This window comes from Bos taurus, chromosome 18, assembly GCF_002263795.3.
Source record: "Bos taurus isolate L1 Dominette 01449 registration number 42190680 breed Hereford chromosome 18, ARS-UCD2.0, whole genome shotgun sequence".
NCBI classification, from domain to species: Eukaryota; Metazoa; Chordata; class Mammalia; order Artiodactyla; family Bovidae; genus Bos; species Bos taurus.
In genome coordinates this window covers 50136016-50207034 of record NC_037345.1, presented here as the reverse complement: position 1 = coordinate 50207034, position 71019 = coordinate 50136016, and the positions used below count along the sequence as shown (strand labels likewise).

The 71019-nt window shown below is 45.6% G+C and overlaps 2 protein-coding genes and 3 long non-coding RNA genes across 9 annotated transcripts in view; 4 read left to right on the top strand and 1 right to left on the bottom strand.

Moving 5' to 3' along the window:
- Nucleotides 1-8359, top strand: part of LOC132342851 (uncharacterized) — a 9351-nt gene extending 992 nt beyond the window's left edge. Inside the window, exons 1-3 of the long non-coding RNA XR_009491398.1 lie at nt 1-2686; nt 3840-4164; nt 4854-8359. The exon at nt 1-2686 is cut by the window's left edge and continues 992 nt beyond it. This is a non-coding gene — a long non-coding RNA (uncharacterized lncRNA). The remainder of the gene's footprint in view (nt 2687-3839; nt 4165-4853) is intronic.
- Nucleotides 1-13059, top strand: part of LOC112442318 (uncharacterized) — a 15437-nt gene extending 2378 nt beyond the window's left edge. Inside the window, exon 2 of the long non-coding RNA XR_003030398.2 lies at nt 8371-13059. This is a non-coding gene — a long non-coding RNA (uncharacterized lncRNA). The remainder of the gene's footprint in view (nt 1-8370) is intronic.
- A 19395-nt stretch (nt 13060-32454) lies between these two features.
- Nucleotides 32455-60579, bottom strand: LOC104974870 (uncharacterized). Of its 5 annotated transcripts, none has more exons than XR_003030397.2 (8): nt 58282-60579; nt 55395-55477; nt 54508-54592; nt 44640-47228; nt 43417-43518; nt 40461-40665; nt 36156-37036; nt 32455-33190 (listed from the first exon to the last, which is right to left on the bottom strand). It is a non-coding gene; the product is annotated as an uncharacterized lncRNA (long non-coding RNA). The 5 variants fall into 5 exon arrangements; XR_009491396.1 differs by lacking the exon at nt 58282-60579 and having other exon boundaries at nt 44640-44766; nt 45741-47228; nt 55395-56278; XR_009491394.1 differs by lacking the exon at nt 58282-60579 and having other exon boundaries at nt 55395-56278.
- On the top strand, nt 40660-43187 carry LOC527083 (putative inactive cytochrome P450 2G1). Its single transcript, XM_024979460.2, has 2 exons — nt 40660-42625; nt 42754-43187. Exons 1-2 carry the CDS (start codon nt 42347-42349, stop codon nt 42982-42984), a joined length of 510 nt encoding a protein of 169 aa, XP_024835228.2. The 5' UTR covers nt 40660-42346; the 3' UTR covers nt 42985-43187.
- Nucleotides 60580-60673: 94 nt separating the features above from the next.
- CYP2A13 (cytochrome P450 family 2 subfamily A member 13) lies at nt 60674-70392 on the top strand. The gene is made up of 9 exons (XM_024979093.2): nt 60674-60876; nt 61390-61552; nt 62649-62798; nt 63032-63192; nt 64534-64710; nt 65656-65797; nt 66490-66677; nt 67333-67474; nt 67991-70392. The coding sequence occupies exons 1-9, from the start codon at nt 60697-60699 to the stop codon at nt 68170-68172; spliced, it is 1485 nt and encodes a 494-aa protein (XP_024834861.1). The 5' UTR covers nt 60674-60696; the 3' UTR covers nt 68173-70392.
- Nucleotides 70393-71019: the final 627 nt, after the last annotated feature.

Sequence of the window (71019 nt, the reverse complement as noted above, 5' to 3'; positions counted from 1 at the left end):
GACCTCTGTTTTGAGTCAAAAGCTTTTCAGGTTTTGATAGTTGAAGGAAAGTAGGCTTATGCCTTTTCCATTCTAGTGTAGGAAGAGCGGTGGTTTTATTCTTGGGTTGATTGTTTTGAAAGATGATTTTTAGTATTGTGTGCCCTGTATCACATGTTACTGGTTGTGCTGAAATGAAAGCTTCGTTCTTCTTTCTGATGTGTTAATCCGGTAGATTTGTTCTGCTTTCCAGATTTTCTGAATACTCCTGTAATGTTGTTAGAGTGCACTCTTTTACTCTTGATGTTTTGAGCATAAATGTTCTCTCTTTTCACTTTATTGTTGACAGTATCACTAACCCTTCTTGACTTCATGTCATATAATACAAGTGATGAAGAACTTAGTGTTAAATCCACAAATGTCCCACGCATTTATTGAATTTAGCTCTAAGTCACCATCTCTTACCTGTTTTAACCTTGTCATTAAAGCTAGGTGAATATTATTCCAGCCTATTATTAATCAGCTTATTGATTTAGTACTGGGAACTGTCTCCTCTCCTCCACATTTTATATTCATGGATGGAGAAGTTGGCCTAAGTCATGGGTTCTGGTCAATGTAGGCCCAATTTACTATTCCATTGCAAAACTTGAACTCATTGTTGGAAAAATGCTTGTGCTAGGATGCTTGTTATTAAACAGAAGATGTGGTTCGGTCTCTATAGTTTTTTTTCTTTTTTTCCTTGCCATCCCAGTATATTGTAATTGATATTTATGAAGCTACCCGTATGTGAAGAAAATGGCTAGTAAGGAAATAGACAACTGGCTAGGGGGTAGAGAAAGCCATCATATAATTGTCTTAAATGTAAATATGGAAGTATCAAGTATTTAATTTAATGAGAGACTCAAAATTCCATTGTGAGACAGAGTGGGAGTTGACAAGCTTTCTGTCACGGAACAGAGAGTAAATACTTTAAGCATTGCTGGCCACCTATGCAGTTCTATATTCTTGGCTGCTGTTGTTTTTACAACTCTTTCAAAATGTAAAACCATTCTTATCTTGCAGGTATACAGAAAAATCCATCACGTTTTAGTTTGTCCACCGCTGAAGTAGAGCATCATGCCAGCAGTATTTTAGGTCCCTGCTATGTTTTTATTTTAAATTAGCTTATGTTAGTAAAACCTCGAGGTATTGATTTATTTAATGGAATATAATTTATTGGAAAAATGCTTTCCTTTAAATCATGGGTTTGAAAAAGCTTTTTAAAAATATAATCCTTCTACTACTTACCTTTTCATGCTTGCTGTAAAAAAAGCACCTTAAATAACTTCTTGTATTTTGGAAGTAAGATGCACGTAGCAGAATTTATGAATCTGTATGTTTCCTTGGATTGCTTTCTCCCTTCCTTTTTACCTTTCCCCTATGTTTGCATGCTCACTAAATCCCAAGGATAGCACTACGTGTAACTTCTTGCATTCCAGGAGATTCCATTATAGTGATAAGTGACTAAGTAAGGATGTTCAGTGCGATATGGGATCTCTTAAGTTTAAACATCACGTACAGGGACTTCACTGGTGGTCCAGTGGTTAAGACTCTGCACTGCTAGTTCAGGGGGCGTGAGTTCAATCCCTCATTGGGGAACTAAGATCCCACATGCCACGCAGTTTGGCTGAAAGATTTTAAAAAAATGCACATATTTCCTTATCCTAACCTCTCAAGATGTAAATATCACGAGGACAACAGCTGTAATCTCTGTATCTCCTACAGTCTCTAATCACAAGGTCTTACACAATAGTAAGTGCATTTGTAAATATTTGTTAAATGAAATTGCTTTGTGTGTCCCCAAAGGAAAACTGAAAGGAAGAGGTATGCAAGTAGTAATCATTATTAATTACATTAACTTTTCACTAGTTCTTTGGAGGTTATGTTACTTAGTTAATAGAATTAGACTTAGAATCCAGGATTACCCACCTCCTAAGGCTTAGTTGGAGAAGGCAATGCACCCCACTCCAGTACTCTTGCCTGGAAAATCCCATGGACAGAGGAGCCTGGTAGGCTGCAGTCCATGGGGTCCCAAAGAGTCGGACACGACTGGGTGACTTCACTTTGACTTTTCACTTTCATGCATTGGAGAAGGAAATGGCAACCCACTCCAGTGTTCTTGCCTGGAGAATCCCAAGGACGGGGAAGCCTGGTGGGTTGCCGTCTATGGGGTCGCACAGAGTCGGACACGACTGAAGCGACTTAGCAGCAGCAGCAGCAACAAGGCTTAGTTGGGGCTTGTACCTTGGAAGGAAAGCTATGACAAAACTAGACAGCCTGTTAAAAAGCAGAGACATCACTTTGCCAACGAATGTCCATACAGTCAAAGCTACAGTTTTTCCAAGTAGTCAAAGTATGGATGTGAGAGTTGGACCATAAAGAAGGGTGAGCACCAAAGAATTGATGCTTTTTTGAACTGTGGTGTTGGAGATGAGTCTGGAGAGTCCCTTGGACAGCATGGAGATCAAACCAGTCAATCCTAAAGGAAATCAACTCTGAATATTCATTGGAAGAACTGATGCTGAAGCTGAAACTCCCAATACTTTGGCCACCTGATATGAAGAGCTGACTCATTGGAGAAAAGACTCTGATCCTGGGAAAGATTGAGGGCAGGAGAAGGGGAAGACAGAGGATGAGATGGTTGGATGGAATCACCGACTCAGTGGACGTGAGTTTGAGCAGACTCGGGGAGACAGTGATGGACAGGGAAGTCTGGCATGCTGCTCTGGCATGCTGCAGTTCATGGGGTCACGAAGAGTCAGACACGGCTTAGCAACTGAACAAGGCTTAGTTATTTCCTCCATACAGTAGCTTCTCAGGTATACAACAGTCTTGATAATAAAAGTCATTTTTCAGAAAGTGACCTGTGTAGGTATACAACAGCAGTCCTCATGTACACTCTCACACCACCATTCACACACAAAGTAGATGTTTTCTTAAATGATATTAACATGATGTTTAACTAGTACCATTAAAAGAAATATCTACTTTAAAAAAAAAAATTAATTAATTTTAATTGTTTTAATAAGTATATCAGAAATCCACTGAGCTTTTGGGGTGTTTATTTCTGTCATAACTGAACAAATTCTTTGTATTACTTTCATAACGAACAGTGTTTCCTTTATTCTCTTGGGTTTTTCTAATAACTGGTGTTAGCATCTGTAAATGATAATGTTATGACTTAATTATTTCTTATGCTAAAGCCATATGTCATGTCATGTTTTCCCTAATATCAGGGGCTAGCACTTCTGGAATCATGTAATGTAATAGCACTGATAGTGAGCAATCTTGTCCAAGTCCTAACTTTGAGAGTATTTTTATTTTCTCTATGAAGCTGAATGCTGGCTATTGCCTATTCCAGATATTTTATGACTACTCTACCAAAGGAAATATCTTTCTTCTCCCCATTTTACAAGTTCTTCTTAAAATTTTAATTTAATACTCGCATTGAGTATTCTCGATAATTTTTTCAGCTCCTGTCAAGTGATCAAATTGTTTTTCTCCTTTGACCTCTTAAAGAAACAGTCAGTGCCTGAGTCTTGAATCTCTCTCTCTCGTAGAATTGGAACAGAGAGGCCCAGGAGGGCAGAGGGCTTGCTGAAGACCCAGTAGGAAGTCATGGTCTATGTAGGTCAGGGCACAGCTAAGCTATGATAAATATGCTTAATATCTCAAGAACTAAAAGTCAAAAGTTTATTTTTCTGCTCAGGCAATATGCTCCCCATCCCAGGTCATCACAATCGTGTAGAAATGGAGCTAGTGGGAACTCTATCCAGACACACATAGAAACAAGGAAAACAGAATAACATGCACCTGTTTAGTCCTCAGGTCACTGGACAAAGCAAGTCCCATCCAAGTTCAATGTGCCAGAGACGTCTATGCCTCCAGAGATGTGCTGTGACTACTTATGAGCTGTGATGAACTTGGCCACACACACAAGGCAGCTCTCTGGGATCCCTTCCTTCCCACTGAGACTGCGGGTCAACAGGATACAATCCAAACTGTGGCCCGGCCCAAGCACACACTGGTCCCTCTCTTGGTTATTCCAGTGGACACAGCCTGTGCTGAAGTCAGTTGTGGATATTCAGGGCCCCACCTACATGGGCACTTTTGTGATGGTTGACTTCACCTTCCAGGAAGACATGAGTGAGTGTTATGATAGAAAATGAGGCTCAAGAGTGAGCAGGGCACTATTCAAGGGTACTTATCAAGCATGATGTGGGCATGAGCAGTCAGAAGCTCCATGGGTTGGGATGTGGGGACTGGGTCTGGGAGGCTGACTGTTGCCTGCTGATGTTGGGCAGGACCAGGGGGCTGGGAGGAGGGTCGAAGTGACCAGAAGAGTGCGGACACTAAGAAGCTTAGAGCAAAGGCAGTTTATCCACTGATTAGAAGTAGGTCACCATTTGTACAGCCAAGTGCCCACCCACTTCAGGACAGGCCAGAGATTTCAGTTCCCCTGTACCTCATAGCCAGGGCACGCTGCCAGAGATTTCTCCACTGTTTTCCCATTTTCTCATAAATTGGCTTAGTTGAGATTATAATTAATATATAGAGGCACACAACTTTCTAGATCTGTATGGGATAGGCTGAGAAGAGGCAGAACTGAAGTAGAACTTACAGACACACCCCTGCATGCACTGGCACATACACCCCCACTCCCCCCGCCGCAACACACACTGGTGTTGGTACTGAGGACAAGGATAGGATTGCAAGTACTTTGCCTGCAAATCTATGTAAATGAGCATGCACATATTTCAGGACTGTGGAGGTGGGGCAGCCACATGTTTTCCAGGGATCCCCCTCCATTGACACCCTCTCCCTTACACCTGCAGGAAAACGCCTCTGTCTAGGTGAGAGCTTGGCCCGCTCAGAGCTCTTCCTCTTCTTGACCTCTCTGCTGCAGAACTTCTCCTTGGGGTCTCCCAAGGCCTGGAAGACATCAACCTCATGCCGAGAGATAGGGGCAGTGCGACCACCCCCTGTGTTCCAGCTCAGCTTCCTGCCTTGCAGGGGAGGGGGAAGGCAAGAAGAGGCTCAGATCCCCTTGGAGTCTTTGCCTCCAGCCCCTCCCTCTGTCCAGAATTAAGGCGTGCAGGCTCCTGACTCCTCCCTGCTCACTCTCTCCTGTGGAAAGTCCCTTCTGTGGTCTCCCCATCACCTCCAACCTGCTTAGTCACCCTCATCCCCAGATGGTCTGCACTGTTAACTGAGGATATTTCAGCGTCAAGAAATACCTGCAATATCTTAGTGTCACCACCAAACCCCCCAGCACAGTTAGGAAAACTGAGGCCCAAAAGGAGGACAACAAGATTTAGACCCAAGCTTGCCCAGAACAGCAGCATCAGTACCAGATCTCCTGCCTCCCATCCTTGTCTCCATCTGCTCCGCACACCCCTGCCCTCCTCCTCCTACCTTGAATTGACATGGCTAGTTCAGCCCTCAACTTCTATGCTGTGTATCTTCCTCCCCTCTCTGATTTTATCCTCCAAAACCAGTGAGACCAAAATAAAATTCTGTTCTTTCTGGCCAATGGCTATCTGTGCTCCCTTGCTCTCTCTCTCTCTCTCTCTTAGGTAAAATTCATGTATTATAAAATTAATGTTTAACCACTTTAAACAGTTCCATGGCCTTGAGTCCAATCACTATGCTCTGCACCATCATCTTTTTCTTCCAAAACATTTTAATCACCCCAAAAGGAAACTTTGTCCCCTTATCAGGTAACTCACCACTCTTCCTTCCCTCTAGCCACTGGTGTGTTTTTTTGTCTATTCTGGAAGTTTCCTATAAATGGAATCCTACTGCACATGTATTACAAACTGTTCCGTTATAAAATACTTTATAAGAGGACTTCCCTGATGGCACAGTGGATGAGAATCTGCCTGCCAACAGAGGGGACATGGGTTTGATGCCTGGTCTGGGAAACTTCTACATGCCGCGGTGCAACTAAGCCTGTACATCACAACTACTGAGCCTGTGTGCTACAACTACTGAAGTTCAAGTGCCCAAAGCCTGTCCACAAGAGAAGCCACCACAATGAGAAGCCTGGACACTACAAGAGAGCAGCTCCAGCTCTCCGCAACCAGAGAAAGCTCACATGCAGCAACGAAGACCCATCGAAGCCCCCAATAATTAATTACATTATGAAAAATACTTTAAAGGGATGCAGTAATTTGCAGTTCAAATCACAGTTTTTCGTATACAAAATACTTTATTATTTTGAAGGCATTATTAAAATAAGTTTGTCTTTTCCAAGTACATGTCAGCATACCATGTATCTTAAAATGTCAAGCATTACAGCAAAGGTCCATCTAGTCAAAGCTATGGTTTTTCCAGTAGTCATGTATGGATGTGAGAGTTGGACCATAAAGAAGGCTGAACACTTAAGAATTGATGCTTTTGAACTGTGGTGTTGGAGAAGACTCTTGAGAGTCCCTTGGATAGCAAGGAGATCCAACCAGTCAATCTTAAAGGAAATCAGTCCTGAATATTCATTGGAAGGACTGATGCTGAAGCTGAAGCTCCAATACTTTGGCCACCTAATGCAAAGAGCAGCCAACTCATTGGAAAAGACCCTGATGCTGGGAAAGATTGAAGGCAGGAGGAGAAGGGGATGACAGGATGAGATGGTTGGATGGCATCACCAACTCGATGGACATGAGTTTGAGCAAGCTCTGGGAGATGGTGAAGGACAGGGAAGCCTGGCGTGCTACAGACCATGGGTCACAAAGAGTCAGACACGACTGATCAACTGAAAAATGAACAACGAACAACAAGCACTGCCTTGTAGATATCCAACTGCGTTAAAAAATAACCAAATGCTTTACAATCTACAGTTTGCTGATTATCGAAACATCATACTTTATAATCTATGTACTTTATGGTGTAATATTTAAAATCGTTCTGCTGCTGCTAAGTTGCTTCAGTCGTGTCTGACTCTGTGCGACCCCACAGACGGCAGCCCACCAGGCCCTGCCATCCCTGGGATTCTCCAGGCAAGAATACTGGAGTGGGTTGCCATTTCCTCCTCCAACGCATGAAAGTGAAAAGTGAAAGTGAAGTCGCTCAGTCGTGTCCGACTCTTAGCGACCCCATGGACTGCAGCCTACCAGGCTCCTCCATCCATGGCATTTTCCAGGCAAGAGTACTGGAGTGGGGTGCCATTGCCTTCTCCCTAAAATCGTTCTAGTGTTTGCAAAATACTTTAAAGTTTACAAAATATTCATTCACCTCTGAAACACTTGTTGAGCCTCTGGTGTGTACCAAGCATGTTCTAGACACCTGGGGTCAAATGCTTCAAAGTAGTTAAGACCATTTCTGTGGTGGTCATGTCCTTCAAAAGCTATCCCATTTCAAATTATTTGATTTTTTAAAGTATTTGTTTAATTTTTAAAAAACTTTGGCCACCCTGCGAGGCAAGTGGGATATTTGTTCCCTGACCAGGAATTGAACCCATGCCCTCCTGCAGTGGAAGTGTAGAGTTTTATCTACTGGACCGCCAGGGAAGTCACAAATTATTTTATAAAGAACAAATCCTATATTAATAAACCAGTTATCACTGACAAACACACTGCTGTCTACACATTACTTTGTTATTTAGTGAGCTCAGTACTTTACAATATGCAAAAGACTTTGCCTCTTATAAATAATCTGATTATTCAAAAGCATACAGCAATTTACATCTTTCCAATTATAAAGTATTTTACAGTTTTAAGAGCACTTGATGATTACAAAACAATTCAACTTGTATGGATCACTTCACATTAAAAAAAAATTTGCCTTTAGAAAACCTATGTAATGTTTACAGAGTATATTGCAGTACACAGAATTTCTTGCTGTTTACAGAACATTTTGTACTTTTTAAAGTACTTCTAAACTTACAAAGCACTTTAACATTTACAAAGATTCTACTTATGTACATAGGATACAGCATAGATAAACACTGGGTGGTTTACAAAGTATTTCATAACAGATAGCAATATTTCTGTCTACAAAATACTTCAGCAGAGTACATTACTGCAAAGTGATTTTTCATTTTACAAAGTACATATGTCAATAATTCTTTTGTATTGCTCACAAAGAAGTTGCCATTCACAAAGGGCTTTATTTCTGAAATGGAGTGGGACTCTATGGTCATTCCCCATGATGTCCTCTGACTGCCTTTTGTCTCTGGAAAAAAACTTTCACCAAAGAATAAGTTTAATCGGAAAGTGAGAAAATGCAGAAGCAGAGAAAAGCAGTCAAACAGGACAAAACAATAATAGTTTAGTCATTAAGCAAAATCAAGGACTTAGTTCCTACTCAAGGGCTATAGATAACATTCTAAGCCATATTCTGTGAACTGTCTTACAGATATTAAAACCTGCACTGCGTGGACGAAGTTAACTACACGATGACCAGACTGTGGCCATGACTTAAACTGCCATGATTCCAAGAACAGACCTCAAGAAAATGGGAACAAACTCACCCTGGAACTGAAGATTAATTGTACTTGAAAGAATCAAGACGATGCTGGTCTGATCACTGATGACCAATTTCAAGATGACTATGAGAGGACTTCTCTGGTGGTACAGTAGGTAAGAATCCACCCGCCAGTGCTGAAGACTCCACGTGCTGTGGAGCAAGCAACCCTGTGCGCCACAACTGCTGAGCCTGTGTGCCTAGACCCTGTGTTCCAAATTAAGAGAAGCCACCAGTGAGGGGCCCGCCCACCACAAGGAAGAGTAGCACCCACTCGCCACAACTAGAGAAAGCCCGTGCAAAGCAACGGAGACCCACACAACCAAAAATAAATAAATAAACGTAGTGTTAAAAAACCTTAAAAAAAGACTGTCAGAGCTGACTGTGTTTTTCTGCACGCAGCCCCCTCTCTCAATCTATAAAAGCTCTTGCCCACAGATTGTTGAGGGGGAGGGGGACAGGAGGTTAGCCTCCCCCTATTCCCAGTTGCTAGCATGCAAAATAAAGCCAACTTGCCTTCCAACCAACTTTACTTCTTTATTGGCTTTTGAGCAGCAAGCAGCCAGACCCCACTTTCAGTTACATTTCTACCTACAGACACATGGACACAGAACAGTAACTTGATGATAAATAGGACTTCCCTTTCGTTCAAACGGTAAAGAATCTGCCTACAATGCAGGAGACCAGGGTTCGATCCCTGGGTCAGGAAGATCCTCTGGAGGAGAGAATGGCAATCCACTCCCTTGGAGAATCCCGTAGATAAGAGAAGCCTGGCAAGCTACAGCCTGTGCGGTCGCAAAGAGATGGATATGACTGAGCAATTAACACACACAACTTGATGACAGCAAAAATTTCCGAAACACTTAAACAGGCATGGTGCTGAGGCTGGAATTAGGCAAGCCAGCAGGGAGATGTCCCTGCCTCATTGGAACGTCCACCAACTTGGGGAGAAAAGAAATAAATAAGATGCTGGCAGCCAGTGATGTGAGCTATGACAAGAAGCCCAAATGGCTAGGATAGGAAGTAAATAAGTGGGGGGAGTTCATTTGGAGCAAAGCTTTTCAGTGACCAAGAGCTGAAAAACTCCTTTCCCAAGCAACTGGACACGTATAACCTTTCTGCTGACACAGTCATCATGCTTGGCTCTTAAAATAACTTTGGGAGGTGAGCAGGTATCATAAACTAGTCTTGACTCTGGGAGATGTTATCCAGTCCATTTCAGATGTTAGAAGACTGAGAACTAAAACATGAGGTGGACATCTAATGTCTTAAAGAAGACCAATTTGGAGCTTTGGATTCAGATTCCTTACCAAAATGAGCTAGAATTAAACATCCAAGGAATGTCCACGTAGGACTTTTATTTCCATGACACTTAATGTGTTCTCTAAGAAGTGGGTATCTGTGCTCATTAAGTAGTGGTATCTGGGACATGACTTTTGGTCCATTTAATTAGCCTGTGGCATAGAAATGAGTCAACTCTTTTTTTTTTTTTTGGCTGTGCCACCTAGCATGCAGGATCTTAGTTCCCCAGCTAGGAATCAAGTGGAAGTGTGGAGTCTTAACAAGTGGACCACCAGGGAAGAACCAGAAATGACTCTACTACAAATGTTCCAACTCACTAGCTTTTCTAAGGACTTCTTGGAAGGCTGCTCCTTGTCACTGAGGTTTTTTGAGACTTACCTCATCCAGAGAAGTGAAACCAGTCACCTCAGATTGGGACTTGAACCTGGCCAAAATCCAGTTGGGACTTGAACACCCACAGCAGGAACTCAAACCTGGCCAAAACCTGGTTTTCCATGCATTTGATTTCAGGACTTAATGAAGCTCAGGTTCTTTGTGTCTCAGCATAGAAGGAATTCAGCTAGAAGCAAGGTGATAGGCAAGAAGTAGATTTATTAATATAGGACACCTGTAAGAGATGCAAGCAGGAAGGTGAGGTGGCTCTGCCCCAAAGATTAAGTGGGCTACAATTTAAAGTCAAAGGAAAGTGGGGAGGGGAAAGGACTGCCTTCTTTGAACTGACATCAGGCTTACATCACTAGCTCCTTTTTCATGTTGGGCAGGAGAGTGTCTGACCCTCCAAGGTCAAACTAGGATTATCATAGCACTTATTCAAATCAGTAGAAGGCTGATGATATTTTTCGTTCACCTAATGGCCTGGGACATAGCTCATGCTTTTATTTATGGCTTTATAGTTAAGCAAGCCTGCTTTGTACCATGACATTCTGATAGCTTTCTAGTGTGAGTGTGTGCTTTGTCGCTTAGTCATGTCCAACTCTTTGCAACCCCGTGGACTGTATCCCTCCAAGTTCCTCTGTCCGTGGAATTTTCCAGGCAAGAATACTGGAGCAGGTTGCCATTTCCTACTCTAGGGGATCTTCCCAACCCAAGGATTGAACCTGCATCTTTTGGGTCTGCATTTTTGTGTCTGCACTAGCAGGCCGATTCTTTACCCTGTGCCACTTGGGAAGCTTTCTTGAGGATATCTTTTACTTACAGTGGTCTCCCAGAATGTCCTAGGATTGACTGGTTTGATCTCTTTGCTGTCCAAGGGAGTCTCAAGAGTCCTGCAACACCATCAGTTCAGTTCAGTTCAGTCGCTCAGTTGCGTCTGACTCTTTGCAACCCCATGAACCGCAGCACACCAGGCCTCCCTGTCCATCACCAACTCCCGGAGTCCACCCAAACTCATGTCCATTGTGTCAATGATGCCATCCAACCATCTCATCTTCTGTCGTCCCCTTCTCCTCCTGCCCTCAATCTTTCCCAGCATCAGGGTCTTTTCAAATGAGTCAGCTCTTCGCATCAGGTGGCCAAAATATTGGAGTTTCAGCTTCAACATCAGTACCTCCAATGAACACCCAGGACTGATCTCCTTTAGGATGGACTAGTTGGATCTCCTCGCTGTCCAAGGGACTCTCAAGAGTCTTCTCCAACACCACAGTTCAAAAGCATCAATTCCTTGAAGCTCAGCTTTCTTTATATTCCAACTCTCAAATCCATACATGACCACTGGAAAAACCATAGCCTTGACTAGATGGACCTTTGTTGGCAAAGGAATGTCTCTGCTTTTTAATATGCTATCTAGGTTGGTCATAACCTTCCTTCCAAGGAGCAAGTGTCTTTTAATTTCATGGCTGCAGTCACCATCTGCAGTGATTTTGGAGCCCAAAAAAATAAAGTCAGCCACTGTTTCCCCATCTATTTGCCATGAAGTGATGGGACTGGATACCATGATCTTCGTTTTCTGAATGTTGAGCTTTGAGCCAACTTTTTCAGTCTCCTCTTTCACTTTCATCAAGAGGTTCTTTAGTTCTTCTTCACTTTCTGCCATAAGGGTGGTGTCATCTGCATATCTGAGGTTATTGATATTTCTCCCAGCGATCTTGATTCCAGCTTGTGCTTCTTCCAGCCCAGCGTTTCTCATGATGTACTCTGTATATAAGTTAAATAAACAGGGTAACAATATACAGCCTTGACATACTCCTTTTCCTATTTGGAACCAGTCTGTTGTTCCATGTCCAGTTCTAACTGTTGCTTCCTGACCTGCATACAGATTTCTCAAGAGGCAGGTCAGGTGGTCTGGTATCCCTATCTCTTTCAGAATTTTCCAGTTTATTGTGATCCACACAGTCAAAGGCTTTGGCATAGTCAAGAAAGCAGAAATAGATGTTTTTCTGGAACTCTCTTGCTTTTTCAATGATCCAGCAGATGTTGGCAATTTGATCTCTGGTTCCTCTGCCTTTTCTAAAACCAGCTTGAACATCTGGAAGTTCATGGTTCACATATTGCTGAAGCCTGGCTTGGAGAATTTTGAGCATTACTTTACTAGCGTGTGAGATGAGTGCAATTGTGCGGTAGTTTGAGCATTCTTTGGTGTTATCTTTCTTTGGGATTGGAATGAAAATGGACCTTTTCCAGTCCTGAGGCCACTGCTGAGTTTTCCAAATTTGCTGCCATATTGCACGCAGCACTTCCACAGCATCATCTTTTAGGGTTTGAAATAGCTCAACTGGAACTCCATCACCTCCACCACAGTTGGAAAAAAAACTTCTCCAACACCATAGCTCTCGGTTCAGATACTGCTGAAGCCTAGCCTGGAGGATTTTGAGGATAACCTTGCTAGCATGTGAACTGTGTGCAATTGCATGGCAGTTTGAACATTCAGTTCATTCAAGGACACCTGGGTTTTCTCCCAGGCTTTCTTTTAGAAGGAAACTTGGGGTAACTCTCCTAGAATCTTCTCTCTACCCCAAGCTCAGTCCTTCATGACATCCCTACTGTGAGAAGTTAAACATCTTCTCCCTCCACCACTCCCTGGATGAGGAAGAGACATGTGAGGCAGATTCCGATTTTAGTCTCACCTCTGGAGTTGTGCTGATCACATCTACCTTCCACACCACCAAGGGGGTGGGCAGACCACCTAAGCCACCCCTCCAGTCCAATTCCTGTATGCCACAACGAAAGATCCCGCACAGGGCAAGTAAGGCCAGATGCAATAAGGTCAAATAAATAATTAAAATGTAACCGCAAACAAGTACAATTGTACAGGTTCATTCATTAAACATTTTTTTCCCAGTTTTCCTTTGCTCTTTTCAAAAAAAAAAACACCCCCCCCCACCATAAAGTCAACAGCTTACCAAGCCCAGGTGAGCATGCCCTCTTTGTTAAAAGACTCTTTCTGTTGAGCTGAGGTGGACTCTGAAAGAGGCTGACGACCATCCCACAAGGGTGAAGGCAATGCATGTTGTTCACCAAGAACGGATCACACCTAGGGAGTAAATCTAATAATACCATGCAGCACATTTCCTCCTCATTGGCTTAAATGTTTTTGATCCTAAATAAGTCCTTGGCTTTCCTTTTACAAACCTGAAGCCTCTGCTGAAGCTTCCCTCCCACCCCCGAAGAGAGAGAGGAAGGGAGGGAGAGAGGGCTGGGGAAGGTGAGAGGCTCAAAGATGAGACAGAGAGCCCCTGATCCTAAGAGTCTGAGATCGAGTATGGGTCTTCTAGAACGTTCTAGAACAGGTCAGCTAAGATGGTAGCCCCTCTTCAGGGCAATACTTTGGCCACCTGATGCGAAGAGCTGACTCACTGGAAAAGACCTTGATGCTGGGAAAGATTGAAGGCAGGAGGAGAAGGGGACGACAGAGGATGAGATGGTTGGATGGCATCACCGACTCAGTGGACATGAATTTGGGTAAACTCCGGGAGTTGGTGATGGACAGGGAGGCCTGGCGTGCTGTGGTTCATAGGGTCTCAAAGAGTCGGACACGACTGAGCGACTGAACTGAACTGAACTTTAGAGCAAATCGTGACAGCCGTAGAGGCGCAGAAAGGCCAGAAGGATGTGTCTGGAGCCCCGCCCTCTCATCCCACCCCCGCGCGCCCCGGGTCCCTCATCTGCCGCCAGTCGGCCTTGCACTTGCAGCCCTTGTCCCGCAGGGGGAGCACCAGCCCCAAAGGTGACCAGCTCTGGGAGCAGAGCCGCGCGCTCTATCAATTCACGCACTCGGCCACTGGCGAGACCTGTCCGACCGGGTCACCCCACTACCACCTGAGAATCAGCTCTCTCCTGCCAATGCCAGATCTGTGGGTGGATGGCTGGGTGAATGATGAAGGGGCCAGCCTCGCCAAGGTTAGCGTTTGTTTTGTTTCCAAAAGAAACACTTTCAACAGCAGTAACCAGAACTGAGGTTATGCAATCAGAGGTCTGGCCAAGTGGGGAATGGGTGAAGGTGGTGGGGATGGAGAACGGGAGGGAGTGGGGAGGAGGGCGGAGAAAGGGAGGATGGGGAAAGAAGGGGGACGCTGCTTTCAGCTCCCCAGTTCTGGCCTCTCCCCTAGAACTCTTCCCTAGCCTGTTGTCTTTTTAATTGTCTTTAACTGAGTATTTATTGAGTCGCCTCTCAAGGGGTGGGGACACTTCAAAGACTGAGATGGTTCAGTGGGAGCAGCACCTGCCTGGGAACAGTGACAGTCAAGAATCATTTCCCAGCCCCAAATCCACCCATGGGTCAGGCACCAGACAACCAGGACAGCCCCCATGACCTAAAGCCCAGTCCTACACTGCTGACTCTGTCCTGCCTCTCCCAGTGAAGACGCAGGTCTGCGCGTTCCTCTCATTCCTTTCTGCCTCTCGACCAGCGCTGCTGTCTTTTCCTATGGCCCTGTGCGTGGGGCCTCACGTTCCTGGGGATGTGGCCAACATTCAGTTTTTCTAGTATGGCATTGACCTCTCTGTGTTATCCCTCAGTCACCTCATCAGTTGGAATCCTGTGAGTACAAATGAGACAACCCCCAGAGGCTGGGGAATCTTGTCACAGTGCTGAGCCTGTCCATCACTCCAGGCCTGGGGGTGGGGGGACAGGAACGCCCAGGCTCAGGTGACCTGCGGGGCAGAGCGGTGAGCAGCAGGGGCTGAGCCACAGAGGTGAGTTTGATCATGACCCTGCCATCATCCAGCACTGTGAATTTGAACGCGTTTCTTAAGCTCTCTGTCCCACTTTCTCCATCCAGAAGCCTTTAAGTGAGTTAATATATGGAGCATGGGGCGTCTAGTGGCCTGTGGGGAGTGTGATCCATGGGTGAGGTGTCATTACTGATCGACAGGGGTTTAGTGAGCACATATGTATTAGTCATTCAGTCACGTCCAACTCTTTGCAGCCCCATGGACTATAGCCTGCCAGGCTCCTCTGTCCATGGAATTCTCCAGGCAAGAATACTGGAGTGGGTTGCCATTCCCTTCTCCAGTGGATCTTCCAGAACCAGGGATCAAACCCAGGTCTCCTGCCTTGCAGGCAGATTCTTTACCATCTTTACCTTCCCAGGGAAGTTTAGTGAGCACATGTGACATGTTAACGTAGGCACAAGGGCTCTAGCAATTAACACGAAAATCCACGTCTCTCTCCCTCTCCTCAGGGAATTGTTAACTTCTAGACTGACTTAAAGCAGACAGCATATGGAATATACAAGAGGACCTCTGCCAGCGATAAACCAAGCAAATTAAATGAGGAAACAGGATCGTTAGTGACTGGCAGGGGCTGCTTCACACTGGGTGATCAGAGAGGGCTTCTTGGAGGAGGTGACTTCTGAGAGTTGGCCATAGGAAGCCGTGGGGAGATGTGTTCCTAGCAGAGGGAGTGACAGAAACAATGGCCTTGAGGTGAGAACGAGCTTGACAAATTCCAGGAGCTATCAGACGTTGCCTCTGACAATGAGTCCTCCTACCCAAGGGTCAGCTCTGAGAGGAGAGGGACTCACTGATTTTTGTTGTTGTTGTTATTGTGATTATTGGCTTTGTTTCCCATGGATCCTTCATCCTCCAGAACTGCCTGGCACATAATAGGGTTCATAATAACCATGCATGCATGCTAAGTCTCTTCCGTCATGTCCAACTCTTTGTGACCGTATGGACTGGAACCTGCCAGGTTCCTCTGTCTATGGGATTCTGCAGGCAAGAATATTGGAGTGGGTTGCCATGCCCTCCTCCTCCAGGGGATCTTCCCAACCCAGGGATTGAGCCTGCATCTTTTATGTCTCCTGCATTGGCAGGTGGGTTCTTTACCACCAGCACTACGTAGGAAACCCTCATAATAACCACGTGTGAAATAAATAAGAATTGGCAGTCCAGTGGTTAAGACTCCCTGCTTCACTGCAGGTGGCATCATTTCGATCCCTGGTCCAGGAACTAAGATCCCATGTGCCTAAAACACACACACACACACACACACACATACACACAGCTGTATCTTCCAGGGATCCATAATACTTGCGCATCATTTCTCCAGGTGGGCATGATGTCCACGTTGCACAATCATTTCAGGGCATCCATGGTCTCTTGCTATCAATCTTTGGATTCCAGGTAAAGAACCCCCTCTTTTCTCCAAATTTGGAGGGCCCACATCCTTAGGGACTTCCCAAGTGGCGCTAGTGGTAAAGAACCCGCCTGCCAATGCAGGAGACATAAGAGATGCAGGTTTGATCCCTGGGTTGGGAAGATCCCCTGGAAGAGGGCATGGCAACCCACTCCAATAGTCTTGCCTAGAGAATTCCATGGACAGAAGAGCCTGGAAGGCTACAGTTCGTGGAGTTGCACAGAGTTGGACACGACTGAACTGACTTAGCATGCACGCGAGCCAATCCTTAGAGTCCCCAGCTATTTCTCTCTTGGGAGTGGAGGTATTGAAACAAGGGCCTGGAGCCAGGTTGCCTGGGCACTGCCTCCTGGCTACTAGCTGGTAACCCTGAGAAGTGATTTTATGCCTCTGCATGCCCTCATCTCCCTGTCCATAAAATGGAGATAATATCTGCAGTTACCACATAGGGTTGTTATGACACCAGGTGAGAAATGTGCAAAGGATTATGAACATGCGTGGGAGATAGTACAAAGTATTAGCTGAAATCATCATCAGGGCTCGTTACTGGGATTAAAAGATTAGGTGTGTCAGAGCCTGACACCCAAGACAGACTAGAAAAATACTGACTGAGCTGGCTGCTCACAAGGCTCGGTCAGGTTGCCTACCTTTTTGATTAGTTTGTATCTCTCCTCTCTGTTGCGCCTGTTTCTACCTCAGGCAGATCTGTGTCCTTCATTGGACTGTCTCTCCTTTTCTTTCTGTCTCTCTGTCCCTCTCTCAGACTCTGAATCCCAGTCCTTCTGTATTTCTCTGGCTTTCTTCTCCGAATCTCTGTTTCTTCCTTCTCTAGATCCCTCCTGTCCTTTCTGTCTTTACCTCTGTCTGCAACGGTCTTCGTCCCTGTCTACACATCTCTGAGTATGTGTCTCTCTCCAGCTCTAACTCCCCTCTTCTCTGTGTGTCTCTCTCCATCTCTGGCTCTGTCCTCTCCCTCTGTGTCTTGTGTCATCTTCTGATGCTTCTTTTCCTGTGTCCCTGCGTGCATGTGCGCTCAGTTGTGTCCAACTCTTTGCGACCCCATGGGCTGTAGCCCTTCAGGCTTCTCTGTCCATGGGATTCTCCAGGCAAGAATACTGGAGTGGATTGCCAAATCCTCCTCCAGGGGATCTTCCCGACCCAGGGATCGAACTCGCATCTCCTGTGGCTCCTGCACTGGCAGGTGGATACTTTACCACTGTGCTATCAAGTTTCTCTGTGTCCTAATCATTCGCTCCCACCTCCCTGCCTCATCCCCGCCCCCCACTTCTCTCTTTTCATCTCTCTGACACTTTACTCTTTCTCTCGCTCTCCTTGGCTCTTTTACTCTCTCTCATCCTCTCACTCCCTCACTGTCCCCTCTCTGCCCACTGCCCCTCTTTCTTTCTCTTGCCTTCTGTTGCTCTGAAATCGCTCTCCCTTCTTAATTAAGCGTGGGTTTTTTGTTTGTTTGTTTTTGTATTTTTGCCCAGCTAAATCCCCATCTGGCTCACTTCCTACAGGAGGGAATAAGATGGAGCTGATTATGTAACCATTCGTTATGAATTCAAAGGGCTGAGGGAGGAGGAGGTGGCTGGGAAGGAAAATTTTTTTCCTTCTCACCTTTCTTAGCCCACGCCTTTGTCCTCAACCCATCAACCTGGCCTCAGACACGCCTCTCTCAGCTCCACAGAAATCAGATTATTGGCCCCCTCACCTGGAGACAACCAGAGACTAAACAGTACACAGACTGGAGGGAGTGGAGGGTGGGGGAGACTCTGAGGCTGCAGGCGAAAGAGTTTCCCACGAAAGACAGGCAGGCACTCAGGCACTCCTCTGGCCCCTAGGAAAGGTACAAAATCACAGAAACAAGGTGTGGATGGAAATTTTGGGGAACCATCCAGTGCAGCTGGCTGAGATCAGGGACATCCATTTTCTGAGACCAGAGACCGAGACCTCTGAGGACAGAAGGAGGGAGGCCTGGCTCCTCCCCACCCCACTGGTTTGGGGCTTCAACAAGGGAGAAAATGTTTTGCTATTTACCCCCTTCCTGGGCTTCCCTGGTGGCCTAGCCAGTAAAGAATCTGCCAGCAATGCAGGAGACCTGGGTTCAATCCCTGGGTCAGAAAGATCCCATGGAGAAGGAAATGGCAACCCACTCCAGTAGTCCTGCCTGGAGAATCCCAGGGACCGAGGATCGTGGTGGGCTACAGCCCATGAGGTTGCAAGAGTCGGACACAACTGAGCAACTAACACACCGGAGATTCTTGGCCAGCATGCTGCTGCTGAAAATTCTGGAGGTCACTGCTGCCACCCACCAGAGGAATATATCAGGCACCTTATCCTCCCAACAACTATGGTTAAGCAAACACCTCACTCACAATCATTACTTCTTGCCCCTTGTGATACACACCATCTGGCCCCATCCGTTTCCCCCCATGCCCAGTGCAGCCCAGGGAAAGGAACCCTAGGCAAGTTGCCAGTGGAAGAGACTTCCTGAGGACCAAACTGGTGCGCTAATCCTAACCCTGCCCCTTGAGAGCCCAGGGACCTTGGGGGAGTCTGTTTGTTCAAGTGTGTAATGGGGATGACTGCAAAGACGTGAAGATCCATGGGACTGTGAAAGTAAAAAACTTGGCACGGAGGCTTCCCTGGCAGTCCAGGGGTTAAGAATCTGCCTTGCAATGCAGGGGATGCAGGTTGGATCCCTGGTCAGGGAATTGAGATCTCACATGCCTCACAGCGACTAAGCCCATGAGCTGCAACTACTGAGGCCCTCACTGCAACTAGAGTCCACGTGCTGCAGGGAAATTTTCTGCATGGCACAACAAAGATCCCGCATGCCACAACTAAGATGCAATGTAACCAAATCAACCAATAAATAAAACAACTTAGCACAAAGCTGGCGCTGAGAAGAGGCTCAGGAACATGCCAAGTCCCACTGTTCTTTTCTGCCTCCCCTGCTGGTCCAGCACCCAGCTGACAGTCCATGCTGTTGTCTGTCCACTACCTGCCATCAGCCCCAGTCTACGCTCAGCCCTGCTCTAGCCATCAGCCCCACTTATGGCAAAATCCTCCCCAAGGACAGATTTGAAAGTGCTGAGGATAGGTTGCTAAGTGATAGTTATGACACCATACTCATAGATTTCAGTACATTTAATCCATACAACAACTTTTTGAGGGAGTTTTGGTTGTTTTTTTTTTTAATGGCTGCACCACTTGTCTTGTGGGATCTTAATTCCCCGACCAGGGATCGAACCCAGACCCCAGCAAGAGCCAATTCCAAGACCACCAGGGAAGTCTCAGGGAGGTACTTTTATTGGTATTCTCATTTTTCAGAAATGAAAACAGAGATACAAAGAAATGAGGTGTCTTGTTCAAGATCACATGCACCAGGAAAGTTGCAGAGATGGGACTTCCTTGGCCGTCCAGTGTTTAAGATTCTGCCCTTCCAAAGTAGGGAGTGTGGGTTCAATCCCTGGTCAAAGAACTAAGATCCCATATGCCTTGTGGCACAGCAAAGAAAAGAAAGAATGTTGTAGAGGCCGGACTTGAACCTGGTTCTTCCTGACTCTACAGATCCTGGGACTCAGCTCCCAAAACTCGGACTGTTCTAAAACCTAGAAGAGTGAAAGTGTCAGTCTTTCGGTCATGTCTGAATTTTTGTGACCCCAGTGGATTGTAGCCTGCCAGGCTCCTCTGTCCATGGGATTCTCCAGGCAAGAATACTAGAGTGGATTGCCACTCCCTCCTCCAAGGGATCTTCCCAACTCAGGGATCGAACCTGGGTCTCCCGCATCGCAGACAGATTTTTTACTGTCTGAGCCATGAGGGAAGCTCTCCATGCTCTCAGAGAATAAAGTTGGAGTGTGTGGACATGAATGAGGAGGGGACTGAAGGGACAAAGTGGAGAGAATCGCCTCATGAGCTTGGCACTCAATGGTCATTCAGAGGAAGGACTAGAAGTTATATAAACTCCACAGCATGGCAAGCTCCCAAGTGAGATCCAACCCCCAGGAAATTTAATCTGAAGGTGTTCGGGTTACCGAAGAAGCTGAGTCCCAGGATCTTTGTAGCCAGGGCCCATGGCCAAGGTCAATTCCTTCTTCCTGGTTACATGGAGATCTGAGAGGGCTACACCCTCTTCCTGTTTGCCACGTGTCCATCCTGGTGACCTTTACATTCTGGAAGCACATGAACAAAATCATCAAGATACCCCAAAGTATCTGTCTCTGCTATGTCTGGCACTGGGACCCCACTCCCCATCCCAGTCTTTCATAATGAGGAGTGCATTAGCTAGATATCAACTCTGCTCTTTGCAGAGTGTTTTCCTTTTGTTTTGTTATCAACCTCGAGTCAGTCCCTGTGGTTGACACTGTTAGTTGTTCCTCTAATTTCTTCCCTCCTTTCTTTGGTGATAGAGCATTAAATCTGATCATCCAAAATGTGTATTTCTCTGGTGTCCAATGGTTAAGACTCCACCCTGCGAATGCAGAGGGTGTGTGTTTGATCCTGGTCTAGGGACTAAGATCCCATATACTGTACAGTGTGACCAAAAAAATTAAAAAAAAACCTTCTTATCTTTTAGGACTTCCCTGGTGGTCCAGTGGTTAAGACTCCAAGCTCCTAATGCAAAGGCTTGGGCTCAATGCCCTAAGATCCCATTTGCCACTTGGCCAAAGGAAAGAAATGAAAAGAAAAAAGATCCAAAATAAAGACTATATTTCCCAGACTCCCTTGCAGCTAGGCAGACACTGAGACTGGGAGCAAATAAGATCTGAGGGCAAGCCATGTCTAACCACTTCCAGGTTGTGCCTTCCATTCCAGTACAGTGTCCCATCACCCCACTGGTTGGAACACAGACCCAGCACATGAGCTGGTAAGCCATCTTCAACCATGAGGACCAGGGCAATGCACTGGGAAACCATGCCGCTAAAGCAGAAGAGATCTACGTTCTTGGTACTGGAACTGCCATATCAACCTCTGAATGCTTGCACTCAGATTGACACTTTGGAGACAAACTGTTATTTTTCTGAAGCCACTGTTGTTTTGAGGTCTCTGATACAATCAGATACAACATCCTGTCCTCTTATGACTTCCTAATTGAACACTCCTCCCAACCAAAAGTCTATAGGAACTAACCTCACAGAGACTTGACAGTCTCAAATTCATCACCAACTGCCCATGTATCAATTTCAAAAAGCCCTCTCTCTCCATGGTGGTTCAATCAACCTTTCTTTCTTCAGTCTATCATTCAGTCATTCTTTCAACTATTCACATCCAACCAGGCAATTATTTCAAATTCTAGTTATGCACCCTTCCAAAAGCATCTATCCTCTAATCCTTTGTCCTCTGATACATTCATCCATCCCTCGTTCCTACCGTGCATCCATTTAACCATCCATTCACTCTTCCATCACTGTGTCCTCTCATCCACTTATCAATACAGTTATTTATTCATCCTTCGTTCACTAGCACATTCAACTTTTCACCCATTTGCCTTCTTCCCACTTATTTATCCATTGATCCATTCTCATCCAATGTTTCCTCTTTCTGTTTGTCCCATCTATTAATTTTTCTTTCCATCATTCTATCATGCCTCCTTCCATTCAGTCCTTACTTTCATCCATATTTACCAGTTTCAGTTCAGTTCAGTTCGGTTGCTCCGTCGTGTCCGACTCTTTGCAACCCCATGAATCGCAGCACACCAGGCCTCCCTGTCCATCACCAACTCCCGGAGTTCACTCAAACTCACATCCATCGAGTCGGTGATGCCATCCAGCCATCTCATCCTCTGTCGTCCCCTTCTCCTCCTGCCCCCAATCCCTCCCAGCATCAGAGTCTTCTCCAATGAGTCAACTCTTCACATGAGGTGGCCAAAGTACTGGAGTTTCAGCTTTAGCATCATTCCTTCCAAAGAAATCCCATGGCTGATCTCCTTCAGAATGGACTGGTTGGATCTCCTTGCAGTCCAAGGGACTCTCAAGAGTCTTCTCCAACACCACAGTTCAAAAGCATCAATTCTTCACTGCTCAGCCTTCTTCACAGTCCAACTCTCACATCCATACATGACCACAGGAAAAACCATAGCCTTGACTAGACAAACCTTTGTTGGCAAAGTAATGTCTCTGCTTTTGAATATGCTATCTAGGTTGGTCATAACTTTCCTTCCAAGGAGTAAGCGTCTTTTAATTTCATGGCTGCAGTCACCATCTACAGTGATTTTGGAGCCCAGAAAAATAAAGTCTGACACTGTTTCCACTGTTTCCCCATCTATTTCCCATGAAATGTTGGGACCAGATGCCATGATCTTCATTTCTGAATGTTGAGCTTTAAGCCCACCAGTTTGGACCCTTCTAAACACCCACTTCCCCTCTATCCATGTCATCCTCATCAGGAGATTCCACACTGGTTGATGCATTTTCACTTCCTCCTAGTATAACTTTTTCAATACCTGCTCTATTAATTTTTTTTTTAGGAAATGAGAGGTTGGGATCTGGTCTCCTTGTCCAACTGAAGAAGAAAAGGGGAAAGGAGGAGAGAACAATAACTGGGCCCTTATGGGGAAAGAAAATAGCAGGAAGCCTCAGGGATGGACTTCCATGCAGTTCCAGATTTTGTTATATTTAGAATTGAGTACTTACATTTTCTGGGTGCTTACATATTATTTAAAATTTTTTGAGATTCCAGTTTTTCATTACCGTTGTATAAAAATACATTTGACTTTTGTATGTTGACACTATAGTCTGTGACCTTGCAAAATACACTTATTAGCTCCAGTTTCTTGTGTAGTTGAGGGTTTTCTACAGAGACATTCATTGCATGACATTCAATGCATGTCTACAGAGACATGCATTGAAAGAAGATGAAAATACTCTTTTGAAAAGACATATGCATCCCAGTGTTCACAGCAGCATTATTTATAATAGCCAAGAGATGTAAGCAACCTAAGTGGCCATCAACAGATGAATGGATAAAGAAGATGTGGCATATATATACAATAGAATATTACTGAGCCTTAAAAAGAATGAAATTCTGCCATTTCAACAATATAAATGGACCTAGAAGGTATTATACTTAGTGAAGTAAGTCAAAGACAAACACTCTTTGATATCACTTTTATGTGAAATCTAAACATAAAACAAATAAATAAGCATAACAAAACACAGACTCACAGATACAGAGAACAGAGTAGTAGTTACCAGAGAAGGAAGAGGGTGGGGCAAAGTAGGGGTAAGGGATTAAGAAATACAAACTGCTATGTATAAAATAAAGAAACAACAAGGATATATTATACAGCACAGGGAAATATAGCTATTATTATGTAATAACTGTAAATGTAGTATAGTCTATACAAATATTGAATCACTATTGTATTTCTGAAACTAATATAATATTGTAAACCAAATACACTTTAATTTAAAAAGAGAGAAAGAAAAAGCAAACAAGAAAGAGATATGACTGGACTAAGCCACAGATAGAGGAGACCTTCAATTTAGAAAGGAGTTGGGACCTCCCTGGTGATCCAGGGGTTAAGACTCTGTGCTTCCTCAGCAGGGGCCATGGGTTGATCCTTGGTCCGGTAACTAAGATCCCACATGTCATGTGGTATGGCTAAAAAAAATGTTAAAGTGAGGAGTCCCTAATGATTGCTGTGCTGTGCTTAGTCACCCAGTCATGTTTGATTCTTTGTGACCCCAGGAACTGTAGTCTGCCAGGCTCCTCTGTCCTTGGGAATGCTCCAGGCAAGAATACTGGAATGGGTTGCCATGCCCTCCTCCAGGGAATCTTCCCAACGCAGGGATCAAACGCAGGTTTGATCAGCAGGCAGATTCTTTACCATCTGAGCCACCAGGGAAGCCCAAGAATACTGGAGTGGGTAGCCTATCCCTTCTCCAGGGGAACTTCCTGACCCAGGAGTCAAACCAAGGTCTCCTGCATTGCAAGCAGATTCTTTACCAGATGAGCTACTGGGGAAGCCCCCTCTAATGATTAGCAATGCAAACATATTCACACATTTTTTTGACATGGAGCTGATAATCAAATTATCAAGCTTACCTGTATTGGAGATGATCATAATAGAATGCCAGATAATTTTGAGAGCCATAAACACATTTGTGACACTGTAACAAAAGACTGTTTCCAAATAGGAAAAGGAGTTCGTCAAGGCTGTGTATTGTCACCCTGCTTATTTAACTTCTATGCAGAGTACATCATGAGAAACGCTGGACTGGAAGAAGCATAAGCTGGAATCAAGATTGCGGGGAGAAATATCAATAACCTCAGATATGCAGATGACACCACCCTTTGGCAGAAAGTGAAGAGGAACTAAAAAGCCTCTTGATGAAAGTGAAAGTGGAGAGTGAAAAAGTTGGCTTAAAGCTCAACATTCAGAAAACGAAGATCATGGCATCCAGTCCTGTCACTTCATGGGAAATAGATGGGGAAACAGTGGAAACAGTGTCAGACTTTATTTTTTGGGGCTCCAAAATCACTATAGATGGTGACTGCAGCCATGAAATTAAAAGACGCTTACTCTTTGGAAGGAAAGTTATGACCAACCTAGATAGCATATTCAAAAGCAGAGACATTACTTTGCCAACAAAGGTTTGTCTAGTCAAGGCTATGGTTTTTCCTGTGGTCATGTATGGATGTGAGAGTTGGACTGTGAAGAAGGCTGAGCGGCAAAGAATTGATGCTTTTGAACTGTGGTGTTGGAGAAGACTCTTGAGAGTCCTTTGGACTGCAAGGAGGTCCAACCAGTCCATTCTGAAGGAGATCAGCCGTGGGATTTCTTTGGAAGGAATGATGCTAAAGCTGAAACTCCAGTACTTTGGCCACCTCATGTGAAGAGTTGACTCATTGGAGAAGACTCTGATGCTGGGAGGGATTGGGGGCAGGAGGAGAAGGGGACGACAGAGGATGAGATGGCTGGATGGCATCACCGACTCGATGGACGTGAGTCTGAGTGAACTCCGGGTGTTGGTGATGGACAGGGAGGCCTGGCGTGCTGGAATTCATGGGGTTGCAAAGAGTCGGACACAACTGAGCAACTGAACTGAACTGAACTAGACCTAAAGGGAAGATATTTGGAGTTCTCTGGGATTAGTAGATGTGGTGAAATGTTGTGGGAATATGATAATTAAGTTCCTGTGTCTATATTGAAACAGGGTCTTACAGATCTGTGAGACTGAGTAGGGGGGGTAGGTGAATGTTCAGTAGATGGAGATTCTCCTGTGTCAGGAGAGTCTGGGCATGGGGACCAACTATGGGAAAATACTGAGAAGAGAATAGCTGTAATTAGAGAAAGAGGGTCTCTGATCATTGATGTGTGAGGGCATATCCAGGTAATACATAGACTCAGTATTTTCCCTTCAAGAAAAGCAGGCTTAGGAATTTGAATTTCAGAGAATACAGATATAAGTTTAAATTTTAGCTGTGTCATTTTATAGCCAAGTTGTTTTTTTATTTTAATAAAGATGTCTGAACCTAAAAAACAAACAAAAAATTCTTGTAAAATTTGTTTTGTGGAGCTGAACTCCTTAACTTTTGCTTATCTGTAAAGTGTTTGCTCTCTCCATAAAATCTGAATGAAAGCCTTGCTGGGCGGAGTATTCTCAGTTGTAGGTTTTTCCTTTTCATCACTTTAAATATATCATGCCTCTCCCTTCTGTCCTGCAGGGTTTCCGCCGAAAAGTCAGCTGATAGCTTTACAAGAGTTCCTTGTAATTTGTTGCTTTTCCTTTGCTGCTTTTAATATTCTATCTTTATTTTTAATTTTTACCATTTTAATTAGAATGTGTCTTGTTGTGGTCCTATCTGGGTTAATCCTGTTTAGGACTCTCTGTGTTTCCTGGATCTGGATATCTGTTTCCTTATCCAGGTTAGGGAAATTTTCTGTCCTCAAATATGTTCTCTGCCCCTTTCTCACTCATTTCTTCTGGGACCCTTATAATGCAAATATTAGTACACTTGATGTTGTCCTAGAGGTCTCTTAAACTGTCCTCAATTTTTAAAATTACTTTTTCTGTTCAGCTTCAGTGATTTCCACTCCTCTGTCTTCCAATTTGCTGATCTGTTCCTCTGTATCATAATCTACTGTTGACTCCTTTTAGTGAATTTTTAACTTCAGTTATTGTACTATTCAGCTCTGTTTGGCTTTTTAAATATTTCCTAATTCTGTTAAAAATGTCTAGCTTCTCACTCTGTTCATCCAGTCTTGTCTTGAGTTCTTTGACCACCTTTATCATCATTGACATAAACACTTCATTGGTAGATTACTTATCTCCGCTTCACTTAGTTCTTCTAGGATTTTATCTTGTTCCTTCATTTGGAGTATATTCCTCTCTCACCTCATTTTGCCTAACATGCTGTTTTTTATTTCAAGGTACTTGGTAGGTTCGTTATGTTTCCCAACCTTGGAAAAGTGGGCTTTTGTGGGAGACAACCTATGCATCCCAGCAGGATACTCCCCTCTGGTCACCAGTACTGTATGATCTAGGGTGCTGGCAAGTACCATTTTGAAATCCTCCCTCTAGTATATTAGCTTCAGGACCCAGATCTGCCTCCTGCCCATCAGACTTTAGGCACCATTACTGGGACTTGCCACATGACACAAATAACTGAGTGGGGAAACAGCCCACTACCTTGAGGAATACTTTTCAGCCATTATTTCTACTAATATTTCCACTGTCCCATCATCTCTTTCTTCTTCTTCTGGTATTCCACTCATGCACGTTACGCCATTTGAAAGCAGCATAACTCTATCTTAATGTAACCACTAAGAAGATTCTTCTATCCCTATGGAAGAAAGGAGAGGATAAAGAAGGAGGGAGGAGAGAGGAAAAAGAAAAGTAGTGGTAGGGGGAGTGAGAGGGAGAGATGAAGGAAGAAAAAAGGAAGACATTGAAGGGAGAGTCTTTGAAAGAGGGAAGTGAGGGAAAGAGAGAGAAAGGGAATATAGAGAAAACAGATGAGGAGAGAAGAGAAGGGGCATGGAAGGAGGGTGGAAAGGTGAAGGGAGTTAGGAAAGAAAGAAGAGGAGGGAAATTTTTAAAAGATGATTCTCAAAATGATTAAAAACCTAATTCTCAAAATATGTGCTGCACATGTGTCAAGATTATTTAATTCATTAATGAGGGAGCTAGGTGTAAAGAAAGCTAGTCCATCTAGAGAAGGAAATGGCCATCCACTCCAGTATTCTTGCCTGCAAAACTCCATGGACAGAGGAACCTGGCGGGCTACTGTTCATGGGGTCACAAAGAGTTGGGCACGACTGAGCAACCAAGCAGGCATGCATATCCCACAGATACACTTACATATATGCTTTGCAAATGTTTGGCATTGTTTGCAACAGTAAAAAGTAGAAAACAAAATTGCCTACCAACAGAGAACTGGTTTAATAGACTATATATCTACACATTATAGTATGCAGAAATAGTATGCAGCTATAATGAAAAGTAAGGAAGATTTCCTTATTGAAATGGCAATATTAATATCCCCAAGATATATTATTAAATGAAAAATGCAAGGTGAAGAACAATATGTGTGTGTGTATATATAAATATAAATCTTGTAAAAATATATAATGAATTTTATGTAAGAAGGAGAATGAGAATATCCATATTTGTTTATATTTGCATAATGTCACACTGGAAGGATAAAGAGAGGATTTAAAAAAACAGTTGTCTGGGGGAACACAGGTGAAAGTGAGGCTTTTCTGTGTTTTTCTTCTTTTTTGCATTTTTAAGAGTTTTGTTTCGAACATTCTACCTATTTTAAAATAATGCTGAATAATACCCAATGTTGTGTTAGCATTTATTGATATCATAAAATTTTTCTCTATTAATTATTTTAATTAAATGTTTTATATGTTAAAAAAAAGAAAGCTAGTCCCCAAGACAAATGAAACACTAGGATTTTTATAGTCCAAAAAGGTGGGAAAGAAATACTGAGTCAACTACAAAACTGGCTAATGTCTAATTTTATTGCATTTTTTAAAATCTGGGGGGAATGTCACCTTCTCTAACAAACAGAAAAAGATAGTCACCATGAGTTAACAGTTTTGTAGAACTGTAAAATGCTTAGACCTCGATCAACTATGTAAACAAAATGACATCCTATTTCGAAATGAGATTATCTTTAAATGGACCTGTAAGAAAATGAAAAAGACCCGTAAATACTTTTTTAAAATTTCCATGTTTTGGATAATTTTTCTCGGTGGAAGGGAAGAAATTCAGAGGCCCCATTCACTGTCCTTTTCACTCTCCAATAGAAGAATGACCCCTATATCAAACTCAGTCCCTAGATTTTGGTTCCCTTAAGTTTGGAGGGGTTTTGGTTTTATTTGGTTGGTTGGTTGGTTTGATTTTGGAACTTGGAGAAACAGCTATGCACTACAGGCTGTACCTTCCTATTCCCACTAAAAACATCTAGGAGAAGATAAAAGGTTGAAGGCAGGAAAAGGGGATGACAAAGGATGCAATGGTTGGATGGCACCACTGACTCAATGGACATGAGTTTGAGCAAGCTCCACAAGATGGTGAAGGACAGGCAAGACTGGCGTGCTGCAGTCCATGGGATCACAAAAAGTCAGAAATGACTGAGCGACTGAACTGAACTGAAAGGACATTCTGCCCTTCTCCCCATAGCTCCCCACTTTCTTAATGCTGATCCCCACTCTCCACTGGCAGAATCCATAGAGCACTGAAAACTTGTGTGTATTAGTCACTCATCGTATCTGACTCTTTGCGACGCCATGGACTGTAGCCCACCAGACTCCTCTGTCCATGGGATTCTCCAGGCAAGAATAATGGAGTGGGTTGCCGTTTCCTCCATGGGATCTTTCTGACCCAGGGATTGAACCTGGATCTCCTGCATTGCAGGCAGATTCTTTACCGTCTGAGGTGGCTCAGATTGAAAATTTAAAATTATAGAATTCTGGAATCCTCAAACATTACAGTAACAGATTTGGAGAACCACAGAATCTTAGAAAAATGACAGCTTGGAGAAGCCATTTAGCTCAGTCTTGGAACTCAGTCTTTAGCTCACCCTTCACAGTATAAAACACCTTTTATAATGAGTCTTCTTAGACTGTGCACAAAGATCTCCCAGACTCACTTATTTTGCCTCCCTACAACAACAACAACAACACAATTCTAGCTATCCTCCCTTCTGCTGAAGCCAGAAGAATACTTTCTGTCTCCAACCTGCTGAATGGGAGGACCAAACCCACAACCGTCACCATTACAGATGATTAAGAGTCTAGGGACTTCCCTGGTGGTCCAGTGGTTAAGACTCCATGTTCCCAGTGCAGGGGTTCTGGGTTTGGCCCTGGCCAGGAGACTAGATCCCACATGCTGCAACTAAAGATCCTGCAGCTCTTGTTGCAAAAAAGACCCAGTGCAGCCAAATAAATTTTTTTTAGTATCTAATCCTGAATGGGTGTGCACTCGGAGGTAGTCAGAATGGAAAAAAGAGGCAAAAGATGTGAGAGTTGAAAGAAGCAGCCTAGAGCTTACTCTTACTCCATGAAAGCCATTCTAGCAGCAGATCCAAGATGGAGAAGGTGGTGCTGGGTGAATCACTCAGTCTTCCCAGAGTTCCTACCATTGTGATCACAGAACACCTCAGCCTAGACGGCCAAGCCTTAATCCAAATCTACAGGTTTCCTAGGAGATTCAATTCCCAAGCCTGAGAATCAACACACAGGAGAAGGGCTTTTGAGTTGTGTTTAATAACAGGTGTAGGTAGACTATAATTCCCAGGAATTTTGTTTCAGGTCAGTAAAGAAGATTTACAAATATTTGGTGCAAAAAAGGATGGAAAATCATTATGTAGAGTATTACAAAGAGCAATCACTCAGTCATGTCTCTAGAGATGATGAGACTGGGGCTCAGAGGTGGTTCCTACATCTCAAACTTGGAAAATGAATACACACACACACACACCAATAAAGTTCTGATAAAGTAATACAGGTAAACTTTGGTTATTATTATTTAATATTATCTTGAGTAAAAACAGTAGAACTTGTTGAATTAAACCCTTTCAATTGAGTTGTTTCTCTTATGGTTCTAAATCTTCATCTTTCTCTCTCTCTTTTTTTTTTTAGGAGACAATCTTCAAAATGTTTATTACAAAATACAGTACAGGCTCGCCAAATGTTGCCCAATGTTCTCTAATACTGCGGGATGAAGCACTGCAGATACCTGGCAGGCGCCCATGTGAATCTAAGGACGTCTGTAATGATTTGAATCTCCTTAGAGGTACAGACGGAGAAGGTGATGGCACCCCACTCCAGTACTCTTGCCTGGAAAATCCCATGGACAGAGGAGCCTGGTGGGCTGCAGTCCATGGGGTCGCTAAGAGTCGGACACAACTGAGCGACTTCACTTTCACTTTTCACTTTCATGCATTGGAGAAGGAAATGGCAACCCACTCCAGTGTTCTTGTCTAGAGAATCCCAGGGACGGGGGTGCCTAGTGGGCTGCCATCTATGGGGTCGCACAGAGTCGGACACAACTGAAGTGACTTAGCAGCAGCAGCAGAGGTATAGACGAAACCTGTAACCGGCAGTGGAATGGAGACGGACAGTCACTGCGACCGCTGGGCTCCTGCCTGCTGAAGAATGACATCGTTTTCTCCAGAGGTTGAAATCCACATCCAGGGCTGACAACCTACTGAAAGCTGGGACCCAAATTCGTACAGACACGAGGCAGAATGGAGAGAAAACTCCAGACAACCCACAGGTCTCCAGCCACTACTTCTTATTCCTGGGTTTTAGCTCTTCAGCTGCATTGGACATCTATGTGGTTAATGGAATTGCATTCCATCCTGTCCATGGCTCCCTTGCCACTGTGGGATCTGATGGTAGATTCAGCTTTTGGGACAAAGATGCCAGAACAAAACTAAAGACTTCAGAACAGTTAATCAGCCAATATTGGCCTGCTGCTTCAATCTCTCTTTTTTTACAAAAAAAATAATTAATTAGGGTCTAGCAAAGAGAGAGGGGGCCTCCCTGGTGGCTCAGATGGTAAAGAATCTGCCTGCAGTGTGGAAGACCTAGGTTCCATCCTTGGATTGGGAAGATTCCCTGGAGGAGGGCATGGCAACCCACTCCAATATTCTTGCCTGGAGAATCCCCATGGACAGAGGAGCCTGGCGGGCTGCAGTCCATGGGGTGGCAAAGAGTTGGACACAACTGAGCGACTAAGCACACAGAGAGAGGAGCCATCTCTGTTTTTTATCAAGGCTTTCTAAAACCATATGCTTACCCTATTCAACAGATAGGGAAACTGAGCCCAAGAGAGTTATGTGACTCACCTAATGAAGAAAAGATGGAACTCAGATTGTATGATCCCTAAGTGAAATAGCCTTAAAAATGATGTTCAACTGCTTCTCATGTCCTACCAAGACAAGCTTAACTGGAAGCTGAGCTGAGAGAGAACTGAGAGACTGGAAATACGAAGAAAGGGGAATGTCCCCAGTAGATTTCCCTGGGTGAATTCAATCCACCTTTTTACAGGTGGGAGATTATAGGTTATATAACCACCCCCCAGATAAAGCAATCTCTTCCCTCATGACATCCGTACCCGGAAAACTTGAATCCCAGGGTGTTCAGATTTCTACACAGTCGATTTCCCAGAATGTATTTAGGTAGGATCTGGTGCCCTGGGCGCAATCCTTCGACCTGGCACCATGGAGCTGGGAGGGGCCTTCACCATCTTTCTGGCGCTCTGTTTGTCTTGTCTTCTCATCCTCATCGCCTGGAAACGGATGAGCAAAGGGGGGAAGCTGCCGCCTGGTCCCACACCGATACCTTTCCTGGGGAACGTGTTGCAAGTTCGTACTGACGCCACTTTTCAGTCTTTCATGAAGGTGAGTCTGTCTACTTTCACACAGCTCGAAGCAACTAATTCTATAGACTGACAGTGTAGAAATTCCTGAATCCTATAACAAAGGCTCTTGGAAACATAACCATAGATTTCTGGAATTCCAGAATCTTAAATTCCTGGAAACACAGATTCCTAGCACATTGAAACTTAAGACCTTCAGGACTTTGGAATAACAGTACCTTCTTCTTTAAAAAGAAAAATATGTAGCATTGCACTACTTGTTAAAGATTTTTTTTAATGTGGACCATTTTTAAAGTCATTGTTGAGTTTATTATAATATTGATTCTGTTTTTCTGTTTTGGTTTTCTGGCCATAAGACATGTGGGATCCTAGTTCCCTGAACAGGGATCAAACCCCCACCCCTTGCATTGGAAGGTAAAGTCTTAACCACGGGGCCTCCAGGGCAGGGCCTGGAATAAACCAGTTACCTTCTATCCTTAGATACAAGAACTCTTGCACTCTCTTGGTCTTCAAACTTTGACTCGGTATCATGAAATCTTAGGATTCTAGAAAGTTAGCACTTCAGAGCAAGACACATGCATCTTGGAATTCCATCTCATCTAGGTCCTCTGTTTTACAGATGCAGAAACCAAGGCTTGTAGCAGCACTGGGGGATCTTGCCCAGGATCACAGAAGCCAAGACTTCTGTGTCTCTTTATCAGCAGTCTTTCCAAGCCCAGGACTAAATTTTATCTGTTATTCCCATGCTTCTTGAGATCGCCATCTCCTAAAATCCTTGACTGGTTGTTACTTGGTGCTACACTCAGCCCCCTCCTCTTACGTCTTCCTTCACTCAGCTCAAGGAGAAATACGGTCCAGTCTTCACTGTGTACATGGGGCCCCGGCCAGTGGTTGTTTTATGTGGACATGAAGCAGTGAAGGAGGCCCTGGTAGACCGAGCAGATGAGTTCAGTGGCCGTGGAGAACTGGCTTCAGTAGAGCGAAACTTCCAAGGTCATGGTAGGTAACAGCAACAAAAATAAAAGCAAAATGTAATCACAAAGTGTAATGTACTTCTATGTCCCGGGTTCTTTGATAAGTACTCTAAATGAGTTACTGCTGTGACGTCTCTGAGAGCTATTAATGTCTTCCTAATTTTGCAAACGAGGAATTTGAGAATCAGAAACGTTAGTAGTAACAGTCAGTGGTAGAATCGTTTTACTTTGAACCCAAACCGTCTGACTCTAGGGGATCGTGTGTGTTACTTGTGTTATTATTTTTGATGGATGAGTGGCACTCTTGTAATTCACTAAGCTCTCATAGCCAAGCTTACTGTTTATCTTCCTATATACCCACACAGACCCAACCCATAGGTCTCTGCATCCTCCACAGATATCTGTTTAATGTTCCCTACACATCAATCTCTAATGGCCTGGAGGCAGAATTCCAGAATTCTTGCCTGGAGAATCCATGGACAGAGGAGCCTGGCAGGCTACCGTCCATAGGATTACAAAGAGTCAGACACGACTGAAGCAACTTAGCATGCACGCACATCTCACGCACTGCCCACATCATTCAATTCCAAGCAGCCTCACACCATTTTTTGATACTTTCACTCACCTACCTATCCCTATGCCTTTCCTTCCATCCATCCATTTTTCCATTGACCCATACAGCCACCAAAAATATCCATTAGACTTTCTATACAAATATCAGTATCCTTCCAACAAATTGATCTGTACATCATCTATTAATTAACTTCTCATTTACCCATACGGTCATCGTGTCATCTATCCATTCATTTTTCCTTCCATCACTCACCCACCTATTAATCATTCAGTCATCCATACATTCTTCCAACCATTTAGCCATACATCTCCAACCATCCATCCATTAGCCCTTTACCCATCCAGAAGTCTTTAATCCATCCATTTGTCAGTCATTCCAGTTACAAACACTTCCTTCCATTCAGTAATCTATCAAAATCATTTCATCAAATTTCCAAACATTAATTCACTGATGCATGCACATCCGGAAACTTCTAAATACTGTTTACTACATGGTAACTCCTTTTGTGTGGGTATATTAATGTACAGGTAAGATCTCCTGTGAACGCTTACAGGTACGTCTAGAGAATACAAGTAGAGCATAGAATATAGAAGAATACTCCCCATTCCAACATATTCTACATAAAATTCTATCTATGGTTGTATATTAAATTGCTTCAGTCATGTCCAACTCTTTGTGACCCTATGGACCCTAGCCCACCAGGCTCCTCTGTCCATGGGATTCTCCAGGCAAGAATACTGGAATGTGTTGCCATGCTCTCCTCTAGGGGATCTTTCTGATCCAGGGACAGAACTCTCATCTCCTGTGGCTCCTGCATTGCAGGCAGATTCTTTACCACTGGGCCACCAGGGAAGCCCATTCTGTCTATATCTCCCCCCATATTCCTAGGCATCCATCCATTATATGCATTTATCCAGTTCCAGGTCTCTAGCCTGTAAGAAACTCTCCTTAATCTCCCACAGTCATTATTAGCCTGATTTCTTTTCCTTCGTCTCAGTCTTGGGCTGTTTTGGGGAGTCCAGTAGGGAAGGAACTTTAGTTTCCCCATTAAGCCTGGAAGGTTGAAAGAGGCATCCCCAAGGGGAAAGTTTACAGCTGTCATATCCTGGCACCCTCCCAGTCCAGCACAGAGCTGGGCACAGACAAGAGGGGAGACAGGAGCCTGACCCTGAAATCCTGGCAGGTGTAGCACTGGCTAATGGAGAACGATGGAGGATTCTCCGACGCTTCTCCCTGACCATTCTTCGGGACTTCGGGATGGGAAAGAGGAGCATTGAGGAGCGGATCCAGGAGGAGGCTGGCTTCCTACTAGTGGAATTACGCAAGACCAGGGGTATGTGTGACACCAGCTGGAAGGGTACCAGGGGACTTGGGGGGGGTGGGGGATAGACAGCTCAGTCATGAGAAGATGGGCTTTAGTGGGAGAAAGATTGGGAGTGGGAAAGGATGAAGAAGATGAAGGATTTACTGAGATTTCTAGCCAGATTCCATGTTAAAATTAACATGAAAGACCCTTAGAGATCCCTTGCCCAGGGACTTGAGTCAGTGGATCTTAAGGAGTTTTTGAGCTCCTCGTATCCTGTACAGACTTTGGCAATATGAGCTTATGCCTTTTTGTGGTGGTATGTTTAAATTTATCTATCTAACTAGGTATACATTCACACATACACATACAAAAACACGTAATTTGGGTAAAAACCATATAATGCAAAAATTTGCCACTCTATTTCTGAGGGCATGAGAGGATGAAATGGTTGCATGGCATCACCGATGCAATGGACATGAATGTGGGCCAAGTCCAGGAGATGATGAGGGACAGGAAGGCCTGGTGTGCTGCAGTCCATGGGGTCCCAAAAAGTGGGACATGACCGGCGACCGAACAACAACAAACTGTTCTAAGTGTACAGTTCAGTTGTGTTACATATATTTACATTTTTGTGAAAGATTTTTAAAACTTTTTCAACTTGGGAATCTAAAACATTACACCATTACATTTTTAAAGAGATCCATGATGCACCCAGAAATAAGATCTGGAATGTCTGGGGTCTAATGAAAAAAGACACAGAGGCTGAGAAATACAGAGATGAATAGATTATATACAGAAACAGAGACATATTTCTCTACATTAGACTCCTCCCTTGGGCTCCATGGATGCAAAATGGTCTGCATAAAGACTCTGTACACTCAGGAACCCCTAGAAATTATTTGCAAAGCTAACTGTGATTATATACATTGCTTTAGGGAAATTGTCCCCATACCCACTGGCTTGACCAGCATCTCGTTTTATAGATGGTGCAGCTGAGGCCAGAGGAAGAATTTTATTTTAAATAGTGCAGATGGAATCATTGGTAGAGATAGACCGAATCTAGCCATTCTTTTCTATTTTTTAATGCGCCCCTTACCTCCACTTCTTTCCAAAATTTGTGACTCTCCAGGACAGTTAGCTTCTTTTTTTTCTTCTTTTTTGAATATTTTTGGCTGCACTAGTTCTTCATTTCTGTGCAGGCTGTCTGTAGTTGCAGCGAGCAGGGATCACTCTTCGTTGTGGTGTGCGGGCTTCTCATTGCAGAGCACAGGCTCTTGACGAGCGAGCGGGCTTCAGTAGTTGCAGCGCACAGGATCAGTGGTTGCAGCTCTCAGGCTCTAGAGCACTCAGGCTCAGTAGTTGTGGTGCTCTGGCTTACTGGCTCCTCAGCACATGGAATCTTCCCAGACCAGGGATCGAACCTGTGTCCCCTGCATTGGCAGGCAGATTCTTATCCACTGTACCACAAGGGAAGTCCCAGTACAATTAACTTCTAATAACAAAAAATAAGGATTCAGCTCCACCAGCATCTCTCACATGTTTATTACATGTCAGGCACTGTGCTAAGTATTTTACATGGATAATTAACATTGAATTTTCATGAACCAATGAGGTGGCTATTTTTTTAATCCTCACATATTTTTATGTATTTATTTGGCTGCACCGGGTCTTAGCTGAAGCACACAAGATCTTTAGTGGCAGCATGTGGGATCCAGTTTCCAAACCAGGAATTAAACTCAGGCCCCCTGCACTGGGAGCATGGAGTCTCAGCCACTGGGCCACCAGGGAAGTCCCTCAGGTGCTTATTAAACCAACCTGATGTCACATTCCATGTTCCTACTCATGGCCTCCAACTTCCATTATTCAGGGGCTCGCATCGAACCTACTTTCTTCCTGAGCCGCACTGTCTCCAACGTCATCAGTTCCGTCGTCTTTGGAAGCCGCTTTGACTATGAGGACCAGCAGTTCCTGAAGTTGCTGCAAATGATCAACCAGAGTTTCATAGAAATGAGCACATCCTGGGCCCAGGTGCCCATCAGTCACCTCTCTGTCCACCCCTCAACCTCTGTTAACTAAGCCCCTGCCTTTTCCTCACTAACTCCTCCCCACAATCTTGGGAGGCAAGAATCAAGATGCCCTGGGTCTCCAAGAAGCAAATAGCCTCATGCAATTCTCAGACCCCGTGCTGGATGCTAAGCCCAGCTGTTGGATTCCAGATTCAGCCCAGGCTGGCCTCTGGTACCCATTGCTAACAAACATCCTTTGCTTATTCCCCACAGTTATATGACATGTATTCTGGAATCATGCAATATTTGCCAGGAAGACACAATCGCATCTACTACTTGATAGAGGAGCTCAAGGACTTCATTGCCTCCAAGGTCAAGATCAACGAAGCATCGCTTGACCCCCAGAACCCTCGGGACTTCATTGATTGCTTCCTCATCAAGATGCACCAGGTACCTCTTCCTGTGCCCCCAGTCCTTTCCTCTCATCTCCCCAATCCTTAGCACCTACAACTTTAGACTCATCTGTAAACATATTGATGACAGTATGTCAAGGGCCAAACATTGTTTCACCAGGTTGGCTTTTATTTATAGATGAGATATAGAAACTGTTAAGGTATAAACTTTTACACTGTCAAACTTTGAAGCTAAAACTTCTAAGAACATAGAAACTTAAAATCGTGCACCTTTCTAATCCGATACACCAGAGACTTGCATATACAGCAAAGTAGAATGCATTTTTAGAGTCTTAGAATTTGCTGAGCTGAAACATTTAAAGTCTAAGCTTTGGAGTTTAAACTTTAAAATTAAAAGTTTAATGTCTTCCCAGCTTCCAATGCAGGGGGTGTGGTTTCTACCCCTGGTTGGGGAACTAAGATTCCATATGCCACGTGGTGTGGCTAAGAAATCGATTTTCACCTTTTTCTAAAGTGTACATGGAACCTTCTCCAGGATAGATCACATCCTGGGCCATAAATCTAGCCTTGGTAAATTAAAAAAAATTGAAATCATTCCAAGCATCTTTTTTGACCACAATGCAGTAAGATTAGATCTCAATTACAGGAGAAAAACTATTAAAAATTCAAACATATGGAGGCTGAACAACACGCTGCTGAATAATCAACAAATCACAAAAGAAATCAAAATATGCATAGAAATGAATGAAAATGAAAACACAACAACCCAAAACCTATGGGACACTGTAAAAGCAGTGCTAAGGGGAAGGTTCATAGCAATACAGGCTTACCTCAAGAAACAAGAAAAAAGTCAAATAAATAACCTAAGTCTACATCTAAAGCAACTAGAAAAGGAAGAAATGAAGAACCCCAGGTTAGTAGAAGGAAAGAAATCATAAAAATTAGGGCAGAAATAAATGCAAAAGAAACAAAAGAGACCATAGCAAAAACCAACAAAGCTAAAAGCTGGTTCTTTGAGAAGTTAAATAAAATTGTCAAACCATTAGCCAGACTCATCAAGAAACAAAGGGAGAAAAATCAAATCAACAAAATTAGAAATGAAAATGGAGAGATCACAACAGACAGCACAGAAATACAAAGGATCATAAGAGACTACTATCAGCAATTATATGCTAATAAAATGGACAACTTGGAAGAAATGGACAAATTCTTAGAAAAGTACAACTTTCCAAAACTGAACCAGGAAGAAATGGAAAATCTTAACAGACACATCACAAGCACGGACATTGAAACTGTAATCAGAAATCTTTCAGCAAACAAAAGCCCAGGACCAGATGGCTTCAAGGATGAATTCTACCAAAAATATAGAGAAGAGCTAACACCTATCCCACTCAAACTCTTCCAGAAAATTGCAGAGGAAGGTAAACTTCCAAACTCATTCTATGAGGCCACCATCACCCTAATACAAAAACCTGACAAAGATGCTACAAAAAAAGAAAACTACAGGCCAATATCACTGATGAACATAGATGCAAAAATCCTTAACAAAATTCTAGCAAACAGAATCCAACAACATATTAAAAAGATCATACATCATGACCAAGTGGGTTTTATCCCAGGGATGCAAGGATTTTTCAATATCCGCAAATCAATCAATGTAATACACCACATTAACAAATTGAAAAATAAAAACCATATGATTATCTTAATAGATGCAGAGAAAGCCTTTGACAAAATTCAACATCCATTTATGATAAAAACCCTCCAGAAAGCAGGAATAGAAGGAACATGTTATGTTATGTTAAGTCGCTTCAGTCGTGTCTGACTCTGTGTGACCCCATAGACGGCAGCCCACCAGGCTCCACCGTCCCTGGGATTCTCCAGGCAAGAATACTGGAGTGGATTGCCATTTCCTTCTCCAATGCATGAAAGAGAAAAGTGAAAGTGAAGTCGCTCAGTCAAGTCCGACTCTTAGCGACCCTATGGACTGCAGCCCACCAGGCTCCTCCGTGCATGGATTTTCCAGGCAAGAGTACTGGAGTGGGGTGCCATTGCCTTCTGCATAGAAGGAACATACCTCAACATAATAAAAGCTATATATGACAAACCCACAGAAAACATTATCCTCAATGGTGAAAAACATTTTTTTTCAAAAATTTTTAAATAAAGTCTTAGAGATATGGCAATTTAGAAGCTTAGTAACTCTGCATCATGGATTCTTAGGATTTTATAAAGTTACAAATTTCTATTTTTCTACTGTAGAACCTCTGTACTCAGCAGGTTTTTTGTTTTTTGTTTTGGACAGATATTTGATTGAAATCTGACCTTTATTTATTTTTTATTCATTGGTTTGGCTGTGTTGGGTCTTAACTGCAGCATGTGCATGAGAGATCAGTAGCTCCAAGGCACTTGGGATCTTACTTCCCCGACCAGGGATCAAACCTGCAACCCCTGAACTGCAAGGCAGATGCCTCACCACTGGACCACCAGGGAAGTCCTTCAGCAGTTTGAAATCATGTACCCTAATGTCTTAGAACTTTCAAATCTGACAAGGCAATCTCCACTTCCCTCTCCCTCATTCTCCCCATTGTTCACTACATTCCAACTATCCTGACAGCTACACTGGCCTCCTCTTTGTCGTTCCTCACCAGACACACCTCTGGCTCAGGACCTTTGCTCTGACTATTTCCTCTCCCAGATACTCACCTGGGTCACCCATCTGTTGTGTTTTCACAAAGCCCTACCTTATACACAGGGAGAAAACGAGATGAAGGCAGAAGATGGTGAGTCTATTTATCATCTCTCTCATTTTCAGGATAAAAACAACCCCCACACAGAATTCAACCTCAAGAATTTGGTCCTGACAACCCTCAATCTCTTTTTCGCTGGCACTGAGACAGTGAGCTCTACACTCCGCTATGGATTGCTGCTCATGATGAAGCATCCTGAGGTGGAAGGTGAGTGTCCACCTGAGCCGCTTACCTGGCAGACCTCATTCCCCACAGGAAAGAAGACACCATCCTGAAACTTTAGAATCCCACAGCTTTCAACTCTTCACACTTTAGAACCTCAGGATGTGGAATCTTAGAATCTCCGGCTTGGAAAGTCATTTAATTTCATCTTCTGCTTGGTGCCTGTCATGGTGTCTTATCCAATACTTTGGCCACCTGATGCAAAGACCCTGATGCTGGGAAAGATAGAAGGCAAAAGGAGAAGGGGGCGGCAGAGGATGAGATGGTTATAGATAGCATCACTGACACAACGGACACAACTCTGAGCAAACTCTGGGAGATGGTGAAGGACAGGGAAGCCTGGCGTGTTATAGTCCATGAGGTCGCAAAGAATCAGACATGACTTAGTGACTGAATTACAACAAGATAGTTTCTTATGTGGTGAGTTATGAGAAACTTAGTAGCTTAAAGCCACAATAATCTATTACTTACAGTTCTGGACTTCAGAAGTTCAAATAGGCTTTCACTGGGTCAAACCAGGGTTGATCTGACTCCTTGCCTTTTCCAACCTTTAGAAATGTATTTCTTGCGTTCCTGGGCTCCATTTCCAAAGCCAGCAGTATTACATCTTCAAATCTCTCTTTATATCCATTGTCACATCTCCTTCTCTGACTCTGACCTTTCTGCCTCCTTCTTATACAAACACTTGTGGTTACTTTTAGAGCCAATATGGATTATTCAGAATAATCTCCCCATCTCAAAACCCTTAAGTTAATTATATCTGCCAGGAGTCCTTGGTCATGTAAGGTAACATCCCCAGGTTCCAGGGATTAGGAGGTAGTATCTTTGATGGCCACTATTTGGCCAACTGTAGTGGCAGGATCAAATAGAATCCATCCCCAGTAAACTGTAATCTGGTCTGGTTGGGTAACTCCAGTAATGAGAACTCATTTACTACCAAAGGAAAATTCCCAGTTTTGGCCCCTCTCCCTTCTAATGTGGCTTCCCCAGTGAATCAGCGGTAAAGAATCTGCCTGCAATGCAGGAGATGCGAGTTGGATCCCTGAGTCAGGAAGATCCCCTGGAGGAGGGAATGGCAGCCCACCTTAGTATTCTTGCCTGGAGAATCCCATGGACAGAGGAGCCTGGCAGACTATATATAGTCCACAGGGTCACAAAGAGTTGGACACAAGTGAGGACCTGAGCACACCTTCTAATGTAATTCAAAACAAACAGATTTCTCTTGTTACAGAAAATGGGAGAGACTAACATTTCCATTCAGACTCATCTAGTTTCTCCTTCATTGTCTGAGTTGTCTTTTACTAATCTAAATCATCCAATATCTAATGGACACCTCAATTACTTGCATACTGGACTACATGTGCAATTTACAACTGCATGGGCTTTATGCATTGCTGTTGTTGTTCAGTCACTAAGTCGTGTCTGACTCTTTGCTACCCCATGGACTGCAGCACACCAGGTTTCTCTGTCCTTCAGTATCTCCAGATATGTCTTTCCAGAGTTTGCTCAAACTCACCATTGAGTCAGTGATGCAATCCAACCATCTCATCCTCTGTTGCCCCCTTCTCCTGCCTTCAATCTTTCCCAGCATCAGGGTCTTTTCCAATGAATCGGCTCTTTGCATCAGGTGGCCAAAGTATCAGAGCTTCAGCTTCAGCATCAGTTCTTCCAGTGAATATGCAGGGTTGGTCTCCTTTAGGAATGACTGGTTTGATCTTCTTGCTGTCCAAGGGACTCTCAAGAGTCTTCAGCACCACAATTCAAAAGCATCAATTCTTTGGCACTAAGCCTTCTTTATGGTCCAATTCTCACATCCGTACATGACTACTGGAAAGAGTGTTTATCAGCCCCACCAATGTGTCAGGAATTAAGAATAAAGAGACAGTCCAAATACATATGGAGCTGAAGACACAAACCTATGACCCAATCCTGGCCTCCAGAAATACCTCCTGCATCTTTGTCTGCTGTGTGTTCTGGTTTTTTCCAGCCAAGATCCATGAAGAGATTGACCAGGTGATTGGACCACACCGGATCCCAAGTGTTGATGACCGGGCCAAAATGCCCTACACAGATGCCGTGATCCATGAGATCCAGAGACTCACAGATATCGTGCCCATGGGCGTCCCCCATAATGTCATCCGGGACACTCATTTCCGAGGCTACCTTCTGCCCAAGGTGGAGCTGCACCTCCGTTCTCATCCCTCCCTCCTCCTGTACCCCACTGTACCCCACTCCTCCTGGGTCCCTACCATTCTCCATACTCCAACGCTGATTTCTCCTAACTGAGCCCATCTTCACCCCAGGGCACCGACGTCTTTCCTCTTCTTGGCTCTGTCCTCAAAGACCCCAAGTACTTTCGCTACCCAGATGCCTTCTATCCACAACACTTCCTGGACGAGCAGGGCCACTTCAAGAAGAATGAAGCCTTTGTGCCTTTTTCCTCTGGTAGGTGTCTATGGTCTGAGTCCCCCATACCCCCACCAGCTCTGCAGAAACACGCTAGGTATGTCCCCCAATCATTGGTCTGTATTTGACATTCAGGTTTGAATGGGAAGCTGGGTGCTATTTCATAGACTCATACAATACTAGAATCCCAGAATTCCAGAATGATGGAATATCAGGACCATGGACTCTGATAATAAGAAAAGTAATTGCACTAAAGAGAGGCCAGCATACTTTTTGTAAGGGCCAAAATATAAAATATTTTAGGTTTTGCTGGTCTTTGTCTGAACTATGCAGCCTACACCATTGTGCTGTGAAAGCACCCACAGACATTCATAAACAATGATGCTGATACTGAGTCGTGTCCGACTCTGCAACCCCATGAGCTGTTGCCCACCAGGCTCATCTGTCTGTGGAATTTTCCAGGCCAGAATACTGGAATGGGTTGCCGTTTCCTCCTCCAGGGGATCTTTCCGTCCCAGGGATTGAACCCATGTCGCCTGTGTCGCAGGCAGTTTCTTTACCTGCTGAGCCATCCTGGAGAATTCCCTGGTGATCCAGTTGTTAGGACTCCAAGCTTCCACAGCATGGGGCCAGGTTCAATCCCTGGTGGGGGATAGAAGATCCTGAAAGCCGCATAGCATGGCAAAAAAAAAAAAGACAATAAAAAGAAAAAAGCATGTCTGTGATGGATGCAAAATTTTAAAAACTATGCACATCAATACTTGAATTTTAATTTTCACATGTCACAAAATATTATTTTTCTCCTGATTTTTTAACCACTTAAAAATGTTAAAAGATTCTTATTTTGCAGACAGTATAAAACAGGTAGCAGGAAAGATTTACCCAATAAACAGCAGCTTGGTTAACTCATAACACAATATCTTTGAAAAATCGTATTTTAAGTGTAAGCTATATTGAACCTGGTGTCAGTGCAACACACTCCACCACTTAAAACACCATCAGTGGGGCCATGAATGAGTTACTTCAGCTCCCAGTCTGTAAAATGGAGATTAATCTCTCCAAAGCATTGGAAGAGTGATTGACAAACAGCCAGCTTTTTTTTTTTTAAAAATCTGTATTGGAGTATAGTTGATTTACAAGGTAGTGTTAGTATTTGCTGTACAGCAAAGTGAATCAGTTACACATATATATACATTCACTTCTTATTTTTTGTAGATCCAGCACTATTTAAGTGTGAGCTTTTGTTTTCCCTCACTAGTGTCTGGCACCTTGCAGGCACTTCCTAAACCTTTAAAAGAACCAGAAATGAAAAGACTTTAAATGCCTGGATCCTTTTACAACCGTTCTGTCTTAGAATCTGTTGGAATTTGCGCCATCAGAGAAGTAGCTTCCACGTGTTGAGTCCCCTATACGTGGAAGATCCTAGCAGAGCATTAACTGTAGAAACCCACTGCATCTTTATAACCTTAAAAAGTGGGTGTTATCATGACCCCAGAGATGCAGAGGAGGCAGCTGAGGCTAAGCGGTGGTGAGACCCGAATCCTCTCCATGCTTCTGCTAACCCGTGCGGGTCTGCTTCTCCCCACTATTCCCCCACCCACTTTATCCCCTCTCTGTGCCCACAGGAAAGCGCATCTGCCTGGGGGAGGCCATGGCCCGCATGGAACTCTTCCTCTACTTCACCTCCATCCTTCAGAACTTCTCCCTACGCTCTCTGGTGCCACCTGCTGACATCGACATCACGCCCAAGGTCTCAGGCTTTGGCAACATCCCTCCGACCTACGAGCTCTGCTTCATGGTCCGCTGAGCGCCTCCTATTGGACGTGGAAGGAACCGTCGGAGAACAGAGCTCTGCCCAAGTGTCCAGGCGCACCCAACCTCTTCATCCCCCTTCAGTTCTCACAACAATCCTAAGAGAAAACACCATTACACTGTCATGGGACACAGGTCAGCAGGGGTCACCCCAAAATATGGAGCTGTGTATCTTCTACATCCAGCAGAAAGGCAATGCCCTGGCCAAGACTTTGGCAAAAGCTTGCAGATTTTAAGTTCATTTGTTCACCTCCACCTAGGTTTCTATCTGTACCAAATTCTTATTGTAGACCTCCATGTCTTTATGCTGTTCCGTTGACCTTTCCCCGGTAATGATCAAAGGTAGATAATGAAGAATAAACATAATAAAAGTTTTAAATGGTGTGGTGCATTAGAAAAGCAAAGTAGGGATTTCCCTGGTAGTCCAATGGCTAAGACTCTGAGCTCCCAGTGCAGGGGAGCTGGGTTCAATCTCTGACCAGGAAACTAAATCCTACAAGCTACAACTAAGAGCTTGCATGCCGCAACTAAGACCTGGTGCAGCCAAATAAATAATTCTCAAAAAAAGGGAGAAAAGAAAAAAAAATTCCAGAATTGGAATTTTAAATCGGTGGCATGGGTGGTTTCACAAGGCCATAAGGAGCAAGCTGTTCAGGTATCTGGGGAGGGAATGTTCCTGGCAGAACAATTAAAAAAGGGGAGACCCGTAAGGCAAAAGACTGGGTGTGTGCTGATGAACCCACAAGCAGACAGGTATGGCTGGAGTAGAGGAGGAATGGAGAGCATAGGAGTGAGTGAAATGAGGGCATAGGGTTAAAAGGCCAGATTATGTGGGGCCTTGGTGAGGACTTGAGTGCAATGGAGGTCTTTGGGAAGGTTGGGGAACATAGGATGGCATGTATTGACATGTTTTAAATGGCTTGTGCTAGCTGTTATTCAATGAATAAACTGAGGGAGGGAGTAAGGGCCAGAGCAAGGACCAACTAGGAAGCTACGACAAGCATCAATGTTGACTCAGACACAGTAGAACCAGTGGAGGTAGGGAGAAAATGACAGATTTGGAATTTCTTACGATGCACCAGACTGCAGGGGCTTCCCAGATGGCTCAGCGATAAATAATCCACCTACCAACACAGGAGACACAAGAGACACAGATTCAATTCCTGGGTCAGGAGGGCACGGCAACCCACTCCAGTGTTCTTGCCTGGAGAATCCCATGGACAGAGGAGCCTGGAGGGCTACAGTCCATGGGGTTGCAAAGAGTCAGACACGACTGAGAGATTAAACAACAAAAACATGAGAGTGCGTTTGCTGCTGTATTGAAGGTAGGGCATGAGAGAAAGAGGGGGTTCGAGTATCACTCTACGGATAACAGCTCATCCTTTACAACTTCCTTCTCACCATGACACCCCCCGCCAGAGACTCCCAAGTCCCCTAACAGCCAAGGTTCCTATTTTTAATCAACATCAAATGTCATTGGCTATTTTAAGTAGAAAAGTCTGCTGGCTACTGGAAGATGATTGGTTCGCTCACAAAATCTATGTGAATTCTGGAAAGCCAGGCTAAGAATATGAGTAGCAAAAAAAAAAAAAAAAAAAAAAAACAGCTGGGTCAAGAGAACATCACCCAAAGGAATGGCCAGAATCATCTGGCGAGGGGCTGCTGCTGCCATTGCCACCCACCCAGCCCCCCGGCCTTGGAACTCTTGACCCACTGAAATCACTGTGGACAACTTCCTAATTGTGTCTGTGTTTCTGTGTCACTTCCTCCAGCAAGAGTCAAAGTTCCCAGCAGGATGATCCAGTTAGCCAAGCCACAGTCAGGATGTGGCGAGGAAGAATTCATAGCACCCATTCAGCTGCTGTGGTGGGAGGCAAAGACTTTCCTCTGATAAAGAGGCATCCAATAGGGGGTTTTCTCAAAACTGGAAGAGAGTTTTGAGACAGGGTATAGGCTTCCCAGGTGGCACCAGTGGTAAAGAACCCATCTGCCAATGCAGGAGACAAAAGAGACACGGGTTCGATTCCTGGGTCAGGAGGATCCCCTGGAGGAGGGCATGGCAACCCTCTCCAGTATTCTTGCCTGGGAAATCCCATGGACAGAGGAGCCTGGAGGGCTACAGTCCATGGGGTTGCAAAGAGTCAGACACGACTGAAGCGACTTAGCACGCATGCACACACATGCCAGAGAACAAAGGCCGCGACAGACAGGAGGTAAACTGAGTCCTCTGGGAAAACAGAGGTTTAGACACAGCTGCATCATTTTATTGGAGGGCAATGTGTGTGAAAGACAAAAGAGGAAGAAAGTATAATGGGTCAGGAAAAGTCTTCAGACCAGGATATAGATCTGACATCTATGAAAGGAAAGATGGGAGGAAGAAGAGCTGGGCAGTAAGAGACTAAAACCATCAGTTACTGGAAAGGTAACTTTGCTCCATGTTGCTCCAAAACAAGGTGGATCCTGAAGGTGCTGCAGCTGGAGGCAGTCAGCTCACTGCACTCCTTGCAGCTAAATGGCAAGTTCTTTCTTGAAGGGACATCTTAATGGCTCATCTCCATGACTGCAACAGACATAGACACACAAACACACATCATTAAAGCGTTGGTACATCTTTGATGAACACAGAACTTCAAAGCTACAAATACCCTTATAAGTGTACGGGCCAGTGGTCATCTAACATTTTTAGTTGTGAAAAATCTTGCTCAACTTATCTTATGTACAAGTTTAATACATGAAGCAGGGCAGAGAATTGCTGGACTTTCTCTGGGAAGAACTCAAGACCCTCAAGAGAGCCTTCATTTATCGGTGAGGAGAGTCAAATTAGAAACTTCCTAGAAATTCCAAGGGCTATTCATTCAACATTCAACACACATCCCTGTTCTAAATAGGCCCCTGTAGAAGGACCTGATTACATAATGATGACAAGGTTACATTCACTCAGTGACCACACGGGGCTCACAGTCCAGTGAGACAGACTGACTTATTTCGGGACAATAACAGCCAGAGTGGCCAGGACTCTGATGAAAGGACAGGATAGTGTCAAAGGCTATGATATAAGAAGAGAAGCCCAAGGGTTTGGGGTGACACCAGGTAGTATGAATAAGGTTTGAGAGGGGACGTCCCTGGCAATCCAGTAGTTAGGTCACGCTTCCAATGCAGGGGGCGAGGGTTCCATCCCTGGTCAGGGAACTAAGATCCCATACGCCAGACGGTATCAGTTCAGTTCAGTCACGAATGGCAAACCACTTCAGTATTCTTGTCTTGCCTTGAGAACCCCATGAGCAGTGTGAAAGGCCAAGCGGTACGGCTAAAATTAAAAAAAAAAGGATTGGAGAATTGATGTATCTTTTTATTTCCTTGGAGTAAATTCTTCTCAGAAACTAGGTGAATCAATTGTCTTTATATGTCACTGGTAGGAAGAATCAATCAGGATATATGAGTCAGAGCAAACATTTTCTTTGCTAGTTTTTTTTTGGAGGGGGGGTCTGAGAAGTTTTTTTTTTCTTCTTTTATAATTTATTTTTGGTTGTGCTGGGTCTTCAATGCTATGAGTGGGCTTTCTCTAGTTGCCCCGAGCAGGAACCACTCTTCATCGAGGTGCGTGGGCTTCTCACTGCAGTGGCCTGTTTCGTCCCAGAGCACAGCCTCTAGGCATACAGGCTTGCAGTTGCACCTTGTGGGCTCAGCAGCTGCAGCTTGAGGGTGCTAGAGCTTGGGCTCAGTAGTTGTGGTGTGTGGGCTTAGTTGCCCTGTGGCCTGTGAAATCTTTCCAGACCAGGGATGGAAACTTCATCCCCTGCTTTGGCAGGCAGATTCTTATCCACTGTACCACTTCCCTAGTCCTGAAAGGTTTTACTGAGTTATTCACAGGTCATAAAAATCCACCCACTTAAAGTGTACAATTAAATGTTCTTTGATACATTCATAGATAGATGCAATCATCACCACAGTCGATTTTAGAACATTTTCATCACCTCAAATATAAGGAACTCCCTGCTGGTCCACTGGTTAATACTCTGTGCTTCCACTTCAGGGGGTACAGATTCGATCCCTAGTCTGGAAACTTAAGATCCCACATGCCTGCCTCACAATGTGGCAAAATAATAATAAACTTCATACCTCCTAGATGTCTCTCCCCTATTCTGTCACCCCACTTCCCATCCTAAGCAACAATTAATCTACTTTCTATCTCTGCTGCTGCTGCTGCTGCTACTAAGTTGCTTCAGTCGTGTCCGACTCTGTGCAACCCCATAGACAGCAGCCCACCAGGCTCCCCCATCCCTGGGATTCTCCAGGCAAGACTGGAGTGGGGTGCCATCACCTTCTCCAACTTTCTATCTCTACAGGTTCTCTATTCTTGACTTTCATGTAAATGCAATCATACAATCATGTGATAGTTTGTGTGACTGGCTTCTTTTGCCTAGTGTAATGTTTTCAAGTTTCCTGCTAGTGATAGCATGGAACAGTACTTTATTCCTTTTTGTGGCTGAATAAAATTCAATTGTATGGATATACCATATTTTTCTTATCCATTTTTCTGTTAATGGATGTATTAACTTGCTAAGCCTGGTAGCTTCCTAGTGTAAACAGAGTTGGTCCCTCAGCTGTGTCCAACTGTTTTGACCCCATGGACTGTAGCCCACCTGTCTCCTCTGTTCATGGAATTCTCCAGGGAAGAATAGTGGAGCAGGTGGTCATTCCTTCTTCAGAGGATCTTCCCGACTCAGGGCTTGAACCCAGGTCTCCTGCATTGCAGGCATATTCTTTACTGTCTGAGCCACCAGGGAAGCCCAAGGAACCAATGGAAAAGCTTCCTAGGTACCAAGTCAAAGTATCAAAAACTGGGTGGCTTAAAAAAGAAACCCAGAAACTTTGGCCATGGCTCATGACTTGAAGTAACCTCCACTGGCCTTCAAAGTCAAACATTCTGGGGGCTCATCTTCCTGCTGCTGGACTTCCTAGTTGGGGAGTTTGAGGTTTGGAACCCCTTGGTCCTTGGTAAGCATCTCTACAACTGTAATTATCCTCCTGTTTGTGGGTTGCCCACCTGGGGGTATAGGTCTTGACTACACTACATTTCTGCCTGTCCTACCCACCTCATTGTGGTTCCTTCTTTATACTTGTAGCTGAAGATCTTTTCTGCTAGTCTTCAGGCCTTTCTTATCAATTGTTGCTCTGTAAATAGTTGTAATTTTGGTGTGTCTGTAGAAGAAGGTATGCTCAGGGTCTTCCTGCTCTGCCATCCTGGCCACTTCAGCAGGTGTTCTATGAACAGTTGGTTAATAAATGAACCATTTGTCCAAATTTTCTCTCCATTTCCCAGTCCTACACCAAATAGTCTTTCAAGAGCACAGCTCTCTTTCTTAATACTCTCTCCAATGCAAGTTACTCATTCAACCACTTTCAAAGAGTCTCAGGATCAGAATTATAGTCAATACCTCTTGTATCTCAACACCATTTTGACATCCTTGAGCATAAGACATAACCGGTGTTTTTTTAAGTTTTGTCTGCTAAACTCCAAAATTAGGGTCATGCTAGGGTTGTTCTCCATCAATTGCCTTTTCTCTTGAGTATGGTTATATATATATATATATTTTTTTTTTTTTTTTGGACAGTGGAGTGCAGTTTATTACACCGGTGGGCCCAAGGCAGAGTCTCCTCTCAGCCAAGGACCCCGACCAGCATTTGTGAAAATCTTTTATACCCCATGTGTACGTGTCTGAACCCACCACTCCAAATTCCTTGAGACTTACATAAACCAAGGAAAATACAATCCCAATAACCCCATCATTCACGTGCTATGTGCTCATGTGTTCAAACAGTCAAACAATTAGCCAATAATCAATACATCCGAGGTTACACTCCGATAGATACAGAAAAATTTATGGCCTGTCTGGAGAAAGGGGTGATTAGTGTATGTTTTCTCTTAGGCGATGAGTAACCTAGATATGATCTTCAAGGTTCCCCAGTCTGGGAGGGGTCTTATCCTTCTGTTGTTGTTTTCATAGGCACTAAACACAGAGTTCAGAGTCCGTTGGAAAGGTGGCCGAGCATGATCAGCATGAACAAGCCTAAATGGAGTCCAGGCCCTATGAATTCCTTCTTCATTCCCCCCTCTTGATGCTCTTAACTCATATTATGAGCATCATTCATAGGGATATATTGCACCCTGGCTCTCCAACCGCCAATTTGGGAGAATGACATCAACCTTCGAGTTACTAAGTTCATGGTGCTGCTAAGTCGTTTCGGTCATGTCCGACTCTGTGCAACCCCATAGACGGAAGCCCACCAGGCTCCCCCGTCCCTGGGATTCTCCAGGCAAGAACACTGGAGTGGGTTGCCATTTCCTTCTCCGAGTATGGTTATATTTTCCTATATCTTCATATACCTCGTAATTTTGGATTTTATCCTGAATGCTGCAAGTGATACATTGTAGAGACTCTGGGTTCTGTGATGTTCTGTTGAAGAATATTGATTTGTTTCATTTTCAGGGAGCAGTTACCTTGGCTGAGTTCAAATGTTCAGCTCTGAATCTTATTTCAGTTCTTTTAGTCTTAGCTGACACCACTTGGAATTTTCCAGCACATAAACAGTTCAAAAAGCAGTCAGAAATTCGGACAGTGTTTATACATAGAATTTGGGGCTCCCCCTCTCTGTCTCTCTCCTCTTTCAATATTTTGCCATCACTACCATCAGATGTTATAATTACCCTAAACTCTGTTCCTTGGTCCTTCAAGTCAGAAAAATACCAATGTTTCTATCTGGGTTTTATCTGCCTCCATGGCACTTTCCAGGGCACCTGCTTTCAGGCCCATAAGTGTGTGTGTGTGTGTGTGTGTGTGTGTGTGTGTGTGTATATACAAAAAAAAAAAAAACACATGAAATTATCTTCCTCTGGCCCCCTTCAGTATCTGCCTGCTTTATTCACTATCCAGAAATTTCAGGGAATTGGGTTTTTTAAGCATTTTATTTTGAATTTATAGTTGTTATTTTCAGGATGCTTGATCTTATGTGTGTGCTCAGTCACTCAGTCATGCCAAACCAGGCAGCCCGCCGGGCTCCTCTGTCCATGGAATTCTCCAGGCATGGATACTGGAGTGGGTTGCCATTTTCTTCTCCAGAGGATCTTTCCAACCCAGGCATTAAACCCACCTCTCTTGTGTCTCCCGCATTGGCAGGTAGGTTCTTTACCGCTAGCGTCACCTGGGAAGCCCTGTTTGACCCCATAGAAGCTATTCAACCATTACCAGAATCAGAAACTCCTCAGAGCACTTCCAAAGTATGACCACTCAATCCACTTGTAAATTTTGTTTTTCTTTTTTCAAGTCTGCCTCCTTCATCCCTGTTGTCATCTGGCAAACTTTTCCCCTCTCTCTACTCCAAGACCTGCCATTCTTTTGGGAAGGAGGCATTTCGGTGGCCATAGGTGTGAGCTGTCCAAACAAACAAAAAAAACCTTGACTTTCTTTGACCTTCTCTTTCACTGCATTCCAACCAACACTCCTGTTCAACCCACCCTAATTCCTATCATCACTGAAATCTGAAACACAAACATTTCACTCCCTGACCAAAGCCTCTTATTCTCCAGGCTCACTTACCATTTCACTGCCCATGACTTGGATGGTAACAACTGGTTGACCAACTCTTTGGTTAATGTTCCAAAGACTGAAAACTTGATAGAACATTAAGTATCCTTCCTATCAAGATACCTTTTAAACATATTTTTTAATATTTTTTTCAACCTTAGGGGAAGTTTTTTAAAATGACAGGCTATCAGGGGCAGTTTTTTGATCATTCATAAGGAAAAAAAGGTAGGATTTGGCAGTCTAGAGTGGTGGTGAAGAGTATGAAATTTATAATCACACAAGACCATGTCCAGATCTATCTTTATTGGCGATAACACCCAAAGCAATTCACTTCCAACTCTGGGTCTTAGTTAGCTCATTTGCAAAACGGGAATGACAAAACCAACACCATAGGCTTGGTATGAGGACTGTAATAAGATTAGACTCATTAAAAATTTCATACATTAAGATGATAAGTTCAATGAATGATATCATTATCACAGTACTAATATATAAAGTTTAAAACAAGAGGGCTCACTTAAGCTTCTTTTGGGGGAACTCCCTGGCGGTCCAGTGCTTAGGATTCCGTGCTTTCACTGCTGAGGGTGCAGTTTTGATCCCTGGTCAGGGAACTAAAATCCCATAGGCCACGTGGAGCAGCCCCAAAAGAGAAGAAAAAACAAAACAAGACTCTCATTTGGAACTCGTTAGAAGCAGTGGTTTCTCAATCCTGTGACTGTCCCAAGTGCCGCTGAACTGTTTGCTTTAAAGGGTTCATTTTATGTTCTGCATATTTCACTTCAACTTTAAAAAAAGACTCCCTTGTGGGCATGAGCCAGGTTTTTCCTAAGAGTTTTGGGTCAGGCTAGCAGGTAGAGGATGGAAAGTTGATGGATATGGTTGGGAGAAAGAGCAAGAGGGGTGTTGCTGTGAAATACATCTGTTTTGCTCCATCTATCTCATACGTCCAAGACCTGGCTTGGACCACCCAGCTCTCGCTTGGACCACCTGGCTCTCTTCCCTTATTGTGAACTCATCCCACGAGACCCAGTTTAAATGACACCTCCCCTATCAAGCCTTCCCAATCCTCAAACCTAAGTGGCAATTTATTACTAAAAATTACTAACTAATCCTAATGGCATCATTGAGGACTTTAATTTATCCAGGTCTGCTCTGCCACTAGTCTAAGAAATCCCTAAGCACAGGGACTATGCCATGGTTCACTATTCCAAAGTTGAGCTCGTTTTTCTTTTGCCTCAGACCTGTTCTTGACCTGTCTCCCCAAACCAATAAATAACACTACCATCTCTCCCCCACACTAGATTCTTCCCTCAGCCTCACCCCAGTACAGCCAACACAGAATCAAGGAAGAAATAGTTCTTCCTTCTGTATCTTTTTCCATCCCATTCCTCTCTCTCCATCCTCATAGTCCTGTCCTCTCTCACCTGGTTGCCTGTATGAGTCACTTCCTCATCTCCTGGCTTGTAGTCTCATCTCCAAAAATTTGAAAAATCTTTCTAAAACACAAATCTGACTATTTTGTTCCTCTGCTTAAAAGCCTCTGTGACCCCCTGTAGCTTCAGGACAGAGTCCAAACTTCCCACCCCCGCACCCCATCCCCAGATTCGACTCCTGCTCATGGCTCCAGACTCATCAGTGAACATGGCCCCGGATCTCTGTGCTCTTAACAGCTCTCATCCACACTTCATAGGCCTCTGGCCTTTATACAAGCTGACTCTGCCAGCAACTCTCCCCTCCCCACTCTCCCTATCCTCCCATTGAAAAGTCCCTACTGAGGCCTCTAGTAGCTAATCCAGAACCTACAAGGTTGAATCAAATGCCATTTCTGGACTCTGACAGACACCTCTGCCTCCTTCGTCCAAGCCCCAACTCCTCTGCCTGTGTTTCCATCTTGACCTTGACTCCTCTGCCTATGTCCCCCCATCTTGACCTTGACCCCTCTGCCTGAGTCCCCCTGTCGTGGCCTTGACCCCTCTAGCTGTTCCTCCTCCTCCCAGCACTATCCATTCTGGGCTGTCAGTGTCTAGCGACTGATCTGTCTCCCCCTCTGGAGAAAAAGCTCCATGAAGGCAGGTCCCGGGGCTGTCTTGGCCGCCCCTGTGCCCTGAGCATCACCCAGCATAGGCTGGCATGAAGCAGTGGGTTCTGTGAACACCGGTCAAATGCCTCTATTAAAAGGCTTATTAGGAGCCTGGGGATAATACCGTGGGAAGGAGAATTTCCTGAGAAGCTGATCCAATGGGAGTAACCTACCTCAGAATGATCTCAGGACACACACCTGTCCTATGGAGGCTTTTTCTACCCAATTTGATCCTTGAAAACTGAAGGAAGTAATATCCTGAAAAATAAGGGAAATGTTTGTTTGTTTCTTAAGAAGAGAAATGGAGCTGGGCCAGGGCTCTTGGAATCCAAACACAGGGAAGCACAAGCAGAGCTGACATTTCCATGTTTGCAATGTGGCTCACATGCTTACATACACCAGAATACACACACACACAAATCCATACACTCATGTATGGTCATGAGTTCTACAAGCACAGATGGGCACACATAGTCACACATCAAGCTGGACCCAGAGACACACATGTAAATATCCTCTATCAGACATATCCCAAAGCAGGCACTCATGTTACCCACAGACAGATGCAGAGACCGGCGTGCATTCAGCCATACTGGCAATAGACACGTGCACACCCCGTCATGCACTCACACACATAAACACGTATGGATACTCACTTATGCACAAACACACACTCCACAAAGATGCATAAAGTAATACATCAATGTGGACACATGGAAACATACATGCACACACACGCACAGACACCTCAAGAGTGCACCCATAAGTCCACACACATTCAGATGTATAAATAAGGAGGCATCAGAAAAGCTTCATCGAACATTCTACAATGTATCTGACCAGTCCTCATTTAAATTACCAAGGGCATCAAAAACAAAGAAACCAGAAATGTCTGAGAAACTTACAACCGAAAAGAGCTGAAGGAGACATGATAATCAAATAAAATGTGGTATCCTAGAGGAGAAAAGGGGCATTAGGTAAAGGAAGGAAATCTGAATAAAGCATGGACTGTAATAATAATAATGTATTGGTTTATACTTTTAATATGAAACATACTAACCAGAGTTCCCAGGTGGCTCAGTGATAAAGAATCCGCCTGCCTTGCAGGAGACGCAGGTTAGATCCCTGGGTTGGGAAGATCCCCTGGAGAAGGAAATGGCAACCCACTCCAGTACTCTGGCCTGGGAAATCCCATGGACAGAGGAACCTGGAGGGCTACATTTCATGGGGTCACAAAAAGAGTTGGACATGACTTAGCAACTAAACAGCAACAACCATACTAACCATACTAATGTAAAATATTCAATAATTGGAGAAACTGTGTATTGGGGGAAGGTGTAACATGGGAATGCTCGATTTTTCTGTGATATAAAATTCTTTAAAATAGTCTAACTTTTTTTCAGTGCTCTTTTATCTTTTTATATAATACAAAACTTTACCAACCACTCAATACTTTTACCAAAAGAGGATGGAAATGGCCTGGCCTTGACTTACAGAATTCTTTCCATTGTAGTACAATGTAACTAATTAACCTCACCTACCATCTAGACTGAGGATCCCAACTGCCTGCATCTCAGAGGTACAAAATAAAAGTCTATTAATTCAACTAAAAGATATGTCTCTAAATAAATAAAGAAGGAGAAAAATGACTGAGGCATCTAGGAAAACCCACTGGGCAAAAATGACACAAATATAAACAGATCCAGAAGCACACAAGAAGGTTGAAGGGCAGGCTGACCTGCAGGGGAGGAGAGAGAGCAAGACACACAGAAAGTCAGACACGGGGGGACAAAGACAAAGCACAACGCTGGGCAAAGCCCTGGGCAGAGTTCCACACCTGTCCAGAGAGTCTAATCCTGGCCCACTGCCTAACCACCATCCCTCCAGGAGGTGCCTAAGAGATCCACTTCCTAGCACAGCTCTAGGAGGTACAGTTTTCCTTTGTTCGTTTTTAAGAAGAGACGTCTTTATTTTATCTTATTTTTTTGGTGGTGCCGGATCTTAGCTGCTGCGCGGGCTTTCTCTAGTTGGGGTGCGCGGGGGCCACTCTTCGCGGCAGTGCACGGGCTTCTCATTATGGCGGCTTCTCATTACGGCGGCCTCTCTTGCCGCAGAGCACTGGCTCTAGGCACGCGGGCTTCCGTAGCTGTCGCTCTCAGGCTCGAGAGCGCAGGCTCAGTAGTTGTGGCACCGGCTTGGTTGCCCTGCAGCGGGTGAGACCTTCTTAGACCCCAGGGATCGACCCTGTGGCTCCTGCATTGGCAGGCGGATTCTTTACCACTGAGCCACCAGGGACGTCCAGGGAATACAGTTCTGCTGTCCGGAGGAAGAAATGGGGAGGGAGCTTCCCGCAAAACTTTCTCTTTCTCCTTTTCCAAAGGAAAAACTTTAGAGACTTTGTGCTGGACAATGTAAAATACAGAGGAATGCTTACAGAAGCTCTTATCTGTGGCCTTCATTGCATGGATTAATGGTAAGAACGGATAATATTGACTGAGTGCTTACTGCCGTACAGCTCAAACCTACTGCAGCCATGCATTAACCTACTGATTCCTTACCAAAAGAGACTAAGAGGTGGGTACCATCATTGGCCCTATAAGGTCCAGAGAGGTGAGGTTATCTGTTCAAAGTGACCCAACCACAGAGGGGATTCCAATCTATGCCTTCATCTTGCTCTTAACCACTGTTCCATTGTCCTGACAGGGACACTGAGACCCAGCAAGGAGAAAGGATTTTCCAGGGTTCACCACTAGCTACTCGTTAAACTGTTTGTTGTTGTTGTTTTTAACTTTTTTCAGTGCTTTTTATTTTTTTATATTATACAAAACTTTACCAACCACTCAATATTTTACCAAAAGAGGATGGAAATGGCCTGGCCTCACCTTACAGACTTCTTTTCCATTGTAGTAAAATGGAACTAATTAACCTCACTTTCCATCTGGACTGACAATCCCAACTGTCTGCATCTCAGATACACAAAAATAAAGTCTATTAATTGATTACGGGCTACTACTCTAGAAGCCCATATCCAGGCCACCACAGGCTAGCACGTGTCCTGCCTGCCTCCGGGAGATACAACACGTGATGATGCACAGTAACCTCTTGCTCCATGTTCCAGAGCCAACATCAAAGTCAAATTCACTTGACCTCACTGTCCCCCAAGTGCTTCTCCTCCCCACCCAGCTCACAGCAGCCTGTTTGAACACTCAGTGAGTGCCCTCGCTGGTGCCAATCTCATTGAAAAACAGACTCCCCAAATTTCTGCCTCCCTCCTTGTCATGGAATAAGGGGGAAGAGGCGGACGCAGGCATGGGGCCAGCCCAGGTGCAGCTGGCAATCAGGATTAGGGAGACTGATACCTGCCAAGCCGGAGCTAATCCTCTTGTCCTCCTCTTCCCCCTCCAAAACCAACAAACAACTTTCATCTCTTTGCTTTGTTCTCTGCCCTTTGTCCCCTCCCCGAAGGACTCAGAGCTCAGCAGCCTAGAATGATCTAGCAAGATGCCAGCGCCAGGAGTACCAGCCTAACGCACCTGCTCTTGTCCAAGGTTAGAGGTGGCACCTGAGCAGGGTTGTCCGACTGTCAGAGCCTGTCTGGGATCCATCCGGGGCCCCCTCTCAGGCCCACAGAGGATCCATCTCAGCACCCACGGGATGTTCTTATCAGAACCCACTGGGACCAACCTCTGGATCTCTACGGTGACACCCTTACGCTGTCCTGAAGGTAGCCCCTGTGCCTACCCGCAGAGCCCTCTTGATACCACAAGTGGCTCTATTACTGTTTTCCTGGCATCAGGTTCAATGTCAACTTGTGTTTAATCCTAGTGTCTACCCGGGGGCAGGCTCAGTGCCAACAGGATACCCTACCTCCCCAGGGCTACCTGATGCCAAAAGCAGAACCTAATGTAATCCCTGTGTCCAAGGCTGATGCCAACGTCAACACTCACCTGCCTCCAGCCTTGACTCTCACGTGGCCCCAAGGGTGGGCCAGGCTAGTCCATGGAAGGAGAACCAGGAGAGAGTTCCAGTTCCAGCTCCCTCACCTACTACCTGTGTGACCTCCAGCAAGTGGCTTTATAGAGTCCCAGGCTTCTCAACTGCCAAGTGAAGACAATAATGAACCAGCCCTGCTGTTATAGAGAGTCAATAAGATCATGAGGAAGTGGGCGTAATCGTCACAGTACTGTGATGGGCTTAAGTGTCATTATGAAGGAAAAGTGTCAGTGAAGGGGGCACATGGGACCACTCCTCCTTTTTCTTCCCCCACCTTCAGAATCCCAGGATTTCTCTCTGTTCCTGACACTGGAGTTTACCCAAATCTCTCCTGACATAGTCTCCTCTGCCTGCTAACAGCCCTGACACCAGGAATCACCTCTAAAGGGGACTTCACACACCCTCCAGTACAACCTTCTCTTCCAAATACTCCCTTTGCACTGGTGCGTGTGTGCTAAGTCCCTTCAGTTGTGTCCAACTCTGTGTGACCCTATGGACTGTAGCCCTCCAGGCTCCTCTGTCCATGGGATTCTCCAGTCAAGAATACTGGAGTGGGTTGCCATGCCCTCCAGGGGGTCGAATCTGCATCTCTTACATCTCCTACATTGGCAGGCGGGTTCTTTACCACTGGCACCTTCTGGGAAGTTCAGTTCAGTTCAGTTCAGTCACTCAGTTGTGTCCGACTCTTTGCAACCCCGTGAATCGCAGCACACCAGGCCTCCCTGTCCATCACCAACTCCCGGAGTTCACTCAAACTCATGTCCATCGAGTCGGTGATGCCATCCAGCCATCTCATCCTCTGTCATGCCCTTCTCTTCCTGCCCCCAATCCCTCCCAGCATCAGTCTTTTCCAATGAGTCAACTCTTAACATGAGGTGGCCAAAGTACTGGAGTTTCAGCTTTAGCATCATTCCTTCCAAAGAACACCCAGGGCTGATCTCCTTCAGAATGGACTGGTTGGATCTCCTTGCAGTCCAAGGGACTCTCAAGAGTCTTCTCCAACACCACAGTTCAAAAGCATCAATTCTTCAGTGCTCAGCTCTCTTCACAGTCCAACTCTCGAATCCGAAGTGGGGAAACCCAATTCCAGAAAGAGGAAATAAGTGCCAAGCAGGAGACAGAGGGGTCACATGCGTGCCTCTTGCCCACTCTCTCTCTTCTGTCCTCATTATACTCACATGTAAAATTCGAAACATTAACAATAATAGAAATGATATAGTCAACACAGTGGACTTCCCTAAGGATCTGGGTAGGGAACCAGTGGGATGCTGTGTGAATTCTAACCCCTGAAACATTTGGGATTTTTTTTGTGTGGTATCAGATTGATGGTTATTACTACTTCTCAAGCCCCAGCCAGTTCCTCTACCGGTTGAGATTGTGAGTTACTATTCTCCAGTTCTGTGGAAAGTTCCACAGATGCACAGCTCTGGTCTTCACCTCTTGCCCAACCACAGATGGTCAGTTCTATGACCCCCACTGTGACCTCGCTTTGAGGTTCCGATGAAGCTTCTGGCCATCGAGAGTGAGCAACATGTCCAAAATAAAAGCAAGTCAACATCTGGGATCAGATGCTGAGTCCAGATCCAGCTGGACTCTGCTCTCAGGAACCCCACACCCACAGCAGGGGTCCTTTCTCACCTCAAGACCCTCGAATCCATTCCCTGGAATTCCCCCCACCACCATGAGACCCTTCAACCTACATCCCTCCTCACCAAAAGACCCCCAAATCCATATCCTGTCCATTCTAATACCCTTACATCCAGATCTGTGATTTTCACTTTCCCAAGACCTCCAAATCCCTTCTCACTCTGAGGGGCTTCCCTGGTGGCTCAGATGTTAAAGCATCTGCCTCCAATGTGGGAGACCCGGGTTCGATCCCTGGGTCGGGAAGATCCCCTGGAGAAGGAAATGGTAACCCACTCCAGTATTCTTGCCTGGGAGAATCCCAGGGACGGAGAAGCCTGGTAGGCAAGTCCACAGGGTCGCAAAGAGTTGGACACAACTGAACGACTTCACCTTCACCTTCTCACTCTGAGATCCCAAGTCCAAAGCTCAGGGGCTCCCCAAAATCTTCAGTTCTGGAATGTATCTACTGTCTCCTCCAAAGTCCAGAGCCATACAGCAGTCTCTTCCCACAGACCACAAATTCCACCTTGGGGCCCTCTCCTTGTTAACCTGACCTGAGGTCCCCCCACTCCTTCCTGGTTGGCTGGGTCCCAAGCTAGGCAGGGAGAATAGTGAGGCGTGTATATGAGAGGTAAAACAAGACAATTATATAATCAGGACCAAAGTCTGTCCTGCTTTCCCTGGTAGTATAAAAGCCAACCATCTCAGACATCACCACCTGGCCATCACTCCCAGTTGCCACCATGCTGGCCTCAGGGCTGCTCCTCGTGGCTTTGCTGGCCTGTCTGACTATCATGGTCTTGATGTCTGTCTGGCGGCAAAGGAACCTCAAAGGGAAATTGCCTCCAGGGCCCACTCCTCTGCCCTTCATCGGGAACTACCTGCAGCTGAACACCGAGCAGATGTGCAACTCCCTCATGAAGGTATCATGGGGCAGAGATGGGTGGAATGGGATGAAGGGGGGCGGCCTGTCCAGTTCGTCTGCGGCTTTATGGCAGGGGGTGGGCAATGTTGGGCAAGAGTCTTAGGAAAGAAGAAGGGAATTTTAAAGATCCAATACCAGGGTCCTGGGGCTTCCCTGGTGGCCCGAAGATAAAGAACCCATCTGCCAATACAGGAGACCCGGGTTTGATCCCTGCACTGGGAAGATGCCCCAGAGAAGGGAATAGCAACCCACTCCAGTATTCTTGCATGGGAAATCCCATGGACATAGAAGCCTGGCAGGCTACAGTCCATAGGGTCACAAAGAGACAGACATGACTGAGCAACTCAACAACAACAATTGGGGTCCTAGCCAGGAAAGACACCTTGAGATGTCCAGCTCCTTGATAGTCAGAACTTGTGAGGAAATGCATCCCAGTATGTGAGGTCTGGGTGCAGGGCCAGTTCAGAATAGGGGCTACTCCCACTAACTAACTCCCACTCATCTCTATCAGATCAGCGAGCACTACGGCCCTGTGTTCACGGTCCACCTGGGGACCCGGCAGATTGTGGTGCTGTGTGGCTATGATGCTGTGAAGGAGGCTCTGGTGGACCAGGCTGAAGAATTCAGTGGGCGAGGCAAGCAGGCTACCTTTGACTGGCTCTTCAAAGGCTATGGTGAGGGAGACTGAGGGGAAGGGAGCATGGTCAGACAGACTTCGGGGTCCCCAGCTTTTTTCTCCTGACTGCCTCTGCTATTCCTGTCTCCACTCCTGTGCATTGCTGCCTGCCCCTGCCCTATCTTGTCTTAGCTTCTGCATCTCTGTTTCTCCCTGCTTCTCTCTGCTCCTGTTCCCTTTCACTCGATATCTCTTCTTTCTCTGCATCTCTTAGAGCCTCTTGGGATTTCTGCTTTGGAACCCTGGTCCTCTATCTCCATATGCCTTTTGGTTTTTTTTTCTTTTCAGCTTCTGGGCTTCCCCCGGTTTCTCTCTCCTTCTCTCTCTCTTTCATCTTCCTTTGTCTTAGAATCTCCCATTATCTCTGCCTCAAAATCTCCATGCCTCCATCTCTTAGTAACAGTCTCTCTTTCCCCCCAGGGCCTCTCCGTTTCTTTCTCCCTGTTTTTCTCTCGTCTCTTTGTGTGTGTCTGTTAGTCGCTCAGTTGTGTCCAACTCTTTGTGACCCCATGGACTGTACCCAGCTGGGATCCTCTGTCCATGGGATTCTCCAGGCAAGAATACTGGAGTGGGTTGCCATTTCCTCCTCCAGGGATCTTCCCAACCCAGGGATCGAAACCAGGTCATCTGCATTGCAGGTAGATTCTTTACCATCTGAGCCACCAGGGAAGTCCTTTAGAATTTGCTATGGTTATGTCTAACTCCCAGATCTCCATGCATCTTACTTCCCCTCCTTCCGTCCTCTGTCTCCTCTTCCCCTGAGTGTCTCTGTGTCTCTTGGCATATCTGTCTTGCCTCATTCTTTCCGATTCTGTTCTTTGCACTAGGTCTCTCTTTCTGCATTTCTCTGACTCTGCGTTGTTTGTCTCAGTCTGTCTCTTTACCCCACTTCCCTCCCTCTCCCCTTGCTCTCGCCCACCCTCTATCCCTCCGTCCCCTCTGCACCCTACTCTGGCTCTCTACCCTCCTTTTTCCCCCCTTGCTCTCTCTGTCCACCCCTTCTCTCTCTAGGGAGCCCGGGAGCCCGGGAGCCCGGAGCTGGTCTGGGCCCTGCCTCTCTCTGCCCTCATCCAACTCCCCCGCTGCCTCCTCAGGCGTGGCGTTCAGCAACGGGGAGCGCGCCAAGCAGCTCCGGCGCTTCTCGATTACAACTCTGCGGGACTTCGGCGTGGGCAAGCGCGGCATCGAAGAGCGCATCCAGGAGGAGGCGGGCTTCCTCATCGAGGCCTTCCGGGGCACTCGCGGTGAGCCTGGGGGACCCTGGAGTGTGCGAGGAGGAGGGAAACACCCGACGCGGCCACAGCGTTCTGGCCCGGGAAGGAGGGGCCACGCTGGGGGAAGGGTTTAGGGTCCGGCGCTGGAAGTTTAGTTCAGCACTGCCGTGCCCTCCTGCACTTCTCAGACCGCATCAGACCGCGAGCTGCCTCTCCGCTAAATCCCTGTCTCTCCCCAACCCCCTCCGCTCTCATCCCCCCAGGCGCCTTCATCGATCCCACCTTCTTCCTGAGCCGAACGGTCTCCAATGTCATCAGCTCCATTGTCTTCGGGGACCGCTTTGACTACGAGGACAAAGAGTTCTTGTCACTACTGCGAATGATGCTGGGAAGCTTCCAGTTCACCGCTACGTCTACCGGGCAGGTAACCCGAGTCGACCTGGCTCTACCCTGCCCCTACGGCAACCTGCCTATTCCCCCGCCCCCGCACCCCACCCCCCCACACACACAAACACGAGACAGGTGCCCCAAATTCCCATCCTCCCCCAGACAGGGTCCCCTCAAAACCAGACCACCACTCTTGGACAACTCAACAGTGGCACCAGAGCCCAATACTCATTCTCCAAGGACACCTGGATATCTCAAAAGATGCACCCTCCACCAAAAAAGAAGAAAGAAGAAAAAAACCCTGAAGAAAAGATACATGTCCTCAACCCAGCTTTCTTACAAGACAGGTGTCCTCATCCCAGCTTATCTTACTGTACAACAAGTGGTCCCTTTTTAGACACTCCATCTCAAAAAAGGGGAGGGGACCTCTTGGTAGTCCAGTGGTTCCGACTCTGCACTTCCAATGCAGGAGGCATGGGTTCGATCCCTGGTTGGGGAACTAAGATCCCACATGCTGCTTGGCGTGGCAAAAAAAAGAAAAGATATTTTCTTTCCATCTGAATTTCTTAACACCTGGCAAGTGGTCACCTCAGCCTACTTCCTGACTACCTGGACACCTGGTGCTTCAAAATTCAGCCCACCAAAATCATTGGCTATCCACACAGATGTCCCAAACCAGCCCACTGGAATCTCCAGAGAGTGCCTCCTCCCCAGTTCACTTAAATAGCTGAACATGTAGACAGGTACCCCAACCAAGACCCCTAAATGCATAAACACCTAGGTAGATTGTTCCCCACACACCCAAATAAGTGTCCCCTGATCCAACTCATTTCCAGCACCTACAGAAGTGCCCTCCATTGGCCCATATGAATATCTGAACACCTGAACAGGTATCTCCCCACCTTAACACCTGCACCCCAACTCCACTTTAGTACCTCAACACTTGCACAGAAACCCCAACCCAGACCCCCTAAACATCTGGGCAGTTGTGTCCATCTGAGACCACACCAATGCCTAAACACTTAGACAGGTGACCAACCCCTATACAAGTCCCGCCTAAATAGCTAAACACCTGGACAGGTGTCTCCCAACCCAACCTCATCTGAATATATGAACCCCGGGTGTGTTTCTCCAATCCAACATCATCTGAATATCTGAATATGCATCCCAGTCCATCTCCCTGTAATCCTTGGACAGGGGCCCTCACACATAACTCATTGTGAAAACACATGCCCATCCAGCCTCATCAAAATATGTAAACATCTGGGCAGGTGCCTGTAACCCAGTACCTGCCTTGCCCTGAGACAGGGCCCACTCCCACCAGGTCCTGCACACTGACAGCCATCCTTCCCTCCCCTTCTCCCCTCCCCATCCTCAGCTCTACGAGATGTTCTACTCAGTGATGAAATATCTGCCAGGGCCACAGCAACAGGCCTTTAAGGAGCTGCAGGGACTGGAGGACTTCATAGCCAAGAAGGTGGAACAAAACCAGCGCACGCTGGACCCCAACTCCCCACGGGACTTCATCGACTCCTTCCTCATCCGCATGCAGGAGGTACACCCTCACAGCCAGGATGAAGAGGTCCAGAGCCAGGCAGAGGGAAATCAAGCTGGGGGTGGAGGAGAACAGAGGCCCATTGAAATCACCCCTCCCCCAACCTAGTAATAACTCACCGACTCTATGGACAGTTTGAGTAAGCTCCAGGAGTTGGCAATGGACAGGGAAGTCTTGCATGTGGCCATCCATGCGGTCGCAGAGTTGGACACGACTGAGCCACTGAACTGAACTGAACTAACCTAATAATCTTCACAATCCCAGTGATAATTAACCATCACTCTTCCACTACTGGAGTTCCCAGGTGGCACCAGTGGCAAAGAACCCACCTGCCAATGCAAGAGACATAAGAGATGCGAGTTTCATCCCTGGGTCGGGAAGATCCACTAGAGGAGAACATGGCAACCTACTCCAGTATTCTTGCCTGGAGAATCCCATGGACAGAGGAGCCTGGTGGGCTACAGCCCATGGAGTCACAAAGAGACAGACACCACTGAAGTGACTTAGCACGCAGGCCCCAGGGGTTAGGACTCTGCATCCTCAGTGCCAAGGGCCCAGGGTTTAATCCCTGGTCAGGGAAGATCCTGCAAGTCACATGGCACAGCCCCCCCAAAAAAGGAGGGGTTTAATTTGAAAAGGTAATAAAATAGAGTGTTGTTACTTGCTCAGTCGTGTCTGACAGTTTGCGACCCCATGGACGGTAGCCCACCAAGCTCCTCAGTTCATGCACGGGATTCTCCAGGCAGGAATACTGGAGTGGATAACAATTCCTTTCTCCAGGGGATCTTCCTGATCCAGGGATTGAACCCGAGTCTCGTGCACTGCAGGCAGATTCTGTCTGAGCCACCAGGGAAGCCCCTATAAAATAAAGAGACAGGTCCAAAGGGAAAACCCCCAGAAGGGCCCTGAGAGCATAGGGCTTCACGAAGCCCTCCATCCATGCAGGAGAAGGAGAATCCCAACACGGAGTTCTACAGGAAGAACCTGGTGATGACAACACTGAACCTCTTCTTTGCGGGCACCGAGACGGTCAGCACGACCATGCGGTATGGCTTCCTGCTGCTCATGAAGCACCCAGATGTGGAGGGTAAGGCTGGAGAGGGTGGGGAAGCGGGCACCACGGACCCCTCCCCCAAATTCCTCTGAGCCTGCTGCAATGGTCCCATCTCTCACAGGTCCATGGACCCTCAGACACGCTCTGCTCTCTAAAGACTAGGTGATGTTTGGCTGATAAGCACCAGCCAAGTCTCACCAGCTGTTAAAATATTGAAAATATCTGCACTGATTGGTATATAGTTCCTGCGGCTGACCCAACCAAGTGCCCACCGCCCCCTCCTCCAGATATTCCCCAGGACTCTTCCTTTGCACCTCCCCTGTGATTTCCATAGGACCAGGTGAACAAGGTGGGCTTCCCTGGTGGCTCAGTGGTAAAGAACCTGCCTGCCAGTGCAGGAGATGCAGGTTCAATCTCTGGGTCAGGAAGATCCCCTGGAGAAGGAAATGGCAACCCACTCCAGTATTTCTGCCTGGGAAATCCCGTGGACAGAGGAGCCCGGCAGGCTACAGTCCATGGGGTCACAAACAGTCAGACACGACTGAAGCAACTAAACAACAAGAAAGAGAACAAGACCCTGCACCAACAGTGTCTACAGCCGACGTCGGATCTGAGTGGTCTGCATCCACATCACACATGGATGTCATGCATGTTGTACATATTTGGATTTTCATTCCTGCCCCGAGTCCCCTCAAGAGCTAAATACGTTCTCCCCCCTCCCCTAGCCAAAATCCATGAGGAGATTGACCGCGTGATCGGCAAGAACCGTCAGCCCAAGTTTGAGGACCGAGCCAAGATGCCCTACACAGAGGCTGTGATCCACGAGATCCAGAGATTCGGAGACATGATCCCCATGGGCTTGGCTCGCAGAGTCACCAAGGATACCAAGTTTCGAGACTTCCTGCTCCCCAAGGTGCTGCCCCACTCAGCCCGCTCCCTGTGACCCTAAACCCCATTCCCCTTAGAACCTTCCCAGCCCATGACCCACGGGACCCACTCCCCTAATCAAAGACTTTCCCCACTACCGTGTCCCTGCCACCTTCCCCCTTGGAGACTCCTGAATTCCAGACCTCCCCAAGACCTCTTACCTCAAGGAATATGAACCCTATGTGCCTCCCAAATTTCTGTCTCAAGGGAAATGAACCTCATTTCCCCTAGACCTTCAAGGACATGATCTCATGTCCCCCAAGCATCCTGCCTAGAGGGACACGAACCCCACGTCTCCCAAAATTCCTTTCTCAGGGAACATGACCTTCCCACCCCCTCAACCTCCTGCCATGGGAGGCATTAACTATGTGTCCCCGAAACCATCTGCTCCAGGAGACACAGAACCCGTGCTTTTCAAACTTCCCTTCTCAGGGGACATAAGCCCCATGTCAGCCAAACTTCCTGTCTCCGAGGACATGAATCTCGTGTACCCCAAAGCACCTCCTTCAGAGGACCCCAACTCCCATGCCTTCCCTTGTCCTGACCTCGGACACCCAAATTCCCCCTCTGCCCACAATGTGCTTTCGTCATACCCATCCCCTACTCCACCTTATCAAAGTCCCCTCCCTCCTCTCAACCAGGGCACCGAAGTGTTCCCTATGCTGGGCTCTGTGCTGAGAGACCCCAAGTTCTTCTCCAACCCCCGAGATTTCAATCCCCAGCACTTCCTGGACGAGAAGGGGCAATTTAAGAAGAGTGATGCTTTTGTGCCCTTCTCCATCGGTAAGAGACACTGCCAACTCAACACCCACAGGGGCCTCCTTTATCTCTAAGGCTTAACCTAGCTTCTTTCTCCAGCTTGGAAGTCCTTCTTACCATATACCCTGGGGCCAATCAGCAATCCCCATAACTACCAAGAGCCCTGGCCAAAGCGAAAGAAAAGGAATGATCGTACCCGTTTCGAAGATGGGGAAAATCAAGGCCCAGAGTGAGAGATTTAAGTCCAAGGTCATTTAAATCCTTCAGATTCTTAGGAAGGCAATGACAGCAGTAGCCATATTTGAGTGTGTATTTAAGGGCAAGGGGTATCCAAAGTTCCAATTGCTACAGTCTGGGCTCATCCCACCAAAAGTTCTAGGCAAACAGGCTCAGAGAGGAGTAGCAACTTCTCTGCAAGTCTCTCCAGCCTGGATATTCCAGCCCTTCTTCCCTGAGAGGACGCAGCTGGGGGTCGGTAGTGGGGGTCGGGCAACAGTGAGAACAGGCCTCACCTCCGCGCCTCCCACTCTGGTCCTTCAGGAAAGCGGTACTGTTTCGGAGAAGGCCTCGCCAGAATGGAGCTCTTCCTCTTCTTCACCACCATCATGCAGAACTTCCGCTTCAAGTCCCCACAATCGCCCCAGGACATCAACGTGTCCCCCAAACTCGTGGGCTTTGCCACTATCCCTCCAAACTACACCATGAGCTTCCTGCCCCGTTGAATCAGGGCTGTGCCCGGGTGGGGCTGGTGGGAGGAGCAAATAGGGGAGGGAAGGGCCTGGGCGGGGGTTAAGAGGGAGGGGCGGGGCTAAGGATGGGGAAAGGAGGGGTAAGGGGAGCGGAGGGGAGGGGCTAGGGGCGGGGGTAGGGAAGGGGCGGGGCTGTGGATGGGGAATGGTGGAGGGTGGGGAGGAAAGGGCAAGGTGGACAGGAGAGAAAGAAACAGAACGACTCTTTGTTCAGCTTGCTAGAGATGAGATGAGAGGGAAACTATTATACTTTGAATAGTAACTATAGCAGATATTATTTATTAAGCAAGTATTCTGTGTCAGTTCTATGCTTAAAGTATCTTAAACTCACCTCACTTAATGCTCACAAACCTACCGTGATAGGGAACAGTATCTATGCCCATTTTACAGATAACAAAGATGAGGCCCAGAAAGTTTACATCTATCTGAGGTCCCACAGAACACAAGTCAGTCAGTACTCAGCAAGTACATGAATACAGATGGCCATACTTAACCCACAGTCCTTGGATAGCATCCCCTCCTCAAGTGAAAACACAGCAACTTACTATATTATTACACAACCTGAACTGCTCTGTCCAGGGGACTTTTCCAGAGTCCTGATAGGCAGCTCACCTGGCTTCACTACGCACTTGCCTATGCTCTTCCCAACTCGGGCACACTTTGGATGACAGAGAGTATTTTGTGCCTACCACCAGATAAGGCTACTGTGTCCGACGGGAGTCAGACTGTTGTTGGTGTTGTTTTTCTGGATGTGCTAGGTCTTCACTGCTGCACGCAGGCTTTTCTCTAGTTGCAGCAAGCAGGGGCTACTCTTCATTGCAGAGCTTGGACTTCTCATTTTGGTGGCTTCTCTTGTAGCGGAGCACGGGCTCTAGGGGCACGGGTTTCAGTAGTTGTGATGCACTGGTTTAGTTGCCCCATAGCAAATGCGATCTTCCCGGACCAGGCATGGAACCTGTATCTCCTGCATTGCAAGACAGATTCTTAGCTACTGGACTACCAGGGAAGCCCTAGAAGTCAGACTCCTTAATAAAATGGATGGGGAAGAGAAGCTCTTTCGGAGAAATGCCAGAAGTTTGGTAGTGGCGCAGCCATGTCTCTGTGTGTGCATGTGTGTGGATGCACACGGGCAAGTATATGATCGCCTGTTCTCCAGAGTATATGCAGGAAGTCATATTTCCTATGGGTTTCTGAAGGTGGGGCTCTCTCTGATGGATCTGAAATCTGTGGTGTGTCTCTGAATCACCTGCTTACTCTCAGATAAGTTTGTGTATGTCCTCTTGGAAGTGGCATCCTTCATCACTGCACAGCCTGAAAATTCATAACACATCTGTTGCCCTAACGGTCCGGGAGTGAGCAACGAGAATGAAGACAGAACACGAAATCTGGTGCAATGGGTCAGGGGACCTGCAGCCTCTGTGGGACTGAGGTGCAGAGTCCACTTTGAATCCAGCTTTTATTCCTAATCGCAGACTACAAGACTTTCTCAGATCTTATCTTTCTCAAGACACGTGCTGTGTTAATCACGTACTCGTAAATGTCATGGACTACACTGACATAATCCAGATCTCCTTGTCTTTACCCCAGGCCGTTCCCTTCTGGGCTAGTCTCGGGAACAATCAGCAAGTGCACAGGCAGCGTTCATGTCTGACGCCAACCTGGTGTTCCAAGGTCCATGCTTTCATGATCCCAGTCATACTCTCTTCTGGGTCGGGCCTTGGGGTTTGTAACAAGGTGATTATTTTTAAGAAAAACACGCAGTATAATCATTAACACAGTTTCTTAATATATGCTGTTTTTCCAGGTGTTATTTCTGTGGAATTTCGCAAGGTTGTGAAAGTACAGTATTAGAAATTCCCACTACACACATCAGCTTTAGATCTTTGTATTAGACCACTGGTTAGTTCTAACCTTAGATCTAAATACTACACAAGTGTTGCCTCCACAAAACTTGCCACACTTGAAGGACTAGTGATTTGAGATCGAGTGAGAGGAAATCTGGTCCTTTGAACCCTGCAAGTTTCCTAACAGGCTGATTCTCAGGATTTTCAATTTCCATTGTCTGTGTTTGATCACTTGGGTTCCATGAATTGGCTGCTTCATACTCACTGGGAGGAGCTAAGAATCCACAGTGTCACATTCTTTATTATTACAAGCACGCTATTAAACAATTCAGTGAAGTGAAAAGTGAAAGTGTTAGTCATGACCAATTCTGTGCGACCCCATAGACTGTAACCCGCCAGGCTCCTCTGTCCATGGGATATCCCAGGCAAGAATACTGGAATGGGTTGCCATTTCCTTCTCCAGGGGATCTTCCTGACCCAGGGATCAAACCCAGGTCTCCTGCCTTGCAAGCAGATTGTTTACCACTTGAACCACGAGGGAAGTCCCTAACAATCCAGAGTCAGAATCAAACCTTATCCATCCATATACGTGGTCACTTTAAGAGGCTTCCAGAAACCACACCTGGGAGAAATCTCAGAATCGTGGCTTAACTAAACTATTGAATCTTGGAACTGCAGAATCCACAATCGTAATCATGGGATCTCAGGTTCCCACAACCTTAGACTCAGAACGTTTGAATTACTGATGCTTGGAATTCTTGAAGCACAGAATTTTAGCATCAGAGTTTCCCCTGCCCACATCCTTGGGAACTGCATTCTTAGTCCCTCTGGTGGCAAATGTCCATTCTCCAAGTTGAAAGTTCCTTCTGAGAAAGAGTTAAGAGAGAAAAGGAAGGGCTGGAGCTAGCTGGGTTCTGACAATGAGGCACATTCTCCAGGGAAATGTAGAGTGGCTAGTGGGTCTTTGTCTAGCAAG

Excerpts from the sequence above, each read along its gene's own strand:
- CYP2A13 (XM_024979093.2), top strand. The coding sequence starts at position 60,697 with ATGCTGGCCTCAGGGCTGCTCCTCGTGGCTTTGCTGGCCTGTCTGACT. Across the intron at positions 60,877-61,389 it reads TGTGCAACTCCCTCATGAAG|ATCAGCGAGCACTACGGCCC; the intron begins GTATCATGGGGC and ends CATCTCTATCAG. Across the intron at positions 62,799-63,031 it reads GGCCTTCCGGGGCACTCGCG|GCGCCTTCATCGATCCCACC; the intron begins GTGAGCCTGGGG and ends TCATCCCCCCAG.
- LOC527083 (XM_024979460.2), top strand. The coding sequence starts at position 42,347 with ATGGAGCTGAAGACACAAACCTATGACCCAATCCTGGCCTCCAGAAAT. Across the intron at positions 42,626-42,753 it reads GAGGCTACCTTCTGCCCAAG|GGCACCGACGTCTTTCCTCT; the intron begins GTGGAGCTGCAC and ends TCTTCACCCCAG.